Source organism: Oryx dammah, unplaced genomic scaffold (genome assembly GCF_014754425.2).
Source record: "Oryx dammah isolate SB20612 unplaced genomic scaffold, SCBI_Odam_1.1 HiC_scaffold_11210, whole genome shotgun sequence".
In the NCBI taxonomy this organism is placed as follows: domain Eukaryota; kingdom Metazoa; phylum Chordata; class Mammalia; order Artiodactyla; family Bovidae; genus Oryx; species Oryx dammah.
This window is the reverse complement of record NW_024080603.1, coordinates 3,592,500-3,663,392: the sequence shown is the minus strand read 5'-3', so window position 1 is coordinate 3,663,392 and position 70,893 is coordinate 3,592,500. Positions and strand designations below refer to the sequence as shown.

The window sequence follows — 70,893 nt, the reverse complement described above, 5'->3', positions numbered from 1 at the left end:
AGGCTCAGGAGAGGGGAAAGACCTCTGAAGCAAGAGTGTTGAAATATGAATTCCAGTCTTGCCTGCACTGCTGAGCTACATGATTTGGACAAGTTGATTCCTCTCTCTGGATCTCCATTTCCTCTCAGATCAAATCAGAGGGCTGGGCTCTCTGATAACAATAATAATTTAGAAGTCGTCTTTGCTTGGGCTGCCCAGGTGGCTCGGTGGTAAAGAATCTGCCTGCCAGTGCAGGAGGTGTAGGTTCGATCCCTGGGTTGGGAAGATGCCCTGGAGAAGGAAACGGCAACCACTCTAATATTCTTGCCTGGGAAATCCCATGGACAGAGGAACCTGGCTGGCTGCAGTCTTTGGGGTCACAAAGAGTCGGACATGACTAATTGAGTGCACACACAGGTCATTGCTTGGGTGCTTTGTGTGGACTGGTTCTGAGTTATGTTTATGATATAAATGGTCCATTTTCACCCTCCCAACAGCTCTAAGTTTCTTTGGAGAATCTGAGTGTCAATAAAGATCATATTAAATCTTAGGTCTTTTGTGTATCTGAAAATTATTTCAGTCACATTTTTATGTATTTGCAGACATCGGCCTCTTGATAAAGAACAAGGAATATGCAATTAGATATGTATCAGATAGGATTAGGTGCAGCTGTTTGTAACAGAAATCCCAAAGAAACAGGGGCTTAAACACACAAGGGTTCACTTTACTACATAAAATAGTCAAAGAAGTTGGAGTGCAAGGTTGGTATGGAAGCTTCAGAAATTCATCAAGCCACAAGGGAAGCCCAAGAATACGGGAGTGGGTAGCCTATCTCTTCTCCAGTGGATCTTCCCGACCCAGGAATTGAACCAGGGTCTCCTGTATTGTAGGCAGATTCTTTACGAACTGACCTAGGAGGGAAGCCCCTTGCGGCTCAGCTGGTAAAGAATCCTCCTGCAATGTGAGAAACCTGGGTTCAGTCCCTGAGTTGGGAAGATCCCCTGGAGAAGGGAACAGCTACCCACTCCAGTATTCTGGCCTGGAGAATTCCACGGACTGTATTGGCTATGGGGTCGCAAAAAGTCGGACACGACTGAGCCACTTTCACTTTCATCACTGACTACTAGAAACAAATAAATAGAATGTGATGTTAGAAAGAAGTGCACTTTGGCTGAATCAGTTTCCTTGAGGCAGCCTTCCTGGAATGCCTACAGCTCACAGTCATTCGCATGCCATTGGCCAGAACTTAGTCATGTGGTTACACCTATATGCACGGGGAGAGTGGGGAATGTAGTTGTTTTTTTTAAAAACTGGGCACGTTGCTACCCTCAATGAAATCTAGGTTCTGTTCCTAAGGAGTAAGAGACCAAGGGACGCTGGCTGACAAATGGGACTCTCTGTTACAGCTGATTATCTGCAAAGGGCTGTCTGCATAATCACAAACCAAGTGGACCATTTGGCAGATGTATTGAGGTAGTGATTTGAAGTGAAGTGAAGTCACTCAGTCGTGTCCGACTCTTTGCGACCCCATGGACTGTAGCCTACCAGGCTCTTCTGTTCATGGGATTTTCCAGGCAATAGTACTGGAGTGGATTGCCATTTCCTTCTCCAGGGGATCTTCCCAACCCAGGGATCAAACCCGGGTCTCCCTCATTGTAGACAGACGCTTAACCGTCTGAGCCACCACCTGGAACATAAAATACCAGTGTTTGTATCAGTTAGGATTCTTTTGGTTGTGAGAGAAACCCCATTTCTAACTGGCTTAAACAATAAGAACGTTTGTTAGGACACCTGTTTTACTTCCAGTGGAAAGGTTAGCTTCAGAGTGGGTTGATTTAGCAGTTCAACATCAAGCTTGGGGTTTGCACACCAATCTGCTCTCTGGTACTGATGCTGACTTTTTCTTTTTTAAGTTTATTTATTTATTTTGGCTGCACTTGGTCTTCGTTGCTGCACGTGGGCTTTCTCTAGCTGTGATCAGGGGCTGCTTTTCAGGGCAGTGCTCAGGCTTCTTGCTGTGGTGGCCTGCCTGCCGTGGGGCACGGGCTGTAGGGGCACGGGCTTCAGCAGTTGCCGCCTGCGGGGTCATAGGTTGTGGAGCGCTGGCTTTAGTTGCTCTGCAGCATGTCTAATCTTCCTGGAGGGACCAGGGATCAAACCTGTGTCCCCTGCACTGGCAGGCAGTCTCATCCACTGTACTACTAGAGGAGTCCAGTGTTAACTTTATCAGAGGTTACTGGCTACACTGGTCCCAGGAATCCCATCCACACCCAACAATATCCAAGCAAGGACCAAAGAACCTTATTTCAGTGACTCTCTCTTAGGAGCTACTAAGGCTTCTCAGAAATCTCTAATGGCTCAGTGCCAGCCTTGGATCATAGTCTACCTTTGGCCAAATCACTGGCAAAGGGAAGGGGCAATTAGGCCATACCCAGAGCAGAGGGCAGCTTTCCTGAAGCTTGACGTCACCTGGGGGAGCAGTAGATACCTTAAAAAAAACTGGGTTTTATTCACAGGTGCTGAAGGAGGAAGCACGCTGATAGGCAGCCTACAGCGTTCACTACAGTTTGGAGACAGGTACTGCCATCTCCAGGAGAAGGCAATGGCAACCCACTCTAGTGTTCTTGCCTGGAAAATCCCATGGACGGAGGAGCCTGGTAGGCTGCAGTCCACGGGGTCACACAGAGTTGGACAGGACTGAAGCGACTTAGCAGCAGCAGCAGCAACTGCCATCTCCATTTTGCAGCAACAGGATAGAGGCTCAGAGAAATGAAGTGCAGCCAACGCACAGCAGAGGCAGAGCCTGAACTGGGGAGGGTGGTCCCAGATTTAGCCTGCCTAGCACTATGTTCTGCAACCAGAGGAGGGAAGGGTTTCAAGAGTCAGCCCTACCCATATTTCCCAAACTTCAGCCACTTGTCCACCACCTCTGTGGCACTCTTATTTACTTCTATCTGCACTATGATTTACTCAATATTTTTATTTAGGTAATACAACGTTATAATTCTTGTTCAAGTAAAATCACATTTTTTACATCAACAACAGCATTTAAAAAGGAAACTAACACACTGACATAAATAGAACACTAGTACGGCTTGCCAGGCATGGAAGGTAAATCATCAGAAGACACACAGTTGAGACAGCACTCGTATCCATTCTAGGGAGATGCCGCAGGTGATGGAGGCCCTGGGCACAAATTCTGCTCCATTTCCGTTATGAAGACATGACCAGCAGTGGGGAAAGAGTGAGAGACTTACCAGGACCAAGGTGAAACCTCCTCCTTGATGAAATAAGGAGTTAAAGAGAATGGGAAGCAGCAGTGCTTTCTTACGATGCAATGCAGCGTCATGGAAGGCTCCTCCATGCCCTTGGGAAATCATCCCACATGCCATTATTTGAGAAACTTGAACTTGGAGTGAAGCCCTACAGGTTAGAATCTGCTGCATTACTCTCTGACAGGATCTCGGGGGCCATACAACAGTAGCACTCCTTCTCAGAGATCTGGGCTTTAGCTGGTGCTCGGGAATTGATTAGGAAACTCTTCTGTCTAGCTGAGAACAGGGTCAGCAAACTTCTGTAACAAATCAGAAAGCAAGCATGTCAGAATCTGTGGCCCACACAGTCTCTGTTGCAACTACCAAGCACTGCTGCAGTCGTGTGAGGGCAGCACAGATACCACGGAAACCAGTATTCGGGCGTGTGCTTCCCTAAAGCTTTATTTATGAATGCTGACATTTGGACTTTTCTCAGACAGTAAAGAATCGCCTGCAATGCAGGAGATTGGGCTTCAAACCCTGGGTCAGGAAGATTCCCTTGAGATGGGAATGGCCACCCACTCCAGTATTCTTGCCTGGGAAATCCCATGGACAGAGGGGCCTGCTGGGCTACAGTCCATGGGGTCATACAGAGTCGGACACAAATGAGCAACTAAAACTGCACTTTTCACATGCCACATAATGTATTCTTCTTTTGATCGTTTTTTTTTTTTTTTCCAGTCGTTTAAAAATGTAAAAACTTCCTTAGTTTCAGGGTCAAACCCAAACAGCTGATGAACATAATTTGACCTAAAGGTCATCATTTGTTGGCCCCTTATGGCAGAAAGTGAAGAAGAACTAAAGAGCCTCTTGATGAAAGTGAAAGAGGAGAGTGAAAAAGTTGGCTTAAAATTCAACATTCAGAAAATTAAGATCACAGCATCTGGTCCCATCATTTCATGGCAAATAGATGGGGAAAGAGTGGAAACAGTGGCTGACTTTATTTTTAGGGGCTCCAAAATCACTGCAGATGGTGATTGCAGCCATAAATTAAAGGATGCTTACTCCTTGGAAGGGAAGTTGTGACCAACCTAGACAGCATATTAAAAAGCAGAGACATTACTTTGTTAACAAAGGTCCATCTAGTTAAGGCTATGGTTTTTCCAGTAGTCATGGATGGATGTGAGAGTTGGACTATAAAGAAAGTTGAGTGCCAAAGAATTGATGCTTTTGAACTGTGGTGTCGGAGAAGACTCTTGAGAGTCCCTTGGACTGCAAGGAGATCCAACCAGTCCATCCTAAAGGAGATCAGCCCTGGGTGTTCATTGGAAGGACTGATGTTGCAGCTGAAACTTCAATACTTTGGCCACGTGATGCAAAGAGCTGACTCATTTGAAAAGACCATAATGCTGGGAGGGATTGAGGGCAGGAGGAGAAGGGGACGACAGAGGATGAGGTGATTGGATGGCATCACCGACTCAATGGACATGGGTTTGGGTGGACTCTGGGAGTTGGTGATGGACAGGGAGACCTGGTGTGCTGCAGTTCATGGGGTCACAAAGAGCTGGACACGACTGAGCAACTGAACTGAACTGAACTGAACTGAACTGATCTAAAGCAAAAGCTATCACTGCTTCTGCCAGGGCTGGCTTCCTGGGCACGTACACTGTGAAACTCCACAGGCCCACACGTATAAAAATCATCGATCTTTCACTTGTGAGTACTTTCAAAATCAGAGACTATACATTTTCACTTTTCAGTGAGGACCTGCTAATTATGCAGCCAGTTGTGGCTCTGCTCACAAGGTCTGTGACCCCATGGACTGCAAGGCATCAGGCTTCCTTGTCCTTTACCATCTCCCAGATCTTGCTCAAAATCGTGTCCACTGAGTCGGTGTTGCCGTCCAGCCATCTGGTCTTCCGTCATCCCCTTCTCTTGTGTGGAGGAGACATGGGGAATTATCCCCCAGCAGTGGTCACACTGGCACACACTCTCCCGGGGGTGATGAGAACCCTGCAAGAAGCTTAGTGGTCTGGTAATGTCTAAGCTCGGGACAGGCTCATCTTCACTTCTGTCCACTGGTTTTGGCCAAAGCAAGTCAATATGGGCAAGCCCAAAGTCAAATAGAAGGGAACTACGGCTTACTCTTTTGACGAGAAGGACTCATCATATGAAAAAGATGTTGGATGCAGGGAGAATTGAAGAACTGGGGCATAATCTACCACCAACCCAGGACAAGCATGTTAATCGTTCTGGCTGTTTGCACATTTCAGCATCAAAGAACTCGTTACCCAGTCCTTCTGTCTCTACATTTTATTAGTCTCCTGCTCCATCAGGCAGAGGCAAGGACAAAAGATTTGTGTGTGCCCTGAGGTTGATTTCATACACTAATAGCAGCCATACACTAATAGACTTTCTTCCCCTTCTATAGTAGAAGGGAGACAAACAGCACAGGACTGATTCAATTTGTGCAGAAATAAGGGACTAGAACTAGCTGGCATTTTGAATGTATGAGCCAGCATGCCAATCTCCTCCCACAAGACTTAGCATGCTTCCTTTCCGGGAAGAGTCCTCTTGGGGATCTCAGTACCTTGGATAGCACCTTCGTGCAGAAAAACTGAAGAAGAGAAACGTCTGGCTCGCTTCCTACTTGGGGAAGTCTTTCTAGGTTTTAAACACATTTGAATAAACAGAATGAGCCTACAGATATATATATATCTGATTATACCACTCCCCTGCTTAAATTCCTTTTCTGGTTCCCATCACTTATACTTGGTTTACCATTACAGCCCTCTGTGACCTGGCCACCACCCATCTACAAAACTGCGTTTTCTTCCACAACCTGCTGACTGTGAGTATCTGGACACACAGTATCTTCCACCTACTGTCACAGGTCTTTGCACTCACGGTCACAACCCTGGAGGTCACCAGTGTGATAAAGCCTCTCGAATACTTAAAAAGAAGAAGAAAAAAAAAATTGGCTTGTGCAATTGAATATCTCGTGGTGGAGGGAGATTCAGTCATGCAGAGGGCTTAAGCAATGCCTTTAAGAGGATGCTTTCCTCTGTGTCGTCTCCATTCTCATGCAGGCACTCCCTTCACAGTGGTCAGTAGCAGCTCCAGAGGAAAAAACGAGTCTCTTTGCGAGACATCCCAGCAAAAGTCCCAGGGTCGACTCTGGCTAGCTGATTGAGACCACGTGTCCATTATGAAGCCGATGACTGTGGGAGCTGGCATGGACTAATTAATTTGGCAATGTCAGAGTCTGTGCAGTTCACACCTTCCTTGATTTCTGCCTGCTCCTGGCTTTCTTCCCACATGGCCCTCAACTCCTGCATCAGTGCATCCCCCTTAAGATCAGTTACCGGTGTGTGCACCTCAGCACACCCTTCATATCCACAAAAAAAAAAAAAAGAAAGAAAAGAAAAACCCCATCACTTGTGATTTTATGAGTTTAATATCTTGACTGAAGATTCGCACCTTCTGCCATTAGGCTGGCTCACCACCTGCCTCTTGCCCCCTTCCAAGAGCACCTTTCTCCCCAGTGTGGCACTGCCCCGGATTCAGCCTTGATTCCTCCTGTCCCCCTGCAAGGCACTGTCTGTACTTACCTGCTGGCCCTCCCCACACTGGCCCCTCCTCCTAATTCTGATAAATAATTTACATGGTGCAGTTCTAATGGTCTGCTGAGGCTCTCTCTCTCCTCTGCAGAATCTGAGTTCCCTGCGGGCAGGGCTGTGTCCAAGTCATCTCTGTCTCTTCTGCTTAAGACCGAGTGCAGACTGAGGAGGTGCTTGGTGGAGGGTGAATACAAAAACTATTTTCAATAAAAGCCTGCATTTTTTTTAAATCAGAAAGAATTGTTTTGGCTCTGCAGGAAGCGCAGAGAGTGTGGGTGAGTGATGATTTCAGCAGAAATGCCAGGGAATGCACGGGTTCCCAATTATTTATGGGGCTAAGGAGACGTGTTCCCAAAGCAGGGCGATATATTCTGAGGATGTCAGGGCAGACTGTGAGTGACTTTGTTCATTAGCATCCCTGCAACCCTACGCTGCAGATGCGAGGGAGGGGGGCCTGTTAGCTTCTTTATGCGCAAAAAAAGAACTGTATCTTTTGGAGCTCAGCTCTGCTCCTGCTTGGTTACCGTTTCTCACTGTGCTCGAAGGTGAGAGCGTGCAGTGAGGGGAGAGTTGCGGTCTCTGGAGGCGGAGGAATCCAGGTTCAAGTCCTGTTCTGCCCCGGGTCGCTCTGTGCTTGCCCCTCTCTGGGCTGCCGTTTTCTCATCTGTGCGACGGAGACCAGCACTACTTCCCCGCTAAGGACTGGGGCCCTCGGGAAGCTCAGCCCAACACAGGGTACAAGAGCAGATACGCACTGGACGGCAGCCCCGTGCTCTGTCCTGCCTAAACAGGGTCCAGGGTGACCTTGCCTGGCTCTGAGTTCTTCATATCTCCCATCAGTGCAGAGTTTCTGGATAGAATGTTGAAAGAGATTTACAAAAGCTTTGCCTTTCATTTGAACCAGCGGGTAGAGACTGTATAATGATCTAGTTCTTCCTTTTTTTATGGAAGAAAGAGACAGTGGGTTTTCAGGCAAGACTACTAGCGCTTTTGTTGAGAGCAGCGAGGTCGTCAGTTCTGGTCTTGGGGCCAGAGGGTGTGCTGGTCCTATAGGACATGCATAGACTCTGAAATCAGTCTTGAACCTTCATTTTGTCCTTTGGAGACCCCAGAAGGGGTGGGGGATGGGGGCCGCCTTTGGAGTCCAGTCCCCATTGGTTGGTAGTGGCCCTGATTTTTACCATGGATTTCTACTTTGGGGTATTTTCTATAACGTTCCTGTGATGACCACAGAGACTGTGATCAAAGAGGTATCTTAGGTGCTGGTAGTAAATTATTGTTGAATGCTTTATTTGATGAGGAAATAGATTTGGACATGGGGTGAAATGGAGTTTGGTGCAAATTTTATATGTGCTTGGCTAAGTGTCTATTCCTTCTGAACATCAGTTTCTTCATTTTTGAAAGTGGGCTAAGTGTGCTGGCTGTTTGGGGATGGTATGCAATCACAGTCAGAGACCCACCTTAATATGTGTTAATTCATGATGGTTTCCCCACGATGATTTCTCCCTGGGAGTGTCCTGCTGCCTTCTTCAGAATTTCAGAAGTCTCCATTTCCCCCTTATGCTTCCCTAAATAAATCATTTTCTCCTTAAGTACTATCTTCTGGATAAATAAAACTCTCTCGATTAATTTCATTGTTTTCCCATTTAATTACTACCATTAACATATCAGTGCTCTCTTATACTTTTTCCATGGCAAATGTGATATGTTAGCTCCTGTTTGGGTTACTGTATTCATCAAGTTTCTGCTGTTGCTAGGATCAGAAACTTGATTCAATGTGGTTGAAGGAAAGCGGGACATTTATTGGTTTCCATAATTAGATATTCTAGAGGATTGCTTAAGCCAAAGACAAGGCTGCGTCTGATCGGATGATGGGTCCAGGATGCTGCTTCTGTTCCTGGCTCCACTTCCTTTGCTGCCCTCATCGGTGGGTAAACCAGCATTTTGCTTCCATCTTCATCTCCCAATAGCTCCATTGAAAGAGCTTTCCTTTCCCATTAGAGACTGGAGTCCTAACCCTGCAGCTGGGGGACTGTGACACGCTGGCCAGCCCTGCTGGGTACTGTGCCTACAGCCGGGGGTGATGGCTCAGCCCTATCCTAAGCTCCTAGGCTGTGAGAGGCATGGGGTGGATTCCAGGGGTAAATTAGGGGAGGGCTCTGCTCTCCAAGACAAGGAGAACATCAAGCAGTAGGATTATTTTCATTTCTATTTTACAAGTGAAGAAACTACCTGTATCCATGAGCAGCTAACTCACCCCCTTCTGATAAGCTTATTTCCTCTGAAAGATGGAACTTTGGTTTCAAATAGTCAACTGCCCCCCATTTGGAGCCAGCTTGCCTGCGTGAACTTCTGGCTCTGTCCAGGGCTCTGTTTGGAGCCTGGTAGCAGAGTGCTTTGATGGGAGTGGGGAGGGTGTTGTCCTGATCTTGTCAAAGGGGGTCCTTGATTGCCAGGAGCCAGCATGAGGAACTCTGCCCATGGCAAAGGTCATGAGGAAGGGGGCTTGGCATACCCAAAGGTGTGATCAAGCCTCAGGAAACCCCCTGTTCCCGAGCATCTACCCCCAAAACCAGAGTCTGTTTTATGCTCTCACCTACACCTCTGACTTTACAGGGGGCTCTCCCCCATAACCGGTTCTCTCAGAGAAGGAGTAAACGTGCAGCTCCAGTTAATAAAAATTCCTGGGCGTGACAAGAGTGTTTCAACTTACAAACTCCTCTGAAGTTTCTCTAGCCTGCCTGAGCGGGTTCGTCCGGCCACATGTGATTGTTTACAGCCTCCCAACTGTGAGAGGCACGAGATGCTTTAAACTTTCTATGTACAGACTCTTTTGAAAAGTTAGAAAATTATTAGTATAGTATAGTGGGTTGATTAGGAATTATATTGGTGAAGGGTTTTTCATTTATTGTGCCAATAATTACTGCTAATTCCCTGCCTTGGGTGTGACAAAGGTGTCTCAGGTCAAACCTCTCTGCTGACAGACTAGCTTGTGTGACAACCTCTCAACCATAAACAGCACAGAGAGTTTGGAGTATTTTGAAAGTCTTAATTAGCATAGGGCTTTTCTCATTGTTGAGTCAATGATTGCCGCCAGGCCTCCATATCCTTAGGCACCTGGGACTATATTAATCAATGTATTTGGAATATAGAAAAGGAAATATAGTAGTTTTTGACGTTAGCAATACTAGACTTTTTGAGTTAATGAATGTTCTCTTTTGCTATAGATCACTGTACTTTGTTATAAATCACTGTGTCCTTACTATAGAAAAATGTAACTTTATCACTATCTTAAGACTAAATAGATCTTAAGGGGAACATTGGTGAAGGGTTTTCATTTGTTGAGCCAATATTTGCTGCTAAATCTCCATATTCCCTGCCCTTATAATGAATATAACTAGCATATAGGAAAAATAAGTATTAACCTTTAAGATTAATCATGTTAAACCTTAGGCTAAGTAAGTTCCTTTCTGGATTGTAACCTGCTACACCCTCACCCTATAGGAATGCAACTTTATCTGCTACCTTCAGAGGGTGGTGCCTGGCTTAAGAAAAAACACCCTTGGAAAAAATAAGTTTTTTGGTTATCAGAAATAAAGGATCATAAAATGTCAGCAGGCCTCATGCCCAGAAGATGATGTAAAACCCATAAGACCTGTGTATAATTTTATATGAAGCACCTGATTGTGACAAGGGTCAGGTCTGCTGACCCCCACGTGACTCTGTATTCATAACAAAAAGTATATAAGCAAACCTTAAAAATAAAGAAATGGGATCAGTTTCTGGAAAGACTGATTCCCCCGTGCCGTTCTCTCCCCTTCTGGCTGAATTCCCATCTGGTACGTGGGTACTCACCAAGCCTGCTAATTTTGCCTGGGCTTCTAAGATCGGACCGGGGAGGCCTCAGTGCCTCCTCTCCTTCAGAAGAACGGGAAGATGCCTGTGGCCTACGTAGGTGGTGATTGGTATTCCACGTAAACCAAGTTATTCAGCCTCCTTTTCTCCACTAATTTTCCTACTACACTATCCGTTTCTAATCTCTCTAAATATCTGTAATTAAATAAGTTTTTTCCTAGGACGCCGACTCCGTCCCCACCTTCGAATTACCCTGGATCCACTGGGGCTGGACCCCGGCACTCGATGACCTTGTGCAAGAACCCCATCCTGGGTCTTCCTTCCCTCATCCATGAAATAGAAGCAGTCACTTCATCCTCTCAGAGATGTCTGGAGGATTTGCCAAGGTGATGAACTCTTGGCAAGTGCTCTGCGAGCACGAGGTAGACTCTGAACCAGTGTGGCCTTAGGCAAGCTGCTTCTGCTCACTGAGCATCTTTGCCTGTACAACGAGATCATGGTTGATCTCTGCATCCAGGATGAGGCACTCAATAAGCATTTGGAGACTGAGAGGAGAGAGAACTTTGTAAATGATAAATACCTACCAGGTGCCAGGTGTTTTCATTTACCTGGTCTCACAGTTACTAAGCTGTTCAGATGAGGAAACAGAAGCTCAGGAGGTGAACTTACTTCTGTAAGATCACACAGCGGAGGGACAGAGCCAGGCTTTGAGCTCTGTTCTTTAACCTACCGTTCCAGTTGCTTCCTATGTAAAGGTCTCGCCCTCAGGGCCTGGCTAAATGTTTGCCTCTCATGCAGTCTCCCCAGGGTTGGGGCCGCTCCTCCATTGATTGCCTCCCCACCCCCCGCTCTCTAGCTCCCTAGGCCCTCCATCACAGCTCTTACTCCCTGGAGTCGGAGCTGTCTGTGTGTGTGTCTCCCCACCCTGGACAAGGGGTCAGGCCTGTGTGCCTGAGAAGCCCTGGTCCCTGGTGTGCTGCTGGGAGTGAAGATGGAGCGGGTAAGAAGAGAGTTTCTGGTTTCATTCCCTGATCTCCCTAGATGGACCTCGAGCAGAGTCCTGCACCTGGCTGAGCTTCAGTTTTCTCTTCTGGGGAACAGGAATAACAGGGCCTTCTCAGCTGTGTTGTTGTCAGGATAGAAGTAGTTTAATAGCAGTGAGTAACATTGTTCGAGGGCTTACTCATTCTCTTTAGTTCTTGCAACAGTCTTTTAAGGCAGACACTAGAATTGTGCACACTTTATAGAAAAGAAACAGACCAAGAGAGAGGAACAGATTTGCCCAGAGTTGCACTGCTGGAACTTACAACATGCACGGCGGGAACCTGATGAGTGGGATCTACAGCAGGGATGTGTTCGTGGAGTGGCTGAATGAAGGTGTCCCACACTGACTCTCTCTCTCTGCCAAAGTGGGCCCCTTTGTGGTTTTCAGTTGCTCAGTCGTGTCTGGCTCTTTGCAGCCCCATGGACTGTAGCACGTCAGGCCTCCCTGTCCTTCACAGTCTCCTGGAGCTTGCTCAAACTCATGTCCATTGAGTCAGTGATGCCATCCAACCATCTCATCCTCTGTCGGCCCCTTCTCCTCCTGCCCTCAATCTTTCCCAGCGTCAGGCTCTTTTCCAATGAGTTGGCTCTTTGTATCAGGTGGCCAAAGTATTGAAGCTTCAGCTTCAGCATCAGTCCTCCCAATGAATATTCCCTTGGTCCTTGTTAAGTACAAAGCTTACCCAGGGCAGGTTACTGGGCTGTAAGAGGTTGGGAAGGAGAGTATGGCTCCATACCCCAGGGCTGGGGTGATTTCTGGAAGGAGGGTGGTTTGGGGCAGAACAGATGTCTTACTCGGCCAGCTCTGAGAAGCTACCGGGCTCGTGAAATCTGATGTTCTGATCTGGAGAAACAGGGTGCCCCTTCTCCCATCTCAGATTTTCCTTGCCTCTTCCCCTTAGCCACACCCTCCTCCTCCCACAGGAAGAGCTGCAGACACCACACGTAATCTTTCAGGAGCAGCCGGTGACGTTGCTGGAGCATTTACACCCTGTGCTCTCCTCAAAGAAGGAACGGCAGAGAGACGGGGGGCCCAGCACCAGACAGGCTGGGTTCAAGCCCCCACTCTGACACTCACAGACCGTGTGACCTTGGCCTCGTCCCACATCCTCTCTGAAAGCGGGAGCAACTGCCACCCTGTCTCGATGGATAAAGTGAGTGAGGTCTCAGTAAACGCCCCTAGCATACAGTAGGTGCTCAGAAATGCTTCCTTCTCCTTCCTGCCACTCCCCTGCCTTCCTGAGACATTTTCTGAGAGCCTGTACCAGCTGTAGCAGAGGGATCACAGGTTCTTTGGAAGCCTGGAAGAGCTGCAGTGTTGCAGCCAAGATCAATGCTGAGCCCAATACGTCTCCTCTCCTGGGCTCATTGTCCCTAACTGGATGCAACTGAATGTCCCTCACCAGCAAATGCACTGTCCTGGTGAGAGACCATCTGCCTCCTTGGTCCCCTAGGTGAGGATCTCTTAGGATTCAAGGAAAGAAGGTGGTCTGAGGGTGGGGACTCTTTGCTAATCTCTGCCTGCCTTGGCTAAGGTCAGGCACTTAGCTGGGTGAGGTTGGGAACTCGGGGGGTTCTGGAACCTTCTGGTTTATGTCATGGCTACATGACATGCCAGGGATCCCTCAGGAAGGAGCTGGAGATATTTGAAGTAAAAGGGTGGGAACTATGGAAATATGGGGGGCAGAAGTGATGAGGAACTTGAGAGACATTCCCAGCACACCACCGTGAGTGCTAGGACTGGGGCCCACATGGGGATTGGAGGGGCAGTGGAAGAGGGACGCGCTCAGGCTTTCCCAAGAGACTGGAGGACAAGTAAGTTTAGGGGGCAGCCTTGGACCCACTGTCCAGGGAGAGGATGATTTGCCAGAGAAATGGTAGGCTCCCTGTCTCTGGAGGCATTCAAGGAGAACCCATGCCTATCAAAGACATGGAAGGGCTAGGTCACCAGGAGCCTTGAGGACCCTTCCTGGTTCCCTGTCCGGGGCTGATAGATGATCTGCTGCTCTTCTTCTGGGTGACCTTGGCCTTGCAGAGAAGACCCCAGGGTGAGAAGCCTTGAACTGCCTTTTGAGATCCTTCAAGGCCAGGGCACAGCAACCCTTGGCAAGGTGCCAATGACTCCTCGTTTTCCCTGATCTCAAGGATGGCAGCTGCTGCCTCTCCCGCAGCTTAGCATCTGGTTCTGGTGGATTCATGCTCTATGAGCTGAGTACCCAGAGAGCAGACGGGCAGCTCACTCCCTGAGGGTGAAAGGACAGGGAAGGTCAAGAGGGCTCGGGGAAGGTACTTGGGTGACGTGGTCACCTGGAAGAGGTCAGGATCCTATGGGAAGCATTCCAACCAGGGCCAGGTGAGTTGGGAGTGTGGAGAATCAGGGACACCTTCCTTGGAAGGGTGGCATGAACCACAGTCTTGAAGAATGGGAGAAATTGAGGAAGAGGGGAGAGATGTTGGCTGTACCCCCTAGACCTAAGAGTAGTGCCGGAGACTGGCCATGTCAACGTCCACTTGGTTGCCACTACTAGAAAGAGAATTAAGCCCAAATGGGATTTTGCTGTGTTGTTATTGTTCACATGATTGAGATGTTGGCTTTGGTTATAGCTAGGTCTAGATTCTCAAACAATGCTATGATTTCTTTCAATAAGACTCAAGTCTTCTTTCTCCATGGATTATCTCAGAGGAGTGGGCTCACGATGGTCACCAGCAGCAATTTATTCCCCAGCCACTCCAGAATAACTTACACGATAGCTTTCATTGTCCTGACTTGGACCAGTCCCACCACTGAGCCAGGCACGAAAGACTCTGGTTGGCTTCAACTTGGTCATGGTCCAACCCCCAAGTTAAGAATGTGCAAGAGTATCTCCATGAAGAAATTTGGGTTGCAGTTACGAGAAGGGGCAGAGTGAAGGTAGGCAAGGCACAAACAGCTGTCCATGCATAGGGGTGATGAACTTCCCGCTGGAGCTCTGCAGCCTTGCCTTCTGACTTCCGAATATGCTCATCTTCCTGTCACTGCGCTTGGTCACCTGCATGGATGCTCCATTTCTTGTCTGATCATCCTCTTGGCGATCATAATGCCCCCCAAAGATGTCCATATCCAAAACCCTGGAACATGTGAACTTATAGAGCAAAAAGGTCTTGGCAGATGTGATTAAGTGAAGGATCTTGAAATGAGGAGATGGTTTTAAATTAGCTGGGTGGGCTCCACATAATCCCCTAATTATGTAAGATTGCTTATAAGTGAAAGAAGAAAGCAGGAGAGCCTAGGGTTGGGGGGTGGGGGTGGGTATGGGGGCAGAAGCTGAGATGGGAGGGTGCAGCAGTAGGCTGGGAGCCAGGAGCCAAGGAAAGTGGGCTGAGCCAAGGAAAGCGGGCTGCCTCTAGAAGCGGGAAAGGCAGGAAGCAGACTCTGCCCTGGAGCCTTCTTGAGGCCGCTTTTGGACCTTCTAACCCCCCAGAAGGGTCCAATCATACGTTTGTATAGTTTGCAGCCATTGAGCTTGTGATAACTTGTCACATCAGCCCCAGGAAACTAATAACCCCCTCAGCACCTGGTGTGTCCACCCTGTGAATCTCTGCCCCACTCTGGTTCCCTCCATCAGCCGAAGATTGAACCATCTCCCAGCGACTCACTGGGGAAGGCAAGCGAGGACTCCAGTCTGTTCTTCTCAACCAACCGCACTCTGCCTGGGAGGCTGGGCTGCGCTCTGCACTGTCACCCTCCGTCGGGGTAACGGTCACACAGCTTGCAGGTCTCAGCCTAAATGCCATCTCCAGGGAGTCCTTACACGTGTTATCAGCCCCCTTGCTGGTGCTCTCTCCATCAGCTCTGTCATCCTGGAGTGCACAATTTTGATCACACTTTGGTGCAATTGCTCATTGTTTAAGTCTCTCCATTAAGCTTTGAGCTCATTGAGGACACTGAGGGTGTCTGATTCACTGATGTATTGTTGATTTCCCTCACTCAGGGCCTGCACACAATCGGGTACTAAGTAAATATTTATTAAATGATAGTATGACAGTAGATGCCATGTGAAGTGGGCCAGAGAGACATCTCTAAGGATGGGGTTGGACTTGGCCGTTGCCTGTTCCCCTCAGATTCACCTTTCTCACTTCCTGGTTCTTCCGCCCTTGTGGATGGATGTGGTCGTGGGCTGAGTTCTGAGTTCTGGCCCCATGAAATGCAGGCAGAAGCAATGGACTTCCTTTGGGAGGCTGAGCCTTTTAAAAAGCAGGTGTGTCCCTCCTTATTTCCGCTCCTTCCTGAAGCTGAAGGAGACGGTGACAAGGCCCTTGTTTTCAAGGGGATGCGTCTACAAAGTGAAGCCTACTGCCTGGTCACGAGGAAGAGGAAGCTCCTACTGACTAGGAACACAGGCTTAGGACTCTCGTGCAAAGAAGAAACCAAATTCTGATGTTTTTAGCCCTTATTTATTTGGATCTATGTTTCAGCAGTTTATATGATTCTAATTAATACTCTAATAAATTGGTACCTTGAAGTGGAGGTGTTGCCATAGCAACAAGCTTAGAGTGTGTGGCATGGCCCAGCGCTGGGCAGTGGGTGGGGAGGACGTGGAGGTCACAGGCAGGAAGGCGGGGCACTCGTGTCCTGCAGTTGAGAACACCTAACGAATCGTTGCCTAAAATGGGCATGGATGTGGTTGTCTCCGGAGAAGGGGTAGAGAGTCTGAAAGCTAGTGGGCATTCACTTCTTTCTGCTGCCTGTAGTAAGGTAATACAAGAAAGACACGCATTTAGGCAAGAACAGTCCAATCTGTAAACCAAAATGAAATAGAGTTTGGAAATGCAGGGCCACTCTGGTTGGATTTTTCAGACTTGCACATTGTGTGAGAGAAGAAATAAATGTCTGCTGTGTTTGAATAGTCTTCTCTGGGTCTCAGTTTTGTGGCTAGCACTACACATGTGACGTTGGCAAGTACCACCTTTGGGTATAAACGGAATCCTTGATGCACGCGTGCGCACGCGTGCGCGCGCGCACACACACACACACACACACACTGACTGAGTCATCCAGCATGTAAGCACGGACCATGCTGAGCCACCTTCTCACAGGGTGGCTCCCCAGGAACCTGCAGCATGGATCTGCAGACTGAAGGCAGGACTCAGGAGGCTGCAGGATTCCTGAGAAGCAAGTTGCAAAACCCAGAGGGAGAAAAAAAGGGCTTTGTTTATTCCCAAATAAAAGGCCCTAGGCTTTGTTTTCAGAACCAGCTCCCACATCACCAAAGGGAAAGGCAAAAATAACAACTTGGAAATACAGTTTAGAAGCTATCTTGTATTTGCTTAGTTCCACAATTGACAGCGTTCTCACACATCTGTAATCTCATCCGATGCTTCCACCAAACCTGTTTGTAGTAAGGTATTAGTCACATCACACATTTCAGCTGAAGAAACGGAAACTTCTTCAGATGTAGAAAACAGACTTATGGTTACCAAGTTGCTGCTGCCCCCACACCACAGCTTTCCGTGTTCCACACTGCAGAGCTGGGCACAGGAGAGGACGTTCTGGTGGCCCAAACTTGCGGTATCAAATGATGTCACGGACTTTCACTAGTCTGTAGCTCCCTGCCCCTTTCTCTGGGGGTCTTGTTCCTCCTGAGCTTTCTGGGGGTATGGTCCTGGGGCTGCCCATCAAGATGCATGTGTTTCCCAGATGGGGAGAAGGGGAGGGGACAGTTAGGAGTTTGGGATTAGTAGAAACACACTACTACATATAAAATAAATAAACAACAAGGACCTATTGTGTAGCACAGGGGACAATATTCAACATCTTCCAATAACTTATAATGGAAAAAAATCTATATATCTATAACTGAATCACTTTGCTGTACACCTGAAACTAACACATTATAAATTGACTATGCTTCAATTAAAAATTGCAGTTCAATTCAAGACTAGTGGCAGCTAACAAACAAAGGGGCTAAAGCTCAAGGCCAGCTTCCCGTCTCTGGGAGTTTGCTGTTTAATGAATGAGATATGGAGGGGGTTCTGTTTCTCTGGGGCCTGGTGAGTATGTGTGAGTGTGTGTGAGAGGTAGTGGATGACAGAGGAACCCTGGCACCGCTGTAGGCCGTAGTGACCCCGTCTATTGGGATTCTGCTGGACGGAGGGGCCAGGGCGGCAGAAAGGTCTTTACTGACGATACAACTGAGGCCAGAGGAGGCAGAGGTCTGCCTGACGTTGCACAGCAAGTGGCAGATGGGCTGCCGCGAACACCCAGGACTGCCTTCACCAAGGGCCTCTCTCTCTCCCCCATCCTCTGTGAGCCTTACTCGCTCAGCCAGCTCTCACACTCTCAGAAGGAGGAATCTTGCCTGCTTCCCCCACACCACAGCTTTCTGTGTTCCACACTGCAGAGCTGGGCAGAGGGACAGGAGAGGACGTTCTGGCAGCCCAAACTTGCTGTATCAAACGATGTTGTGGATTTTCACTAGTCTGAAGCCTCCCTGACCCTTTCTCTGGGGGGTCTTGTCCCTCCTGAGCTCTCTGGGGATGTGGTCCTGGGGCTGCCCATCAAGATGCATGTGTTTCCCAGGCCAAGCCAGGCCGGGGATGGTGGAGGGGCTCACACCAGCAGTCTTGAACCACAGGGAAAGACTGTGAGAGGTCACTCGTCCCAGGAATGGCAGCCAGGCTGCCAGGAGAAGAGTTCTCTTCATCTGGGGCCCCCAGAGATGCTCCAGCGTTTGCTCAGCTCGATCCCCTGAGCCCGTTTCATTTTTTGAGCTGACATCCTTCCAACAGATTCAGTTCCCTCAAGTCAGGGTTTAGGGCTTGCAGCCAAGCACTGCTGAGGATGCCGTCGGAAACCCTAGTGGATAGCGGCGGAGAAAGTGTTTCCCAACGCCTTCCTCAGAGCAACGCAGTGTGGACTGATTGAGCACCAACTGTGGCCTGCAAGGCCGGGCACTGCGGTTCTCCTCTGTAACAAGCCCAGGGAGCTCCCGTCTGTGGGGAGGGGGAGAAGACAGAAGAGGGTCAGGGACCAGCGGAAGCGCTCCGCTGAGCCCGCTGCCTCTTGTGGAATAAACTCCCAACTGCTAATTCAATTGGCACCCCGAAGGGTTTGCTTATGTTTCCTCTCATTTCCCTTAAAACAAAATCAATAAACTATTCACGATGTCTTTAACAGAGGCTAAATCAGAGCTTTTCATAAGCTTGTTATGGGGCTTGGCATTTCAACATTTTTCCCCTAAAGCCAAAGCTGGGTTAATGTGGCATGCTCTGGGAATCAGACAGTGGACTGAGACTATGGGTGAATGACAATTGGCCGATCATCAATCCGCACGTGGCAATTTACCATTTCTGGAGGCTCTCCAGGGCGTAGCAAGAACCCCAAAGGTTAGGAGACGGAGGCTCAGAGAAGGGAAGGAACTTGCCTAAATTCACACAGCCAGGAGGGAAATGAAAGAGCTTGGGTTTGATCCGGGATCTGCCTGATCGCACAGCCTTGATTTTCTTGTTAAACAGTGCAAAGAAGCGCGGAAACTCAGAGCCGCGGGGTGGCCGCGGCTGGGCGGAGACAGTTTTTGCAGGGAGATGGGAGCCTTAGGGAAGGGCGTTCGCAGGGGCTGCTGATGAGCATGTGTGTTCCCGCACTGCCCCCTGGTGGCCGCCCCGTGCCTGGCCTCTGGGGTCTGGGAGTTCTGAGCTTGAGAATTTCAGGCTGGTTGTAGCGGTAAGAAGGGGCTTCCCTGGTGGCTTAGAGGGTAAAGCGTTTGCTTGCAATGCAGAAGACCTGGGTTCGATCTCTGGGGTGGGAAGATTCCCCTGGAGAAGGAAATGGCAGTCCCACTCTAGTCCCCTGGAGAAGGAAATGGCAGTCCCACTCCAGTATTCTTGCCTAAGATTCCAGGAGAACTTCCTGGTGGTACAATCCCTGCTTTTGGAGGGGTTCAAGGCTAGATAACAGACGTTCACGTATCACCATATTTGTGGGAAAAGTGTGCCTTCATTAGATCATTTCCTCAGGTCTCCAGAGACATCTGTCTGTAAGCCTCAGGGAGCCCCCAGCCTCGTGGGAGGGTAGGATGTCAGAGAGACAGGAAAGATGCAGGGAGAAGCGGGCACCATGTAGCCACGCGCAGAGCATGCTGGGAGCCCTAAGCTGGCCGGAATGGGGTGTGGAGGGCGGGGTCAGGGAAGGTAGCAGGTGCGGTGCAGGTTAAAAGGGAGCTGGGACCGGAGGGGTCCAGCCGACCCCAGCAAGGGAGCGGTGAGTCAGCTGTGACCCAGTGGCCTGAAGCTTCGGGGGCCCTCACTTTCCAGGGCTCTGGAATTCATGTTGGAGTCATCATTTTGTATTCTTTTCTTTCAGGCAACCTACCGGCTCCCTCTGCCAGGTTGAATAAGCTTCAGGGGCTCCATCAGATCTGGAGGAGCCAAGGTGGCATCGGGGTGGGGTGGGGAGCGGCAGAAGAAAAAGTGACAGAAGCAGAGAATGCAGGTTGGCCCAGCCAGAAAGCGTGGATTCTGTCCACCCTCCTTCCCCGCCCTTCTCCGGCCCTTCCCTCCACTCCCCATTCCTGCCCAGCTTAGGGCTCCCAGCATGCTCTGGGCGTGGCTTCAGGGTGCCCACTGCTCCCTGCATCTTTCCTGTCTCTCTGAGGATCCCACCCTTCCACAAGGCTGGGGGCTCCCTGAGGGCAAGAGCTGGGCTGGGTCATCAGCCTTTCGGCCTGGGTGTCTCTGTAAGGGCGTGCATGCACGCATGTGTGTGTGTGCACTAAGGCACTTCAGTCATGTCTGACTCTGTGTGACCCTACAGACTGTAGCCCACCAGGCTCCTCGGTCCATGGGACTCTCCGGGCAAGAATACTGGAGTGGGTTGCCATGCCCTCCTCCGAGGGATCTTCCCGACCCAGAGGCTGAACCCCCATCTCTTACGTCTCCTGCATTGGCAGGCTGCTTCTTTACCACTAGCACCACCGAGGAAGCCCTGTCCTACGGACAATGGAAGTGAAAGTTGCTCAGTCGTGTCCGACTCTTTGCGACTCCATAGGCTATACAGTCCATGGAATTCTCTAGGCTAGAATATTGGAGTGGGTAGCCTTTTCCTTCTCCAGGGGATCTTCCCAACTCAGGGATCAAACCCAGGTCTCCTGCATTGCGGGTGGGTTCTTTACCAGCTGAGCCACAAGGGAAGCCCAAGAATACTGGATTGGGAGCCTATCCCTTCTCCAGTGGATCTTCCCGACCCAGGAATTGAACCGGGGTCTCCTGCATTGCAGGAAGATTCTTTACCAACTGAGCTATCAGGGAAGCCCTTTCAAGGGCAGTGGGGGCCTATTAAAAGCTTGGGCAATGGGGGCCTATTAAAAGCTTGGAACAGGTCAGGCCACTCCTGAGTTGGAAAGTTTTCTACAGAACAAGGAGCTCTCCCAGTGCAATGCCCAGTCCCAGGCAAGAGGCACCCGGGCCATGGTTCCCAAGCTTTGAAAGACCCTGTCTCGGTATTCCAGCTGGGCTGCTCCCCACAGGTGAGGAGTCTGTGGGCCCAGAGGATGTGCCTACCTGGAGCCCACTGCCTTCCCCTCTTCCCGATCACACCCTGGGGAACTGGGACCCGATTCCAGAATCCGTTCAGGCCTTGCCCCAGCTGCAGTCTCTCAAAGGTGGGCCATATTGACAGTTTGTGTGCGGCTTAGGCCCAAGGATGGCTATTTAGGGGACGTAGTGCGGGAGTGGGAGGAGGGCTAACGCAGGCCAGCAGGCGGCTGGAGCCACTGTTAGGTGGGGGAGAGGCCACTCTCTGGCCTCCATGCACGGACCATCATCCCCTCTCTGGTAACTTCTGAGCTCCTGCACTGTGCCCTGTGCTGGGCTGACGCGGGGCCCTGTGCTGGGTTGGACGTGCTCTGCAGGCCTGGGTGCTACTGGCAGGAAACACTCAGAATGGGCCCTGCGGGTGGGTTGTGGAAGCGGTGGGGGGGGGGTGGGGGGGGGGGGGGAGGCTTATTCCGAGAGGAGTCGGGCTGCAGACAAGCTCCAGGCCAGACAGGGGAGAGAGGGCCTCGGGGCTGACCGTGCCTGCTGTGCCGACCCGTGGAGGAGGGCAGTGCAGGGCGAGGGCCAGGACCGGATGCCAGCACACAGCAACCTCTGCTCACAGTTGGTGATGGACTGCAGCACAAGAGTAGGTCTAGCGGCTCAGGAGTCCTTGGGCAGAAACCCAAGGGGAGAAGCCACTCTCCGCCAGGAAGCCTGATCTGGGGTTGTCTTCTGGTCTCTGGGATACAAGCCAGACCTCTTGTTTCCTCAAGAATGGGATTCCCACCACGTCTGTAGCCCCTAGGAGGCAGCAGGAGTCTCCCCAGAGGTTGGAGGAGGCACTACTCTGGCCCAGCCTGGTAATTAGATCCTTCAATTGCAATTACTTTTACAATTAGCTCAGCTGGTAATAGAAACTGGAGGTGGTAATTTCTGTCCTTCATGGAAGCTGCCTCTGAATGGGGCTTTACTGATCCATCCAGGGGGCAGGGTGGAACTCCGGGAGCCCTGGGCTCTGTGGAGGAAGCTGCACACACTCAGTCCAGGGCTTGGCTCAAAGTAAAGCCAAGGTTTGGGTTCTGCTGGAGCCCCTGGGGAGGGGCATTTGGGGCCTGGTTCCCTTGAGTGTGGACTGGCTTAGTGACTTGCTTCTTACCAATAGTAATGACAAAGGTGATGGTGCCCCTTCCATCAGAGTGTACAGAAGATTGTGACTCCTGGCTTGCTGGCAGATTCTTTCCTGCCTCTGGCTTGCGTGCTTTGATGATGTCAGCTGCCATGTCGGGGAGGCCCACATGGCAAGGAACTGGTCCAGGGCCTGCAAGAGACAGAATGCTGCCCACAAGCCCTGAGTAAGCCCAGTCGGGCCTTCAGATGAGACCATAGCCCCTGGGCCAACATATACCATAACTGCAGCCTTCTGAGACTGAAGCAGAAAAGTCAGCCTAGAAGGTCCCAGCTCCCTGACATGAGACACTGTGAGATGATAAATGTGTGCTGTTTTAAGCTGCTAATGGGGGGGCAATTTGTTACACAGCAATAGGTAACCAGTACACAGACAAACTATTAAAATGAAGTATGTTCTACCCTTTGACCTTGACCAAGTATACTGTAAAAACTACCTGGAAGGTCATGCTCAAATCTGGAATCTTTGGGCTCCTTGGAGCTGGGCACCAGAGCATGACAGGAGGGGAGGGCTGGACCTTGGCATGAAGCCATCCCTCCTCTCTTCCTAGCCTGGCTCTGCCCACTATACCCCCAGTCTTGCACACGCTCAAGGGTTAAAACCCCGCATATCCCCCCTGCAAACAGTCACCTGGGGACTTCCTGGTAGGGTCTGGTGGTTAAGAATCCGCCTGCCGATGCAGGGGACAAGGGTCCGATCCCTGGTCCAGGAAGATTCTACATGGTGTAAAGCAGCTAAGCTTGTGTGCCACAGCCCCTGACGCCCACACACCCTAGAGCTGGTGCTCTGCAGCAAGAGAAGCCGGCACAGGGAGGAACCCGCAACCCGCCACTGCTTGCTCACAGCAGCTGGAGCAAAGCCTGAGCAGCAGTGAAGACCCAGTGCAGCCAAAAAAAAAAATTAGCCACCTGGGGCCCAGGCGTGAGTACATACCTAAGTCTGTCCCGTGGGGCGGGTTTCTGGCGTAGAGCCTGCACAGACTCTACAGTGGGGCTTTATCGAGTTCGGTTGAGGAAGTCCAGGGGTCTAATTCCTCCAAGTGTGCTTGACAAGGAGGAGCAGGGGGGCTATTGTGGGCACATCTTCTTGGCCCCACAGACCCTGGCTCTGGGAGGTACAGCTGGAGGGCCAGGGAAGGATTTCCCAAAGCACAGGAAACACAGCAGCGGACCTTGCCTGGGGTCCAGGCCCAGGCGACCAGGCAGCCACCTTCTCAGTGAAGCGGGGAAGACACACCTGAAGCAGATCCAGTGCTTCCCCCAAGCGTGCACGCGGGTTCTTGAAAAGCTGTGCCCAGCAGAGGTTTCGGTTCGACAGACCCTCATTCAGTGAGAATTCACTGAATACCTAATACATGCCAGGAGCTGGGTATCAAGCAGAGAGGGATTTATCAGCACAGGGGTTATTAGAAAGCTCACAGGTTTGTGGCAGAACCGGCTGGCTGGAGCTGTGACTGCGTCCCACCCTCCAGCCTGATGCACTGCAGCCTGAGTCTACTACTTTCTACACAGAGCTTCTTTTTAAATCAAAGGTGCTCCCTGCCTTTGATCGGGAGATTCTAAGTCATATGTCTGCATTCAAGGAGTGAAGGAGGCTCGCAAAGGCAGATGTGTGCATTCTCCAGTGGGCAGGAGAGATTCACAACAGAGAAAACTACAGAAAAAGGGAGAGGATGCTTACAGATTTGGGCAGCCATGATTGACAGCTGCCTGCCAGGGCAAGAAACAGACTAAATAGACCAAAGAACAAGCTGAGCAGCGGTAAACCCAGCAGCCTTAACTCAGCAATCCACAAAAGTGAAGCATTTACGTTTTCTCCTAATAGCATGTCACTTTTGTTTTTGGAGACCACTGGTTGGAAGAAGAAGGATGGATCTGATCTTGCCAAATAAAAGATTTCAATCCTTCCCAATTCTTTGCAAGTCACATTCTATTTAAATGTTGAGTAAATATTTAAACAACCTCATGAGTGCTCCTATGGCAGTTGCTGCCGTTTATAACCTCCAGATCAGCACTTCCTGCCCTTCTCACTGGTTCGTCACCCTCCCCCTGTCTAGCTTCTGCTTCATTTTATGCCAGAATGTAAAAATAAGACTGCAAAATCAAAGCCAATCAATGTTTATATTTAAACATATTCTGCAAGCAGTAATATTAAGCCAGCTGGTGAACTGTAATTGAATTTAACACTAATAAAGTCATTTAAGGTAGGGTCTGAAAACATCCTCATATGTCGATCAGATGTAGAGAAAATCCCCCAGATTAGTATATCTTCAGCACTCATCAAACTACAGGATTATTTTAAACCCAGAAAACTTTACTAGTTTCAGCTGGTGACATGTGAAAGTTATTCACTTTAAAATTGTGGGACTTTAAGAGCAAATATTTACGAGGTACCAAATAGGTGCGGCTGCTGCTAAGTCACTTCAGTTGTGTCCGACTCTGTGCGACCCCATAGACAGCAGCCTACCAGGCTCCCCCGTCCCTGGGATTCTTCAGGCAAGAATACTGGAGTGGGGTTGCCATTTCCTTCTCCAGTGCATGAAAGTGAAAAGTGAAAGTGAAGTCGCTCAGTCGTGTCCAACTCTTAGCGACCCCATGGACTGCAGCCTACAAGGCTCCTCCATCCATGGGATTTTCCAGGCAAGAGTACTGGAGTGGGGTGCCATTGCCTTCTCTGAAATGGGTGCTGGGTACTGGTAAACATTATCTCCTTCAAACATGACCTGATCCTTAGACTAATGGCCACTCCCATTTTACAGATGGGGAAAGCCAAGGTACAAATGAATAAATTATACACTCTAAAGTTCCCTTAGAACTTGAACTGGAATAGGAATTCAGCTCTTATGGTTTTGAGGCTTAGAGAGGAGTGTATCCTTCTTAGTAAAAACCTTGAGACCTACAACTTGTGTGTTTGCTTTCTCCTCCTATACTGGGTCAGAAGAGAATTTGGCTTTGTCAACAATGATATGGTGGGTTTGACTGTAGTTTCAGAGAAGTGAGAAAGGGAGCCTCAACCCCCACCCCACAGTTCTAAGAGTGACTTTAGAGCAATTCAGTTTCTTGTGCTTGAAAGAGATGGTAATGCGAATGGTGGATCCATGGTGAATCAAAATTGATTCTTCTAGATGATCAAAGATTGAAATGAGGATCTTAAAAAAGAAATTAGCCTTAATCTTGTGGACATGAGGACGTGAAATCCCTGTTGAGACCTCTTCTTTGCCCCTAAGCGTTACCGTGGTTACTAGTGGTGAATGGATTCCCCAGAAGACAGCTCAAGACCAGAATACTCTCAGCATTTCTTATTGCCAGGTCCTCAGAGCCTGCAGCAAAGATCCCATGAAGCCAAATCAGTTGGATGGGTGTCATCACCACATAGAAGAAGGAACCTCCTATTAGGATGCTTTCATGTGGAGTCTGGCGGGCCTTGGATCTTGTTGCCAGGATGGACAGCTGACGTGCGTCTTGACCCGAGCCTATGCCAGAGGCTCTGAAGCATGGCAACTGATCAGAGAGAGAGAGAGGACAGAGCGTCCTGGAGGTGCAGGAAGTCAGGGGAAGGCATGAACTGTGCCCACCCTCTCCTGCCGGATCCCGGGAGCCCAGGCAGGTTTGGTGTGTGGACGTGGGGTTCTGTAGCCTAGAGTCAGTCTCATCTCGGAAGCAGGGCAGGTGGGACCAGCTGTCCCTCTAAGAGATTGTCTCCAAGTACGGAGCTATTTTTATCCCATCTTACTGCTGGTAAAACTGACACATAGAACATGCCTTCCCCTTCGGTCTTGAGGGATTCCTGACATCAGAAGTTATGACCACAGAGAAGATCTCACATTAAAAGTAGTTTCTATATAATCCTGAGTGGAAGTGATCTATGGTTAACAAGCTATACTTTACACTGACATTTAAAATAGTGTATTTTGTCGATATTTAACTAAGAATTGGTTGATTCCTTGATTTACATGTTGCTTTTCATATTTTGGAGGCTCTGAATTTTTTCAGGCTGCAAATATCTTTGTACATCTTGGAAAAGTTTGTGCTCATTGGAGCTTCCCTAGTAGTTCAGCTGGTGAAAAATCTACCTGCAATGCAGGAGACCCCGGTTTGATTCTAGCTCAGGAAGATTCACTGGAGAAGGGATAGGCTACCTACTCCAGTATTCTTGGGATTCCCTGGTGGCTCAGCTGGTAAAGAATCTGCATGCAATGTGGGGGACCTGGGTTCGAACTCTAGGTTGGGAAGACCCCCTGGAGAAGGGAACAGCTATCCTCTCCAGTATTCTGGCCTGGAGAATTCCATGGACTGTGTATAGTCCATGAGGTTGCAAACAGTTGGACACAACTGAGTGACCTTCTCTCTCACTTTCTTTTTCATAGTGTCTGAAGGATACAACAACCCCACCAGCAGCATTGCTGCTCACTAGCTGTCGTGAGAAACCTAATGTTCTGTTAAAGCATAATTTTTGAAAGATTAAAAACATGACTCATACAAATGTATAGTCAACATGTGACAGATTAATTTATCCCATTAGTAAGGGAATAAGCAGGAAGGTAGAACCAGCTCAGACAAGTGTGTGAGAGACAGCTAGATATCTGGAAAGGAAGAATCTTGAAATAAGATTGTTAAGTTAGATCCCAAACTGGTTGGTGTTCCATAGAACAATAAACCATAACTTTTAGCTTTGTCTTTTCTATGGGACAGAAATCCTCTGCGTTTCTACTGGGCCAGAAGAAAATTATCTGCAGCTTAAATAACTCTTATACAAGCTGAGTTCAATTCCTGGGTGGGAAAGATTCTCTGGAGGAGGGCATGGCAACCCACTCCAGTATTCTTCCCTGAAGAATCCCATGGACAGACAAGCCTGGAGGGCTAGAGTCCACCGGTTCACAGAGTCAGACACGACTGACGCAACTTAGCAGGCATGCATATACTCTTATACAAGTTAACCTGTAACTTTGGAGAGTCTGGTCCCTAATCAACAGTAAATAGTAAATAAAGGGATATGTCCCAAGAGAATCAGCTAATTAATCATGGTCAGGCCTGCTAGGTATACTCACGTATGACATTCAAAGACGTGTTGTCATTCATTAGCCTTATTCCCAAGTTTTGATGAATTTTTCTAACAATAGAAAAGGGGTTTTCTGAGCAATTCTTGCCATGGGCAGGTCTGGACCTAGGTGCAGGTCAGTTCAGCTCAGTCGCACAGTCATGTCTGACTCTGTGACCCCATGGAGAGCAGCACGCCAGGCCTCCCTGTCCATCACCAACTCCCAGAGCTTGCTCAAACGCACGTCCACGAAGTTAGTGATGCCATCCAGCCATCTCATCCTCTGTCGTCCCCTTCTCCTCCCGCCTTCAATCTTTCCCAGCATCAGGGTTTTTTCCAAAGAGTCAGTTCTTCACATCACGTAGCCAGAGTATTGGAGTTTCAGCTTCAGCATCAGTCCTTCCAATGAATATTCAGGACTGGTTTCCTCTAGGATGGACAGGTTGGATCTCCTTGCAGTCCAAGGGACTCAAGAGCCTTCTCCAACACCACAGTTCAAAAGCATCAATTCTTTGGCACTCACTTTTCTTTACGGTCCAGCTCTCACATCCGTGCATGACTAGCTTTGACTAGACGGACTTTGTTGGCAAGGTGATGTCTCTGCTTTTTAATATGCTGTCAGGTTAGTCATAGCTTTTCTTCCTAGGAGCAAGCATCTCTCAATTTCATGGCTGCAGTCACCATCTGCAGTGATTTTGGAGCCCCCCAAAATAAAGTCTGTCACCGTTTCCACTGTTTCCCCATCTATTTGCCATGAAGTGATGGGACCAGATGCTATGATCTTCGTTTTTTGAATGTTGAGTTTTAAGCCAACTTTTTCACTCTCCTCTTTCACTTTCATCAAGAGGCTCTTTAGTTCCTCTTCCCTTTTTGCCATAAAGATGATGTCATCTGCGTATCTGAGGTTATTGATATTTCTCCCAGCAATCTTGATTCCAGCTTGTGCTTCATCCAGTCTGACATTTCTCATGATGTACTCTGCATATAAGTTAAATAAGCAGGGTGACAATATACCACCTTGACATACTCCTTTTCTAACTTTGAACCAGTCTGCTGTTCCATGTCCAGTTCTAACTGTTGCTTCTTGACCTTCATACAGATTTCTCAGGACACAGGTCAGGTGGTCTGGTATTCCCATCTCTTTAAGAATTTTCCACAGTTTGTTATGATCCACACCAGGCAGAGAAGTAGTTTGGCACTCCTTTAAATCCATGTCTTTCAATCTCTGTTCCATATTTATACAGATGGATCAGCGGAAAAGTGATTTTTCTGTTAGTAAAAACTACATACAGAAAGAAAATCAATTACTCGTTAATGTCCATGATCCCAGTGGAGTCAGTTCTGAAAATATTCAGCAAAACAGTTCCTTTTGTGTGTGTGTGTGTGGTCAGGAACTTAACTTCCTTAAGTTCCTTTGGAGAGTATCCCAATCAGATAGCTTAGTGGGACGTATAGCAAAGAGTTTTAATTTTACATCATATATATTTTATTGGCAAGCAGCATGATTTTTATTGGTAAGCAACAGAAATGACTGAGTTTCTGAATTTCAGCAGATATCACTGTGGAGTCCACTGCTCTCTGACTGTAATGTATGTGTGGCAAAATGTACAGAAGAGACAAATCCATGGAAAAGAGAAAGGTTAGTGGCTGTCAGAGCTAGGCGGGTGACCACCAGTGGGCATGGGATTTCTTTAGACAGTGGTGATGGCTGCACAACGCTGTGAATATATTACAAAGTACTGAATTGTATACATATTTTAAAATTTTTAATTGGAGGATAATTGCTTTCCAATACTGTGTTAGCTTCTGTTGTACAACAATACTGAATCAGCCCTAAGTGTGTGCGTGCGTGCTCAGTCATGTCCAAGTCTTTGCAACTTCTGGGACTGTAGCCCACCAGGCTCCTCTGTCCATGAAGATTCTCCAGGCAAGAATACTAGAGTGGGTTGCCATGCCCTCCTCCAGGAGATCTTCTCAACCCATGGATCTAACCCAGGTCTTCTCCATTGCAGACAGATTCTTTACCACTGAGCCACTGGGGAAGCCCAGCCATAAGTATCTGTCTATCTATCATCTCCCCTTCCTCTTAAGCCTCCCTCTCAAACCCCCATTCCACCCCTCTAGGTCGTCCCAGAGGGCTGGGCTGGTCTTCCTGCGTGATATGGTAGCTTAGCGCTAAGTATTTATTTTACACATGGCAGTGTTTATATGTCAATGGTACTCTCTCAACTGAATTATATATTTTTAAAGAGTGAATTTTATGGTATATGAGGTATATCTCAATTAAAAAAATTAAAGACCTGGAGAAGAATTAGCACAGAAAGAGGTTTTTTTTTTGTTTTTGTTTTTAATTCCAAAAATCATTTGCAAGTATAGGAGTCAATGCACATTTTGCCATTTAAGAGGAAAGAGTGTCTGGATATCTGAGGGAACATATTTGTGGCTTGTTTCCATGATATTTCAGAGTTCCCTACCCTGCCTGCCTGGTTCAAACTAGAGTTCAACTTGGTCTGAGCCTGTCGTTAGTGACCTGTTTCTGGGGAGACAGACTCCAAGAACTGAGGGGACTGTCCCCTCTCCTCTACTCACATGTAATATGAATCTGAACTTTTTCAGACTACTTGAAACATCTTCTTAGATCCATCTGGTGCTTTAGTATTTTATGCTGTATGAGGCCTGCTCCTCACATTGGAAATTCCCATTACATTGTTTCTGGTGCTGTGAGGCCACCCATTTTCTGCAGGATGTAACCGTGAGGAAAGAGCGCTTCAAACACTTGTGTCTTCATGTATCCATTAGATACTTTTATTAATCATATCTCTTAAATCTACAAGGTAGGTTTTATGAATACTCTGTAACCAAAATGACATCTGAGACTCCCCAGTGCCTTGAGATCTGGACAAGGTTGGTTTGACCCCACTCATTCCTTACCCTCTAGGAAGTCCACAGTCTTCTCCGGACTCTGGTGACTTCCCAAAGGGCTCCGGTTCTCAGGTCCTCATGGTGTTCTCTTCCTCTGGGTACCTACACCCTCTGCGGTCCCTTCTGTTATGTTCTACGTGGACCTGGCTACCCCCTTCCTAGATGCCCCCTGAGAGCCATATGTACTGAGATATGCATGAGAACAGTGGACCCTTCTGGAGATCTTGTTATCAGAGGAACTGTGCAGAAGGAGTTGCCTCACATCAGTGCTCACGAAAGTAACCTGCACGCTGGGCATTCCCTTTTCACTGAAGTGTCGTTTTGGAAATGTGTGTGGTCTCCACCTTGGTGCCTCTCGTCTCTTTCCTCTTTTCCTATCCCTTCCCGACACCATTTGCTACCCCAGACCATGCCTCAGGGACTCCAGATCCTTCTCCTATCATTTTTCAAATAAAAGTTTTCAGACTCATCCAGGTGCTCAAGAAAAACAAGGGGACTCAGTGAACAATAATGACCTTCTCTTGGAAAGGCCATGCAGGTTAGAGAGAGCATAGAGGAAAGGTCCACAGCACTGCTGTCTCACGGGTGAGAAAGTGATGGTCAGAGAGGACTGCATGTATCACTTTCAGCCCTGCCTGGCTCAGCCCACCAGGCCAGATGCACGCTGGGTCCCTGGGACAAGGGTTCGGAGTAAGCGCAGCATGTTCTCCACCCCTAAATCTCTGTGAGATATTGGATGCCTAGGGCAGCCCTGACTTGGTCTCACATCCTGGGCTAAGCTCCAAGGGTGGTGGTAGATTTCCCCAACTTTGGGGAAGGGATCGTTTGCCAGGTCTCAGTATTTAGAAGACTCAGAACTGACAAAGCAAGAACGGACAGCCATTCAGGGTAGGGTGTGAGTGTATCTCAAGACTGGAACCTCTGTCCACGTGGGAGTGCCAAGGGACAACGTAGCTGAGATCAGGCAAGGCTGTGAGAGCCGAGCCAGGGAGCCTGGTCTGCATCCACAAGTGATGAAAGCCCCAAAGACATTTAAGTACAAGAGTGCTTAGAATGATTTGCCTTTCAGCAATAATGATGTTTGACATTTATCAAGCATGTACTCATATCTAAGTTCTTTTATTACATGGTTCGAAGCACCTTGCGAGCCTGATCTCCAACAACCCTGGGAGATACTGCAATTACCCTCATTTTATGGGGAAGAAACTAGTGTGCAAGGAGGTAAAGTGTTCACACAGAATCAGATTTCAAAGCCAGACTGAGACCATGAGCTACTCCCCCTTTGAGGGTGTAGTGAGGTGGCCAGACATATCAGAGGAAGGGAGAATGGGAAATAGAAAGCTAGTTAGGAGCCCAAGAAAGCTTCAGCAAGGCCTGATCCACGGTGCTGACCATGGAGATGCAAGGAGAGGACACCGCAAAGACCCTTTCGGAGGACCAGGAGGCTCTTTGGATCTTTTGAGCACTGAAGAGAAAGCTTTTTTCAAGACAGAAGCAATTCACATTCTTGCCAAGAGTCTTCTCCTCTGCTCTCTCCCGCTCTGTCCACCTCACCCACAGGGAGAAGGGTAGCAGGGAGGGCTGGGAGTGTGGGCAGTGGGGAGCACTCTCAGGGGGGTCTGCTCTGAATGGGAAGGTACATGCCATGTCCCCACTCTGTCCTCCAAAGGTTCCAACAGAGAAACAGGGCATTTCTGTATCTGAGACCAAGAACTGGTCCTCTGGTCAAATGTGGCCTGTGAAAAGGCTTGATTTTGTCTGTACCGTGTTTTTTTTTTTTTTGCCATCTTTTCAAAGATCTATATGCTGCTGCTGCTGCTGCTGCTAAGTCGCTTCAGTCGTGTCCAACTCTGTGAGACCCCATAGACGTCAGCCCACCGGGCTCCCCCGTCCCTGGGATTCTCCAGGCAAGAACACTGGAGTGGGTTGCCATTTCCTTCTCCAATGCATGAAAGTGAAAAGGGAAAGTGAAGTCACTCAGTTGTGTCCGACTCTTCACGAGCCCATGGACTGCAGCCCACCAGGCTCCTCCATCCATGGGATTTTCCAGGCAAGAGCACTGGAGTGGGTTGCCATTGCCTTCTATCTAATTTATTTTCTATTATCATTATTAATTTATCTGTCTTTCTATTATGATCTGTCTCTTCACCCATTTATTCTAATACTTCTACAGAACTTATCCTGTGCCCACCACTTTTCTGAGATCTTTAACATGTTAATTCATTAAAATGAATTAAAAATGAATTCATTAAAATGAATTAATTCATTAAAATGAATAAAAATTACTAATAGAAATCCAGACTATGGCTTCTCCTAAAAAAATAGGCTCTGGCTCCACATCCCCATCAAGGGACATCACTGTTCATGGAGTTGCTGCAACCCCTTGGTAATCTGAACATATATGCACACAAAATTAGTATGGCAGGGGCATAAACCAATTGCAGGGATATTATTCAAAAACCACCAGTGTGTCCTTTTCTGTTTTTTTTCAACTAGTGAACTCTGATGGTCCCTGAGGGCATCTGAGTCTGGGACTCCCTGGGATAAGCGAGATGTGTCCTCTGACAGAGTGAGCACCTAGAATAAAGTGATTAGCTCTTCTAGGAAGGGGCAGGGATAGTTTTGAAATGGAGTTGAGGCCCAAGCTGAGATTTCAAGAGTGGCTAAGGGGAATTCTGAAGATTGGGAAGGACATTCTGTAGGGGAACATAGCCATAGCGTGAGACTGTATAAGAGGCTAGGCCCTTGGGCTGGGTGGGCAGGATGAGCAAAGGGAGAGAGGTATGAGGTGAGCCTGGAACTTTAGGCAGAGCCAGACCATAATGTGACCCTGAATGCCCTGCCCAAGTGATGATGAGTTCAGGGGGCAGTGAAATGGTGGTGGGGGAGCACGCATGGGCCTTCAGCTAGCGCCCAGATTTGAGTCTTGGAGACCTCGCTGTAGGCCAGGATAGAGAACGAGCAAAAGGTGTGTGGGGTACTGGAAATGGAAGCAACTACAATACTGTGGTGTGGGAGGTGCAGAGAGCTCTAGGGAATTTCCAGTAGCTTGGGAGACTTCTCCATCCTGAGGATGCCGAGCTCTAGAGTCAGGCAGCCTTTGGTTCCTATCCAGGCTTGGCCACTGTAGTGGATTAGATCGTCCTCCTGTAACATTCATCCCTCCCTCCACCTCAATTCCATGGAAGGGGTAGATACACTCACTCCATCTTTGCCTGGGCCATGTGACTGACTTTGGCTAACAGTGTGTTTGCAGGCAAGATGCTCAGGAACCTGAAATGCACTTGTGCTGCTGGGCTTGCTCTCTCAGGTCCCTTCCATTTCTGCAAGAAGAGAACACCTGGATGGGCATTCGGAGAGGATAAGAGACTTGCGCAGCTAAGATGAGCCCCCGCAGCAAAGCCTGTCCTCCGTTAGCCAGCCCACAGATTTCTGAGCCACAGAAATGTTACTGTCGTATGCTGGGAGTGTTTGTGGACATTTGTTATGCAGCACTACTGTGGCTGTACTGAAATGATACCGTCTTTCTCCAGTGGTGTGACTTGGGCAAGTCTGCTGTCCTCCACAGAGAGCCCAAGGAGGGACATGAGGCTTGGGAAGGCTTGTGGGAAACCCAGGGTGAGCCAAGGGAGCCTCTGCTTGCCCTGACTGGAGGTGAGGCATCTCTAGGAGGACTACTGTGACTTCTCGGGGGGGAAGGATCCCCACAGGGTATGGTGGAAAAGGCACGAGTGGATGATGGAGCTGTGAGGAGTCAAGCCCTGCCTAGTGCTTTTGGCGGAGCTTGAATGAGCCGTGCCTCTCTGGAGGACTACTTAACAACACATAACGCTCCATATCCACAGTTATACTTGTAGGTATGCTAAACACACGTGCACAGACACACATAGACATGGACACAGACAGACAGACAGACAGACAGACAGACACCAATGACAACAAACCTGCTTGCAGGTGTACACGAGGAAACATTGTTTCAGATGATCGGCATATTGTTATTTTTTAAATTGAAGTGTAGTTGACTTACAATATTGTGTTAGTTTCAGTTATATACAAAATGATTCAGAAGAGCTTATTTACAAGACAGAAACAGGCTCACAGACATAGGAAACAAATGTATGATTACCAAAGGGGTCAGGGGAGGGATGAATTAGGAGTTTGAGATGAACAGATTCAAGCTACCACATATAGGATACATAAACAACAAGGGTCTACTGTATAGCACAGGGAGCTATATTCAATATCCTATAATAACCTTTAATGGAAAAGCGTGTTATTATGTAAACAGAAACTAGAAATGATTCAGATGTCCATGGCTAGTGGGAACAGCTAAATGAACCATATGTACCAATACCATGAGACAAAATAAGTAAGGAGGCCCTTTATGTGCTAATGTAGTTGAACCTTGAAGACAGATTATTGAGTTCAGTCCCTGAGGTGCAATATAACTTTTATGTTGAAAACCAAACAAAATTGAACCAAACACCATACGGCAAACTTCGTAGCAGCTGTTGCCTTGGAAATTGCTCAGGGCTGGGGAGAGGAGGTCCAAGGAACTCTGGCCTTTCCTGGAATGTCACAATTTTGAAAAGAGGCTATATCTGGTTATCACTTAATCCTTACACATAAATTTCATAATATGAATGGTTAAAAAAAAAAAGGTCTGGACTCGGGAGACAAGGTGATCTGGGTTGGAAACCCAGCTATTTCACTCGGATTTTTAACTTGGGGTGCACCCTGTCTCTCTTCAGGTCCCAGGTGGTGGGGATGCTACCCTCTGCCTGTGTCCAGTGGAAAAACCGGCTCTGTAGAGGGGCTGACCTAATGTCTGGGTGCATGACAAGGCTTCTAAAAGTTCAGTTGATCTGGGAATTGTGTCCTTTGGGGCCCTATTTCCTTGGGAATCCTGCCAGGCCCACCAGGCACATGAGAGTCTTGGCAAAGCCCCAGGGAGTAAGGGCCTGGCTCACACAGTGGCATCTTGGGGCCTGAGAAACATGCTGTTCTCCACGACCCTGAGTAGAGAGGCTGGGGCCCTGGCATCAACATCTGCAAAATGCTCTCCAGTTCAGTTCAGTTCAGTCGCTCAGTCGTGTCCGACTCTTTGCGACCCCATGAATTGCAGCACGCCAGGCCTCCCTGTCCATCACCATCTCCTGGAGTTCACTCAGACTCACGTCCATGGAGTCAGTGATGCCATCCAGCCATCTCATCCTGTCGTCCCCTTCTCCTCCTGCCCCCAATCCCTCCCAGTATCAGAGACTTTTCCAATGAGTTAACTCTTCGCATCAAGTGGCCAAAGTACTGGAGTTTCAGCTTTAGCATCAGGCCTTCCAAAGAAATCCCAGGGCTGATCTCCTTCAGAATGGACTGGTTGGATCTCCTTGCAGTCCAAGGGACTCTCAAGAGTCTTCTCCAACACCACAGTTCAAAAGCATCAATTCTTCAGCGCTCAGCCTTCTTCACAGTCCAACTCTCACATCCATACATGACCACTGGAAAAACCATAGCCCTGACTAGACGGACCTTTGTTGGCAAAGTAATGTCTCTGCTTTTGAATATGCTATCTAGGTTGGTCATAACTTTTCTTCCAAGGAGTAAGCGTCTTTTAATTTCATGGCTGCAGTCACCTTCTGCAGTGATTTTGGAGCCCAAAAAATAAAGCCTGACACTGTTTCCACTGTTTCCCCCTCTATTTCCCATGAAGTGATGGGACCAGATCACTTCACAAAATGCTCTTCACAATAACAAAATTATGAACCCTGGAGGGCTGCTGGTGCACAGAGAGGGCCTTTCCCCAGTTGCCCTGAGGGCTACTGGTGACTGTTAAGGGCTCTTAAATTATCACTGGAATTCTTAGAATTCTGGTGGGATTTGGGAACTGTGGTGGGAGAAGGATGTCCTAGGCTGTCGTTCCCTGCTTGAGGGACCTGGAAAGAACCCCCTAAAATGGACAGTGAAGATGATAAACTCTCCCCCAAACTCCAGCTGGAGCCTGAACAGCCGAGTGTCATCTGCTAGCGGCCTAGCTGACGTGGGGTGCCAAACGGATGCCCTGCGTCTGGCCTTCCCTGATAGCTCAGCAGGGAAAGAATCTGCTTGCAATGAAGGAGACACAGGAGAGGCGGGTTCGATCCCTGGGTTGGAAAGATCCCCTGCAGAAGGAAATGGAAACCCACTCCGGTATTCCTGCCTGGAAAATGCCATGGACTGAGGAGCCTGGCGGGCATAGTGCAAAAGATCACAAAGAGTCGGCCACGGCTAAGCACACAGGCAAGGGCTCTGAGCAGCCTACTGCCTACCACGTGTCTAACCTGAGTTTAAAGGCAGTCGAATGTGCACCATGAATGTTTCCCCTTAGAAGTTCACAGCTGCCTTGGTCCACATCTTTCCACACTATACACACACACATTTTCCTCTCTGGGTGACCCCAACACTGGCCTTCATGTCCCATTCCTTCTCTGCTTCCTGGCAATGTTTAGGCATCAGCCCATCTCTCTGGAGGGCGGGAAGGGTCTGATTCCTTCGGGTACTCGTCCTGGAGCCTGAAGTCTGCTGTAGGGTCTGGGGTAGATCTGATGTGACTATCGACACCTCCTCCCCCACCCCCACAAAGGGGTTGTCCTTGCTCACTCTGCCTTCACCTCTTCCCAAGCTGGACTCTGAAAGATCTCTTTTGTAACACAGACCTCATCAGCTCCCTCTCAATGCAGGCCTTTCGAAGCCTTCCCACTACTCACAGCAGGAGGCAATGTTCCTGGATGCAGCTCCGTCTGGAACCGCTCTGCTCCATGACCCACAGCTGTGTTCAAGCCTCCCAGCGCCTCCTTCCTCTCCTCTTGTCCCTCCCTCCTTGGCCTACTTAGCAACAGTGGTTTTGCTTCTCCTCCACTTCCCATTGGTGGAACCTGAACCTGTTGGGATGAGATTCTGGAAACTGTGGTCCCCAGGCTTCTGGCCCTGGCTGGGCTTCTATAAAGTGCCCCAATATTCAGCACACACAGAGTTTTCCTTCAGCAGACACCTCCTCACTCTTTTTACACCGCCTACATAGAACTATTTGACATTATCTAGAGACTGCCTTGTTCTGCTACTTTCATCTTCCCCAAGGACCCCTTAACACACTTTGTCTTCTCTGCTCTGAAATATATGAAAATCCATTTCAGGCAGATCAGCTCCTGTAAGCTTTGATTGTGATGACTCAAATGATTTCTTCTCTGTTTCCTGTGGGAATTCATCAAGGTATGTCTTGGTGTGTCTTTCTGCGAGGTCCCCGAGGTTCAGGATTCCACAGCCTCCTCCTTCCACCTCAGGAAACACTACTCACTGCTGACACCGCTTTTCCAACAGTGACCTGGACTCTGGTCAGCTCCCTCCCTCCCTTTTCCAAGCCCTTTCATGAGTGCCTTTGGGAATCATTTCTTGCATAGAATCCTTGACCTGGTTTTTCACTTGCACTTCACTTACTCTCCACTGCAGAAGACTTCTTTGATTGACAGGTTTTCCATTTTAAAGATGTCTTTCTCTCCCACCTAACAAAAGGCATCGCCGAATCTGACAATTTCAGAAATACTCCCTTCTGCAAACACTGATCGAGTGCCTACCACGTACCTGGCTCACCAGGTGAGACAGATGAAGATCTGAACTTCTGACCAGCCTGTCCTTCATTTCCAACACGATGTTTCAAGATAAGACCTCCTTTGCTGAGGATTCTTTTACCTTTCAAGGCAATTTCTCAGTTGGCTTCTACCCCAACATTTTATCATAATCCTTTTTCTAAATCAAGACACACTGTATGATGAAGTTTGGGGAGTATTTCCTCACCAGGAAGTTAAAAAATAAAACCACAAGGCAGCATCTGTTTTGATAGCTTTATTGGAACATCCTGATAACATGAAATGTGGATTTGGGGGCGCAGTGCAGATGCTTCTTCTCTGGGCAGCGCACGCCCCGCTTCTGCAGCCAGCAGGGGATGCAGGGGTTCTCCAGGAGGGCAGGGCAGCTCAGAGAAAGATCTGCAGTGGCAGGCGGCACGTAGGCACCCTGATGTCAGCCCCGACCAGCTGAGTCTGTAATCAGCCAGACCCGTCTTATGCTCCATCTACCTGGGCCATGACATAGAAACCCACCTGTCTCAGGTTCCTGGGAAAACTTCCAAGAGAGGGATTCTGAGATTTCCAGAGGAATCCAGCCAACAGATTGAGCATCTCTGGAGAACCCTGAGGCAAATCGTGCCTTCAGGTGTATTGGCAGATAAATTGCTTAAAGCTCCCACTACGTGGGCCAAACAGTCTCCGAGGAGCTAGACACACAATGGTCAACAGAAATAGGCAGGACTCACTGACTGACAAGGGTCAGGGGCCCACACAGGCATGACAGGCATGCCCATGGCTTCTGAGGACAGTTCCAGGGGTGTGGGTGGGAGGCCAGACCCAATAGGGACAGTCAAGGAAGACTCCAGAAGACTCCCTGAAAAGTGATACTTCAGCTGAGATCCCGTGGCTGAAAGGACAAGAGCAGCTTTTCAAGTGATGGAAACAGCTCTGTGCCAGGCGTAGCTGGAAGGAGCAGTGAGATTAATAAACCCAAAGGAGAAGGCTGGTGGGGCTGGGGTGAAGAGGTAGAAAAGAGGGTCGGGGGGAGGAGGAGGCTGGAGGGCACACCACGGCCCACCACGCGGGGCCTGTGGGCTGGCTTTCTCCGTGTGGTAGCGTTTTGCACAGCCCACTCTGGCTGGAGGATAGAGAGTGGACGGGGAGGAGTGGGCCAGTGGGGAATGCAGGAAGCTTTCCCCTTTTCCTGATGGAGGGGATGGCAGCGGGACCAAGTGAGGGCCGGGCAGGTGAGAGAACACACGTGGGAGCTACGTCCATCCAGAGCGTGGAGCCTGAGGAGCCAGGAGGAGGGTGGGGCCAAGATGGACCTTTGAGGCCAATGGTAGGGTTTCTATCTGAGGAGGGGGATCCTGGGGCAGAAGCAGATGCAGGGCAAAGATCAAGGTGCAGAGGCCGACATGCTCCAGGTGAGGCTGAGAAACAGCGAGAGCTTCCAGCAGGAACCTGGAAGGTACACATCTGTGAGGAATTTTCGAGCTAAGCCTCCCGGTAGCTTCGGCAGTGCTGATGAGGCCACAGAGAGTGAGGAATGGCAGTGAGAGGTAAAGGCTCAGGATTGAGCCTTGGGCAATGGCCACGTGTGAAGACTGGGGAGGGGGCTGAAAAGGCATGAGTGGGTGGGGAGGGGGACCCCAGGAGGGCGTCTTGCAACCAGGGGAAGAGGGGGCTCAGGGAGGGGCAGTGGTCATGCGGGGAGCCCATGGACACCCTCATCTCTTCCACCTTCTTCAACAACCCTGAAAGTAGGAAAGGGGAGCGGTGCCCCCAGGACAGAGTGAGTAAGGGGCTGCTCCAAGGAGGAGGCCGCCGCAGGTCTCCCCGCCTCCAGCAGAGCGCGCGCCGGGGCCAACTTCCTGACTCGAGCCTGTTGGGTCCCCCTCCCCCAGCCTGACCCTCCTTGTTGCCCCTCACGTTTTCCCCAGCAAATCTGCTCCACGCCTCTCCTTCTTGATGAAAGCACCAGAGAGAGTCAGAACTGCAGCATGAAGGCCGCCCCCCCCAGGCTCTAGATCTGAGCCTGGCTTCCAGGAGGGTCGACTGAGTCAAAGAACTACCGAGGCCTCTCTGCAGAGGCAGGGCAGGGTCCCATCGAAGAGCATGGGCTGGAGGCCTGGATTTCTACCCATCCTCCTGTTCGTCTGTTTGTCCCCTCCTTCCACAGTGATTCTCAAGGTCCTGCGCGAGACGCACCTTCTAGCTGAGCTGCCCCACACTTCTCTGAGCCTGTCTCCACCCCTGATCCCTGGTGCGCGTACTAAAGACAACGTGAGCCGACTCCGGCGAAGTGCCGGGCACACAGAAGGTGTTCACTAAAGACGGGCGTCCTTCCCTTCCCTACCCTTCCCTCCCTGCATCCCACAGAGCGCTGGGATGGCAACACCCTCTGCGGTGCCCAGACGGCACCCGTGTTTCCGCACACACACAGGTCCTCAGAAGTCCCGCCGTCTCTGCTGGTGACTCAGGGCCAGCACCAACGTGAGCTTTGAACCCGTGGGATTCGGCAGACCTGGACCCAGGGGAGTCCCAGAGCAGGGCGGGCCAGCTCCATTTCAGCCGAGGACCCCAGCACCCACCTACTGTGTGCTCTGGGAGTCCCCAGACTGGAGCCAGGGTGTCTTCTCTGTGGTTTGTGGGGCTTTGGGGTCCTTAATGGCTCCGGAAGTCAAATCATGGTGCTGGGGAGCAGTTATCTTCAGCGTCCTGGGGCCGGGTCTAACCGTCTCGGAGGGCAGTGTCCTCACCGATTCCTGGGCGGCTGTTGTTGGCGGCTCCTCTGACAGTGGCGCCCCTGGCTGCTCCTCCCAGGGGCCTCCCCCGTGTCTCTGGAGGAACCTAAGCGCCCAAAGGCTCTTGCAGCAGCTGAGAAGGTTGCTGGAGCACGCAGTGCGGGACTGTGCTGGATTCCTGGGGGGATACAAGCACAGGGCGGGCTGAGGTGAGCTCCACAGCAAGGCCAGTGGGCCAGACCTGGCCTCTGGCCTTTGCTTCTTCTCAGCTGGGGCCTGGGGAGGGTGGGGTGAGATGGGACAGAATTTGGAGTGGGGGAGTGGGGGAGTGGGGGATTGGTGGGACCTCCCATGTCAACAGGGCTTCCAACACGGAGGAACATTCAGGAGACTGGCTTTCAACTCCCAACTTGGCTTCTAAGATGCTGTGTACCCTTGGTCAAGTTAGTGTTATAAAATATGTGTATAAGTATCCCATTCATTGCCTGGCTCATAGTTTGAACCCAATGAATGTTTGCTATTTCTGTGTCTGAATAAAATGATTCCTGGACACCTACATCCTGCTTTGCATGAGTCGGGGGGAAGGCTGGGAGAGAACACAAAGACTTTTCAGCCTTGCATTAAAACCGGTTGTGAATACGTCTGCCTCCCCATTAGAACGTGTGGTCCCTGAAGGAAAGGCGCTTGCCTTTCAAACTCCTACTGAGCAGCCAGCACATAGTAGGCCCTCAGTTGATATCTGCTGAGTCAAGCTGATTGAAGGTCCCTGAAGGAAAGTTAGCCAAACACTCGGGAGGAAAGGTTGTAACAAAGTGTTTGATGTACATTTTCAGAAAGGATGTCCCCCACATCCAGGTATACAAAAGTCCTTTGCCTGTTGCATGCTAGTGTGGACGGCTGACCTGCTTTTTCCTTCCACTATGTTCAGTGAGTAAGAATTCCTTGATCGTTTTTATCTTGAGACTTCTGAGGTCAAGAGAGAATGGCTCCACATGGTGGGCCTGTTTTTCAGCACCCAGCATGCAGGTCTCCCTTCATAGCCCGGAGCGAGGGCAGGCTCAGTGCTTTAATCAGGCAGTGGAATCTGGACAGACTTGGGGGGCGTTTTCTTGTGTCATTGTTTATGCATGCACAAGCACCTCCATTTTCCGCAAGTGATACTGGATTTCCGTTTATGGTGATGATAAAAAGTCCTATCAATCCATTCTGGTGAAAACAGCCAGGTGTGTGGAGATCTTAGGTGCACATATACAGTTGGGAGAGGACCGTGGGCTGCACAGGGAAGGGGACCTGCCACTAGCTGTGGTTCTGGGGGTGTCCTTGCAAGTCCTGGCCCACCCTGGCTCACCCGTGGCCCCTGGAGACTCTGCCTAGGTCTCTGCAGCTCCAGGGCAGGCAAAATCTGGCTTCAGCTCTGTCTAAGGCAGCAGCTGCCGCCTAGCTTCATACTTCCCTGCCTAGGCTGCTGGAGCAGTGGCTTTCCGCGTCCAGTGTCAAGCTGGGAGCTAGCCTTCGCTTGGTCCTGAGATCAGGTCCTCTCTGAATGTCTTACAGAAGCTCGTGCCTGGCCTCAGCTCTAGCCATGATCTGTTAAGGGATTCTGGCCACCAGAGGAAGCAAACTCACTGCCTTCCCCAGAGAGAGAAAGAAGAGCACCATTGCTCCTCTTAGAGTCCTTCAGAGTGGCGCTGTGATACGGCTGTGACTCTGTAAGACGTTGTGGACAGGGACACAGCCGACACCCGAGCCTCCCTCAGCGCCTGACGTGTCCTGGCTCAGCCAGTGCTGGAGGCCTCATGTGGCCCAGCCTCTCGCCATGGGTCTGGCCAGGCCCACTGTCACCTGCACGTCAAGGTCACATCCCTGGCATTTCAGAGGCTCCAGTTCTCCATGCCAGCAGGGTACATATTTGACCAAGCAGGCAGGGATCTAACCTTGGATTAACATACCAGATAGAGCCTGAAGTGTGATAAAATGACTTTCACTGAGATTAGTGAAATTATGGAAGACAGGACAGCTCTAGGCTATGAAACTACCTCCCTTCTCCTAAAAGGCTTAAAAATCCCTTAAAATAATGTGATTGTGAAGTATCACATGTTCATAGTAAAAGATTCAGAACATAGAGACTAACAAGAAGAAGAAAACACACATCTCAAATAACTCCTCTACTCAGATCTTTTTGCTACATGGTGATTCTGCCCTTAAATATTTTTAAATAAAATACATCAAAGAGATTATATAAAAAACACATATGTGTGGCTTAAAATATTAAAATGCATGCCAGCGTAACCACCTCTCAGGCTAGGTAGCAGAATTTACCAACCTCTGACTTGTTTCAGCAAATATGTATGTATTGGTAAATAATACTTGGTGTTGTTCCGCCAGCATTTTACTTTTATATAAATGGAATCGTGGTTTACGGGGTTTTTTTTTGTTTTTAATGTACTACCTTTTTTTAAAGTGATTGTTTAACATTATCTTTTTGGGACTGAGCTGTGTTGACACGTGGACCTGTAGATCATTTTCACTGTCATAAGGTATCCCAGCATGGGAAGATACTCTAATTTATTTATCCATTCCCCTTTTGATGGACATCTGAGTTGTTTCTCATTTTTATGATCTTCTCTCGCAGACTTCTTTTTCAGTTTACACTCTGCTGGTCTCATTAAATGAACAGGAGCGTTTCCTCCTTTCTCCCCTCTGAAGAGTCTGAGTAGCCCTGGAATGATCTCTCCCTCGAGTGTCTGGCGGAACTCCTTAGCAAAGCCAAGTACTACTCATCTTTCATTTACTTTATTTTTAGAGGTTGTAGGATCACTCACCTTTTCTATTTCTTCCCAAGTCAGTTCTGGCAGATTCTGTTTTGCTAGGAATTTGTTCACTGCATCTGAGTTTTCCCTTGTTTGGGGCATAAAATTAATCAGGAGTTCTTATTATCTTTCTTAATCTTTGTAAAATCTATAATAGTATCTCCCTTTCATTCTTAATGTTGTTCATGTTAATGATTAATCTCTATAGTTCTGTCAATTTTACCTTTTGAAGCAAATTTATTTGGTATATACAGGTCTGGAATTCTTATCCTTCTAGTAAACTGAATCTTTTTTCAAAAGGTGGTGACCATCTTTATGTTTAGTAATCCTTTTTGCTTACAGTTCACTTTGATATTAATACAGCTACCCAGATTTCTTTTGGTTACTATTTGCCTAGTATATCTTATATTTCCTTCCTTATACGTTCTACATTCTTGTTTCCTTTAAGTCTATCTCTTGTAAAAATATTTGTTTGGATTTAAAAAATCATATCTGACAACCTTCACTTTTTAAAAGTTGGCACAACTTATTCCACTTATATTACCTATGATTACTGATGGATTTTGTGTTTTATATTTGTCCCACCCTTTCTAAAATTTCCTGTATTTTTATTTTTGTTTGGCCTGTTTGAAACAGCCTTTTTTCCTCCTTCTGTTTGCTCCTCACCATATAGAATTTCTATCCTCTTATAAAAGATTGTTACCATGCATATTTAACTTCACAAGGTCCGGTGGTATGCAGCCCTTCCGCCTTTACTTAGCTTGCCACCCATGCCAGAGAAGTTGGATTACCATCCTATGTAGACTTTCTTACATTAAACATGTCTAGAGATCCTAGTAGGGTTAATATTCCTTCATGGCCCATTTTTGCCCTGACAGTTGAAGCTAGAAGACATTAATGGGGTTTTAGCAGAGCCCGTAACAAAGTATCTGCCATTCAGTAAAGTAACGGCTTATGGAAACATCTCATTTTAACCTTCCCTCATCAATTCCCCTTCTTTTGGTAATGGTACCTGGATTCTTTATTGGGATCCAAACTTCCCTTACTCTATCCATGTGGGTGAGGTGAGATTTACCTCTTATTCATTGCCCTGGCTCCAGATCTGGGTACAGCGGTAGAGATATAACCCAAACCAGCCAATACAACTTAAGCCTAAAACTTTCCATTGGAACAGGAGGAAAGGGGCATATTTTGCATGGAGGGTGGGTACTAAGGTGGCAAGATGTAAAGTTGGAGCCTCTGGTGGCACCCCAGGGAGACTTTAACTGAAAAGGAAGCAGCCTAGGATGAAAGTAGTTGCCAGCTGGAGAAAGACAAATTTATGATGACATTTGAGTGGCTGAGTCCAGCTTGAAGCTACTCTTGATCTCTTCAGTTCTAAGCCAGTTCCCAACCTCCACCAATCCCAGCCTCTTATAACTGGGTTTCTGCCAATGGCATTTAAGTGTCCTAATGGCATTCCTAAGGAAAGTCCTTGGAATCTCCATCTTTTCTCATGAAGGCACTATAATATGTTTAGCCACCAGTGGTCAGAACTCAGTTTCAGTGAGAAGCTTTGCTCTGGCCTGCTCTGAACCTCAGTTTCCTCATCTGTGAAATACGTTAATGGTAGCAAGCTCACAGGACTACTGTGAAGACTGCAGACAATGAGGGTCATTGCCCTTTCCCGTTACCCTCTGCCTCTTAGAGTACAAGTTATCACGCAGAACCACCATACCCATATGAGAATCCACTATTTCTTATAAATACTTGCCCCTTTATATGTGTCATCCCCATCGTTTGAAATTCCTGTATCTTCCCTGCTGTGCCCTTTGGAGTGGTTCAAGGTTCTGTTCAGGCATAGCCTCCTCTGCGGAGTTGTCTCTGAGGTCTCCCAAGGTTACTGATTCCCTCCTGCCTCCTAGAGCCCCTTTGCCAAGACACTAACCTTCTTGGGCTAACGATCAGTTTACCTGTCTCCCAGACTACAGACAGGCGTAGGACCTGTCATCGTCTGCCCCACTGTTCAAGTTTATAGCAGGGTTCAGTCGTGTGTGTGAGTTAATGAATGAAAGGCCCAGTCACCCTCAGTCTGGACGGTGGTGCTCCTGCCTTCCGACTTTCCGATTCACAGAGGGGCCGCAGCACTGCTGCTGGCTGCGCGGCAGCCTGCAGCCCTCTGGGTGGTGTCTCCTGCTGGTCTCGTTTCTACCTTCCCACTGCTACCAGCCCAGAAGAGCACTCTGAACCGGGGCCTCGGGACCGAGAGGCAGCCTTTCAGCCAATCCCTGCTGAACGCCAGCCCTGTGCTGGGCTGACTGGGGTCAAATGTGAGATCTGGAAGCTGGAGTCCTGCATTCTGGCTGAGGCTGCCTCACTCTCCTGCTGTCGGTCTCAGACAATTCCACCTCCTGCTGAAACTCATCTCATCATCTGTGAAATGGGCATGATCCCAGTGGAAGGCTGTGGAAGCCAGGAGAAGGGGTGCGAGAAGGGAAAGGCTGAGGAATTCTAGAAGGTTCTTCTCCTCTCCCTCTTCCTCTCTTTCCTGCGATGGGTACAGCCGTTAGCTGCTTTGCCCTGAGGGTCAGCAAGGACTGGTGACTGAGGGACTGTGTGCTGAAGGCTGGGCTGGCCCCTGAACCCAGACCCTTGCTTACCCCACACGCAAGCGCCTGGCAGAGCTGGCACACCCAGGCGGGCAGTGTCACCTCCATCCTGGGAGCCGGCTCCCTGGGAAGTCCTATCTCGTTCTTGAGAAGAGGGAAGTGGAGGCACTTACAAAGGGGAAGTGACCCTCTAGTACCCTGGGAGGCAGCTACAAACCATGTGTCTGACTCCTTGCCTTGTGCTTTTACGAAAATCAGAGGTGCCCCTCTTCTCCAAGGAGACTTAATTTCTGGTTGTCCTAAAATAAGCTTTGAGGCAGAAATTCCCAGATGCCAAGTTATCAGAGCCTACTCGCATGAGTGTTATCTTCCTTGAACTATTTACTATCACAAACCAGTATTACCCAATATTTGGCTGAAATGACCAAACTTCCGCCCTTCGCTCATGAAAGAACTGATTTTTTTTTTCAGTGCATTCTCATAATTTTCTGGAAGTAAACACAGTCTGCTTTGAAGAGTGGAGGGCCAGGCCAGGGTAGTGGGCACTCAAGACTGAGCCCACAGATGGAGCTTTCTGTCTGTCCTTCAAGTATCAAGAGCAAGCTAGGCAAAGGCTTCCTGCAGGAGCTTTGCAAACACAGCGTTCATTTTCATTACAGATAAGACACCCACAGAACTCCCCGAGACTAAGTTGAGATAATAAGTAACAGTCACAAACTATTATCCCTTTTTAGTTTTTTTCCTGTGACAAGGGAAAGGATGGTGAGGGTCAGGGTACTTTAGGATCCTGAAAGTGATCTTGATTAGAGACCTCCCAGAACATACACCCCTAAATGCTGGTAGGCCACAGCCTGGGACCAGACTAAGAGCTCAAGGGAAGGGCTGGTGGTGACTCACCACCGGCGGCAACCCCCGCGGCCTGGTAACACAGCCAGCATCCATGAGCTGTACTGGTGAATGACTAGTAAGTAAGTGACTGACAAGCGAGCCTTTACGAGTGCTCACGTGCTGGGTCCTGAGCGGGATGCTTGGCATCCTTTTTCTAGTTAGTGGCACTCCAAGGTAAGGGCAGGTGTTCCATTTCACAGACTAGGAAACTGGGGCTCCAGGCGAGTAAGTGGTGCCTCCAGATTACTCAGGAGCAAAGCTCAAATGTGAACCAACAGCTGTGGACTCCCAACTCTGATCCCTTCCCACTCCCTTTCTGAGGGCCAGACCACATCAGTACGATGGAGAGCTAATATGAGAGATGCAGAGATGGTCAGGGCAAGGTCACTGGTCTCGAGGTGCTCAAGGATGTGAGTGGGTATGTGTGTGTGAACACACACATGTGTGCACCCAAGAGCGTGTATGACAGTGCCTGAGTGTGCATGGCAGTGTATGCATCAGTGAGTAAGTGTGTGTGGGCAGGCGGTCTGTAACAGCAGCCATTTCTGGCCCTGGGGATCTGGGGAGGTGTCGTGGAGCAGACATCATTGGAATCGGGTCTGGGGCAATGAGCGGAAATTGAACAGATGGCTAGAAAGGTGGGCAGTTTCTCGAGGCCCAGGGAGGCAGCACGAGCCGTGCGTCGTACTCTGAGAACTTGGAGTGGTCTAGGTCAGCTGGAGAAAAAGGAACTTGAGGTTGCAGTGGAGGGGAGTGGAAAGGTTTTCCATGGCCAGAACAGCTTGGCCTTGCTGGAGCTGACAGGCACCTGAGCACTGCTGAAGGCTTTCTGCCTGGGGAGCGTTTTGAACTGACCAAGGTACGGTCTCAGCTATAGCGTGGCCTGGCTGGTCTCCAGGAGTTGCTGACTGCATGTGTTAGTGTGACTGTACTTGCCCGTGGGTGTAGGAGCCCTGGGGGTGGGGGGGAGTGCTCCCCTCTGGTAGGGAGCGTGCACCCCGACTGGGGGAGGCGTGGCTCCAGGGCCAGGCTCTGCTGGTTTCCTGGGGTCCTCTTTAAGGCCCTCGGCCAACAGTCACACTAAGCGCTTACTGTCAGTCTGGCATGCCACGGGGGCCCCACAACCCACATCTTTACAGAGGAGGGGACTGGCTCTTTGTAGGGTTAAGCAATCGACCTAACCAAGGTCACACAGCCAGTGGGTGGAGGAACAGGGCTCTGTGCCACAGTGGTGAGGTCCGAAGCCCATGCTCTGGGCCCTGAGAAGCAGCCGGCTGACGGCGAGGCCCGACTCTGGGCATTTTGTCAACAGTGGCTCAGTTTAATTCACACATCCACCTCAGCTTAATTCACATATCCACCGCTATTTGATGGAGGGGGAAACAAAGGCACAGAGAGGTTAGGAAACTCATCTGAGGTCACACAGCTGGTAAGGAGTGCTGGGCATGTCACAGCACACTGGTTTTGCTGCTTCAAGGACATGTAAAGGCGTGGCAAGCCCTACTTCCGCTCAGCCCTTCCTCTGCCTCTGCTGATAAATGAGGCGGCAGAATAATAAAGGACAGGAGTGATTGTAGGTCAGCCTTAACCCAACTCTCATAGTATCCATGTGCTATGCTTGATGCTATGATACTATGGCACTCTTACCTCCAGCAGTGGAGGGAGCTCCCAAAACCCCTGAGTCACTCGCACAGCAAGTAAGTGTAGGCGGGTTGAGAGAGCGCAGCTTGGCCGCCCGCTGGAGTTCCCTGCCCTGGCTCCTCCCAGTCCAATGGGCCCTGCTCAGATCTCCCCAGTCCTGGGGGGAGCTGGTGTTCACCCGGCCCAGGTGCTCCAGCCCTCCAGTAACCTCCACGTGAGACTGCCTGGCTTGCTCAATCCTTAGCCTGAAACTGCTGTTTTTTAAAAAAACTGAAGTAACCCTCTCCCCCGCCTTCCCCCCAACTCATGCCAATGGATGCCATGGACAAAGAACCCATGGTACCCGAGGCAACTCTCAAAGTCATTTCTTACCATTCATTCCGTTCCCACCCCACCCACCCCACCCCACACCCCAACACCCACCATCACCCTCCACCGCCCCCGCTGGGAGGCAGGTGAAGGGTCACACCCATTTCGCAGATGTGAAACTGAGGCCCAGACAGGCTGCCATTTGCTCCAGGCCAGTTGGGCATTATATCCCAGGCTTGGCTCCTGGCACCATCATGTCAGTCCTTTAGATGTGAGACTTATCTGCTCCTGTCAATGACAAATCGGCACTTGCCATGAACCTACAAGGATTAAACCATGGGCAGCTGCAGCTGCTGACTTTCAACAGCCCCTGAAGGAGTCCAGGGTGGAGAGCACCACTGAGGCACTCTGCCCTGGGAAAAACTGGCAGAACAGGTCTTCAGATAGACACTCTCAGGAGCCAATTCTGTGAGCCTAATTCTTGCATCTCCTCATATCTAGAAAGCCCTGAAATCCTTCATGGTGATGAGTGCTCCTCATGACTAGCAGAAACCTTCTGCAGGTATACTCCCTTCACCAAAATCTGCCTCTTTGGAGAAGCTTCTCAGAGCTTCTGAAATGCTGTCCTGCCGGCTACAGTCTTCATTTTGCCCGAATAAAACGTAACTCTCAACTCACACATCGTACAATCTCTAGTCTCTGAAGGGCTCAAGCCCTGGATGTGGGCACCCTGATGGCTCCTCCTCAGCCCGTTCTGCTCCCCTCTTCTCTCGCCCCTGTCCAGGCTAAATGGCAGAGCCCTCTCCTCCTTGCTGAGGATGCCCTCTGTCTTCGTCAGCCCCCCTCACAGCGGCTCCAGGGCCCTCCCCGCTGCATGGTCAGAAGTGGCTGACAGCGACCCCCGCCCCCGCACTGCACAGCCAAGCTAGAAAACAATTAAGCAAAGTGTAACAAGGCCGAAAATATCCCTCCCCTTTCACCAGTAATTCTGGTTCCAGAAATTCAGTTTCTAGGGAAATAATCTGAAAGAAACAAAATGTTCTTTTCATGGAGATGTTCATCACAGGGTTGCTTATAATAGCAAAAATAATGCCTAGACAAGGGCAAAATGCAAACACGGGGAAGCATTTCAGCCTGTCTCAGGCTCTGCGGGCAACCCCTCCCCCACCAGGACGGCCTTGAGCGACTCTGTTCTCGGGGCCTGTGGGTCTGTTCTCTCCGCGATCGCCTGCAACTCCCATTTGAAGTGGGCACCTGCCCCGTGCCCATTTGACACTTGAAGAAATGGAGGCATGGAGAGGTAGCCTGCCTGAGGTCAGCCAGCTCCCAGGCAGTCAGGCGCTGTCAGGCGCTATCAGCCTCAGCCCCTGGCAGGGCAGCGGGGGTACTGGTCACCACCACCGGCAGCCCGTTGCTGACTGCGGGCCGGTGTGTCGGCTGGGCGCTGTGTCTCTGGCAGGGCAGGGGGCACGCTGTTTGGAGACGCACTGGGCTTGCTTGGGTTCTCACCTGGGCTGGTTGTCCCGCCATTCAGGCCACGATCCAGAAGGGAAACAGAGCCATGTGGGAGTGTCCGAGGGCATCCAGCCTTCAGGAGCCTTGTTGAGAGCAGCTCCCCCAACCCATAGAGGAGGTTGGGCGTCAGTTCCCTGCTACAGTGGGCCCTGCACCCAGCCCCTCCTTTGGGGTCAGAATGCTCATTGGAGGTGAGGTGAGGGGGGATCCCCTGCAGACATGGCAGAGAGGAGGCTTCATGGAGCTCTGCACCCCAGTTCCTCTGCTCCCAAGGGGGTGCAGAAGGCCCTTAAAATCCCCCAGACCTACAGTGAGTCTCAGTGTGCAGCTGGGCCTTGGGGCCTTCCTGCCAGGTGGTGTGGGGGTCTGTGGTAGAGGCCAAGGCCTGTGGGAGGATGTGGCTGGTCCTCAGCAATGCGGGAGGGCCTGGAGCAGGCATGGCGTGGGCGCCACAGATGAAGATGGACGCTGCGGGGGCCAGACAGCCCCGGGGAGCTTAGCTTACCCTGCAGGGAAGGAGCGGGCAGGGAAGGGACTCTTGCGTTGGTGGGGTTCCACTTCCAAAGTCACCATGGTTACAACTGGAAGTGACTGAGATCCCCTGACCTGGAAAATGTACGTTTCCCCACCATCTGTTAAGTGGTGGCCTATGGGCACGCAGAGCAGAATGAAACACTCTTACACTTCAGCACTGTGCTCTAGGCTTCTGTCCTAGGCCAGCCATTAATGCCTTTGGTCTTTCTTCCAGCCCTGGAAAGGAGGGAGGGGTTGGGGTGATCAGTCCTGCTTTTCAAATGGGGGCAAATTTTAGAAAAGGAAGTACATTTTCTATTCCAGTGCATTGGTTGGCTTCCCAGACCCCATGAATCCCAGTCCTTCCCTCCTCTCCTCCCCAACTTCCAGCCTCTGTTGCCTAGAATGGCACGTCCAACCTCCTCCCTTCAGCTTAGACAATTCCTGCCTGTCCTTCAGGAGTCCGCTGAGCCATCACCCCTTCCAGGAGGCTTTGCCCAATTGCTGGCCCCCCCCGGGGCCCTCTTGGCCCCCACCCGCACTTACCCAACGTGTTTGCACCCTGACAGCTCATCTGAGAGCTCCATTAGTTGCACCCCCTCTAACCACGCCCCCCCCCCCCCCCCCCCCCCCCCCCCCCGCCGCCGCGCCCCACCGTACAGGGCAGGGGCTCTAAAGAGCAAGTGAACGAGTGAATCAGGAAGACTCAGCAGCCCCTGAGACAGAGACCTATCTTAGAGAACTCCATGCATGGGTCCTCTCGTCGCTGTGACCCTAGGACCACGTCTGCTCATAGAGACAGAAAGGGAGCACAGAGCGTGACTTCAGGGCTTGTGGAAGATGGCCCCATGAAGGGGGTTTCTCTCTGACTTTTAACTTTCATGTTCCATTTCAATGATAATGAAGTATTTATAAATATTCTGTGCCTCCCGAGTCAATGTGGAAAGGGGAAGTTCCTCAAGACCTCTGGGTGCTGGGAAATGTCCCGCTGTGCACGCAGAGCACCCATCTCCAGAGGACGATGGCACGCGCTCAGTCCCAGAATGAGGAAGGCCCGGGCCTCACCCACCCGCCCACAAGTCCCAGTGCCTGCAGTCCTCACTGCAAGCTGCAGCCTTCCACATGAGATGTAGGCAAGCAGAGCCACTTGCCCGTCTGGGGAGCTAGGACAACCCCCGCCCCCATCTTTCTGCACAAAAATGGGCAGGAAAGGAATGGTCCTCACATTCCACGGGAGCCTCGGGGACTCTGGACTCCCTAAAATGCCCAGCGGGTCTCAGACACACCTTGCCCCAGTCCCTCGATGCTACCACAAACAGCTGCTGTGGGCTTAAGGAATACAGCATTGCCTGTGACCCACTGCTGTCTCGTCAGGAGCAGGGACAGCTGCTAGGAGCTGTAGCCCTCTTTCGCAGTTGAGCACATAGAGGCCCAGAGAGAGGTGCGATCTTGTCAAGACCACACAGCCGTCCATGCCAGAGGCAGTGAGAAAGCCAGGCCCCCTGTCTGCCTGGCTGAGTCCCTCCTGGCAGCCCCATCCTGCACCCCGTCTGCACCCCTACCGGCGCGTGCCCCTGCCCGCAAAGCTCAGGCTGCAGCAAAGACACGTTTTACTGAATTTGCCTCTTCATCCTCAGAGCAATTCATTAGCATGAAAAACAGGTTCCTCCCCACCCTTGCCAGAAGATTCCTGACATAAACACTGTTGGGGGTTTGGCATAATTTCTCTCTCTTGTTAGTATTTATATATAATTAGTGTTGGAATGGTCCCTTGAGATGGATCCAAGCCCCCCATTTTCAGAGAAGGGACACGAAGCTCAGGATCAGGGTCCAAATTGAGTGCTTCAGTGGCGCAGCTGAGATACAAGTCCACGGAGCCTGTCTTGGACTTTCCAGCTGCTCATTTACAGGGGGGCCGCAGGAGGGAAGGGAGGAGAGGCAGGGTGGGGGGAAGGAAGAGAGGAGGAAGGGAGAAAGAACCGGAAAGAAGGAAAAACCGGCATTTACAAGCATCTACCCTGTGCCGGCACTTTGCATCAGCTGGTGCTGAGCCTCATCAAAATCCTCACAGGGAGATATTTTAATCCCCATTTTGCAGATGAGCAAGTTGAAGCTCAGAGAGGGCAAGCCACCTGCCCAAAGTCACAAAGCCAGTAAATGCTAGCACCCTTTTCTTTCCCCCACCTCAGGGGTTGGGGGCTTCCCTGGTGGTTCAGCTAAGTACAGAATCCGCCTGCAATGCAGGAGACCCCAGGTTGATTCCCAGGTCAGGAAGATCCCCTGGAGAAGGGACAGGCTACCCACTCCAGTATTCTTGGGCTTCCCTCGTGGCTCAGATGGTAAAGAACCCACCTGCAATGCAGGAGACCTGGGTTCAATCTCTGGGTTGGGAAGATCCCCTAGAGGAGGGCATGGCAACCCACTCTAGTATTCTTCCCTGGAGAATCCCCCTGGACAGAGGAGTCTGGCGGGCTACAATCCATGGGGTTGCAAAGAGTCGGACATGACAGGTACTAAATAGCACAGTACACAGGGGTTGGCAGACACTAGCCTGAAATGGTTGACAAAAGTGAATCGAAGAATTATATTCTGTGACTAGTGAAAATGATATGAAATTCCTATTTTGGTGCCCATAAATGAAGTTTTATTGGAAGGCAGCCAGCACCGTTCATTTCTGTATTGTCAGGGGCTGCCTCCCTGCTATGCCAGCAGGGTTGAGTAGTGGTTACCTTGGAACATAGGCATCGAAGAGCTAACGCACTTATCCTGTCTGGCCCTTTGAAGAAGAGGCTTGAGGAGCCCTGCCCTCCACCCTGCCTTTTCCCAGGGGTCTGGAAGGCGTGCAGGACCTCTCTGTGACTCTGTTCTCTGCACGAGGGTATCAGGGCTGAAATCCAGACCTCCTTCTGCTCGCCAAGCCATGTACTTTGGGGCTGGGTGCCCTGGAGAAAAGGCCTTCTCCTAATTTGTTCACCTAGTGTGTTTACCCTTTTCTTGTTGGTGCAAAGCTGCTAGCGGCGGGCCCCCCTCCCTCCGCATTGCAGCCCCCAAGAAGGAAGTCCCATAGCAGTCCTGTCAGACCTGTGACAGAAGGCGCCAGAAGGGAGGGTCAGGAAAGGGTAGGCGCCAGGGTCTGTGCCAAGCAGGCAGGAGGGAGGGAGGGTGGCCGGCACCGCTGGGGCCTCCAGCCTGCTTCAAAGGCACCGTCCCCAGAGGGCGGGAAATGAGCGGTTCTCTACCTTTCAAGTGACTCCTGGGGGGCCACGGTTTATTCTCCTTGACTTGTGAGGCTGTAAAAGGCTTCCCACCTCCTTTCCCTCTGCTCTCCTTCCCCTGACTCCAGGGCTGGGAGGGGGTCTCACTCCCCAAACTCTCTGAAGAGACAGAAGATGAAAAGGATTAACGCCTTGGTGCAGCCCACGTGCTCTGCTGTGTAGCAGGACAGACCCCCTCCCCAGGCCCGAGCAGGGCCTTCCCAGCTCACCCAGGCAGGAGAGGGGACGCAGGCCTCCGTGCAGTCCAGGAGGCAGCCTCACACCTGGACCCCCACCCCCAGGGCCATGAACGACCCGGAGCGGCCAGGAAGCCCGAGCACTCGGTAAAAGAGAGAAGGGGCCCTGGACATGGAGGGCGTGGGGAACCGGAGGGAAAGACAGCACAGAGCAAAATGGGAAAAGGAAAGGAAGTGAAGAAAGACAGAAAACGCAGGAAGCACCAGAGCAGCACACGCTAAGTGCAACAGCCAGGCATGGGAGACCATGGGTCATCTGAAATGCCCAGGCATGTCCATGGAGACAGGAAGTACATTCGTGGTGGGCTGGGAAACGCAGGGATTGGGAGGGTGATGGCTAAAGGCTACAGAGTTTCTCTGGGGTCATGAACACGTGCTGAAATTGACTGTGGTGATGGTGGCGTAACTCGGTGGAACAGACTCCAAGCCAGGGAAGTGTGCTTGAAATGAGTGAGTCCTACCGTATGTGAAGCGTGTCTCAACAAAAGCGCTATACAAAAGAAAGCTAGAAAATGACAGAAAATAGACAAAATGAGAAGAAAGGAAAAGTGATGGATGGCAAAGAAGGAAAGCTCATGTCTGTTAAAGCACCTGCCACGTGCCAGGAACTGTCCTAAACGCTGGTATCCTTGATTCCATTTTACTCTCACAATTCTGCAGAGTAGGTCTGATAACAGTCATCATTTTACAGGTGAGGAAACTGCAGCTCAGACTGTCTGTGACTTGTCTAACATCACCCAACCCCTAACTAGGGGAAGACCAGGGCTCCTATCAGTTTCCCTAAGTTCCACCCTGAGGCAGGAAGACACCCCATTAGCCTTGCAGTGTGACTATCAGGCGCAGAGGGCGGGGGACAAGGCAGCTGGCAGCAAGGCTCCAGTGCAGGGGGCAGGGAGGCCCCTTGGTATGGTGGGGTGGGGGTGGGGAGCGGATGGGGAGCAGGGTGCAGGATACCAGCTGCTCTGGGCACTTGTGCCAAGAGTGTTCGGGAAGGCCCCTAAAGAAATACTGGAATCAACATGCCAGAGGTTAGTCTATTTCAGAACCCAAATGATATGAGTGGACAAGTTTGGGGTAAATTATGCAATGCTTCCTTTCTGAGCAAAGCCACTTCTTAAGAAGAAGCGTGTATACATTAGTCATGCAAACTTTTTACTGCTAATGGGATCCCAGCCTCCTCTGCCAGACCAGACTGGACTTGGAGCAGAAGATAAAGCCAGCTCTGCCCTCCCCCAGCTCCCAACCTCAGGTCAAACTGGGTCACGGCAGCATGGAGACACAATGGACCACATCCAGGTTGTCCGAACTCTGGATCCCCATCCCAATTCCAGGATCCTTTCACCACTCCTGGGGGGCGTGTGGGGTGACTCTGTGATTCACAGCAGGCTGTGGATTCCCCTGGTCAGACCTGTTGCTGATGCTGCTAGTTGGAGGCAAGCCCTTTAGTGACGTCAGAGTTAGAAAAAGGAACCAGGAATTTCTTAGCTTCCACCAGGTTCCAGCAACTTCCCTCTGAGGCTGGGTTCCCTGATCTCTTAAGCAGGGTGGTGTTAGTCACCTCTCTGGGCTCCTATGGACCTAGGACAAGACATTTACGCATTCAGCCATTCACTTATTCATTCAACAAGCACTACTGAGCACACTGCCAAGCCCCGTGCTAGGTGTTAGGCAGGAACCAGCACAGATGTGGGCCTGCCCTCAGGGGGCTTACAGTCTAGGGGAGCAGACACTGCACAGATAAGATGTGCCAAGAGGGGTGAGAAGCTGTCCTGGGCTGGGGGGAGGCGTGGCCTGGGGACAGAACTGAGGGGTACAGAAGAGGAGGCAGGGAGCAGGGCGAGCTGGAGGGCAGGGCCTCGTGGGTCAGGATAAGAACTCGGGGTCGCTTCCAAGAGCACCCAGGGGCAGAGCTGAAGGTCGTCCTGTCGGAGGAAACATTCTCGCCAGCAGCTGAAGGAAGGAGGGCGGATGGGAGGCAGAGGCCCGTGAGGGGAGAGGGCTGGCTGCAGGGGGGCACCTGTGGCTCCCTGCCTCCCTCCGCACCTCTTCTCCTTCCTGAGTTCTGACTCCCACCTCTGGGCCTCAGGGAGAAGGGCAGTGGGCACAGCGACCCTGCAAGGAGGTGGAAGACTCCGTCTCTAGAGAGACGCAGATACTCTGTTGCTCAGAAAGCTTATCTCCCTGCCTTGGGAGACAGCATAGGGTGGCTGAGTATATGGGGAAGGACTCAAGAGCCCTGGGCAGGGATTCAGAGAAACAGGGTCTACTTCTAGCCCCTCCCCTAAGCTGCTCTGGGCCTCAGGTTGCTTGCTTCCCATCTGCTCTCTATGGGACTAGCACTGAGTCTGGGCTGAACTCAAGTCCATTCAGCGTTTCATCATGGAAAGAGCCTGGCTTTGAGATCAGATGGGTTTGGGCTGGAATCCTAGCTCTGGACAGATGAGGCAGTGCGGCCAATGTCAGCTACATTGCTCCTAGCTGAGGGCCCACATTCAGAGAACCACTGCCCTAGAATAACATCCCCCTGGGACAAGGGCCTCTGCCTGGCTCAGCGCGACACCCTCAAACAGTGCTGGCATGTAGCAAATTCTCAGCAAGTGCGCGCGAATGAACTCATAGGGTGGTTTGTTCTGGTGAGGGTAGAAGGGGCTGGAGGGTGACTGTGGGCCTGGGGATGGGGTCAGGAGGTGGTCAGGGGTAAACCATGAAGGACCCCTAATCCTCATGCTAAGTCAGGGAGCTGGGGCTTCTGACAGCTGCACATGGGCCCCCAGAGGTCTACATCCTCATGGTGGAACTTGAGAACATTATGTGGCAAAAAAGACTGCATATGTGATTAAGTTAAGGATGTTAGGATGGGCTAGTTATCCTGGGTTACCGCAGTGGGCCCTAAAGGTAATCACAAGTTCTCTTAATAAAGGAAGGAGGCAGACGGAGAAGAGGAGGAGGAGACTTGGCCACAGAGGCAAGAGGTCAGAGTGATATGAAGAAGGGGCCACAAGTCAATGAGCTCAGCGGCCCCCAGAAGCCAGAAAAGGCAAGAAAAGGGCTTCTCCCCTGAAGCCTCCAGAAGAAACCCGCCCTACGCGCACCTTGGTCTCAGTCTCTGGTCTCCTGAACTAGCAGAGAAGAAATCTGTGCTGCTTCCAGTCACCAAGTTCACAGTCATTTGTTACAGCAGCTCTCTCTTGGGACCTAACCCAGGCCTGTTTCCAGTAAAAGCAGTGGACTTTACTGAGCAGGGTCATTGGAGCAGAGGGGATGAGGCTGGGGACCTGGGGTCAAAGATGGGGAGAGGTGATGAGGGGCGAGCTGAAGAAGACCACCTCGGGTCAAGAAAGGGCAGACAGAGCATCCTGCTGGGGAGGAGGCTGCAGGTCGGCCTCAGGGAGGAGAGGACTGTCCAGCTCAGCCACTCTCTCCTGGAGTCTCCCCTTGGCTGACTGTGCGACGCCCCTGCCCCGCCCCCCATTCCAACCTCCCCCACCACCAACCAAGGGCACCCAGCCCTTTGGCAGTGATAAGGGTTTTCTGCCAGGTCAATGCTGGGTTTTGCGCCCAAATGGGGAGCAGAAAGGACATACTATCGGTCATCAAGGAAGCTGGGAGCCAACCTTACGAAAGGTCACACAAGTCCCCAATCACCCTGGCAGCCTCCACTGGAAACGCAACCTCTGGCTCTCCCTGGCTTCCTGAGCTCCCATTCCCAGAACCATAGACGAGGCCCTCCAGCTGGTTCACCACCTCCTCCGCCGGAAGCCTGTGCTCCGCGGCTGCTGCGTGTGACCCGGGCAGGCCCAGCCTCCCAGTTGGCCAGGGTGGTGCTGACGATCGGAAGAGGAGGTGGACACTCACTGCCCGCCACGTGCCGGGCACCGGGGGGACCGTCAGTGGCGGGGCAGCTACTTGTGCTTCTGCTCAGATCTTGGCTCTGGCTGCGCCACTAGCTTGAGTTCCTTGAACAAGTCACTCCTCCGAGCCTCGTTCCCCCCACCTGTAACGTGAAAGCTAAACACCTACTTCACAGGACGGTCCGGGGAACTGCTGCGGCCCTTGAGTCTCACGGGGCCCCGGCACCCCCGCCTGGAGGGCCGCTCCCACCTGCACGTAGGGCTCAGCTGGGAGGGCTGCTCCCGGGCTCCCTGGGCCGTCACTGCCTCCTCTGGGTGTGCTGCACGCTGGATGTCAAGGCTTAGCACATGCAGCGCTGAACCATGCCATCTGTTCCTCAACCAGACCGTGAACAGTTACAGGTGGCGAGGGTGGTAGCATGCGTGGGGGACCGGCTCTATCTCCCTTTGCAACCCAGCACCTGGGAGGGGTGGGGATAAGACGCTGTCACAGAAAGATCAATATACAGAAATAACAGCCAAGGTAAAACTGGCACCTAACGGGTGTTGGATGAGGGCTGGTCACTGCCAGGGCAGTGCTTACTGGGTGTCTCCCTGAGGATCTGGGGGTAAAGGCAGCCTGTTAACCCGGGTCCCACTGGTTAGCGCAAGAGCAAGTGGAATGATGGCCAGACTGAACTGTGTCGGCGGCTTTCTCCCGAGTGTACACTCCATGCCTTGTCCTTTGCTCTGTGAACTAAACTAGCTTTGTACTTAAGACTGCTTTTCCTGAACGAAGCAGTGTGCAGGACAGGGTCATTTCACCCAGTGTCAGACCTCTTGATCTGCACTTTGGAGAGATGTCTTTGGGTGGCTTGGAGGATGGATTGGACAGGGAGAATCTAGAGGCTGGGAGGCCTGGAGGAGGCTGGATGCAGGAGCAATGAAGCTCATTCTGGAAGGAGAGCAGGGGACAGGGGAGGGCCTGGGATCCACATCGAAGGGGGGACACTCCACACCCAGCTGCTGCAAGGGCCAGAGGGACACAAGGCCAAGGAGGCCTGTTGGGCAGTGGTCATCCAAGCTTTTTTCTCGAGTCCAGTGCTCAGTGCTCGAGAGCAGACAAGTATCCTGCCAGGGCGCTCACAGAGCTTGTTCGCATCCCTCGGCCCCCATGTGCTTCGGGTGATTCTGGGAGGCGAGCAGGGCAGGCTGCTTGAGGACAAACCCCATAATCCATGAGAGGATGACGCTGAGGCCCAAGAGGGGCAGAGGTGTGCTCAAGCCACAGAGCCGAGACGAGGCTGTGCAGCAGACTTTCCAAATCTGTCTGTCAAAACAGATGCCAAAATGTCACTTCTGCATCCCTGCTGCCCAGCACAGTTCCTGGCATGGGATGGGAAGTTGACACATGTTTGCAAATGAATGAATGGATGGGTGGGTGGGTGGATGGATGGATGGATGGATGGATGGATGGGTGGGTGGTGGATGGATGGATGGATGGATGGATGGATGGATGGATGGATCACTCACACAGACCAGCATTCTGGGGGGCAAAGGTATGGTCTGTGGGAAGAGAAAGGAGGGTGACTTTTTCTGAGCATTTGTATGTGTCAGGGATTCTACCGGCATCCTTCACTCCCCTCAACAGCTAGATGGGGCTCACTAAGCCCTGTGAAACTTCTCTCCAAGCACGAGCTTTCTCGAGCCACTCAAGTCTTTGGGGAGGTTTCCCTTAATACCTCTCAGGGGCTTTGTCACAAGTGAGTTTATCTCAACCTCATTCTGACCTTATCTTTCCAGCCAGGGTACCTCTCGAGGGTGGAGTCTTGGGGCCTCCTCTCTCCTGCATGCCCTGTGTCTCAGACATGCAGTGGTCTCCAAGCCCACTTTTTTACTAGCCTCCTAGATCTTGCTCTATTCTCTTCCCTCTTACGGAGCAGTCCCGCATCCCTCTTCACTGATGTCCCCATCTCATTTTTCAGGTCCGCGTCTGAGGGGACAACCAGAATCCTCTCTCCAAAGCACACCAGTGATTGGGTTGCACCCATCCTAACTTCTAATCCTTCTATCTTCCCCTAAGACCTAAATTACAATGCCCAAGCCTGGCTTTCAAGGCTGCGTCTTCCCGATGCATCCAAACCTCTTTCTTCTCCCACTTGAGCACTCCACAAAGTAAGAGCTGGTGCATAACAGGTGCTCAAGACTGTGGGCTGGATGGGGTCTCTGATTCAAGCCCCCGGCGGCAGCAGTAGTGCATGGCTGTTTGAGGGGTGTTGGCGGATTTAAGTGAACACCTATGACCACCAACTAAGTGGGCAGAGTTGAGCCTCACACTCAGGCCCCCTGATTGTAAGGACGAGGTAGCTAGTAGAGAGGGCCCACCAGTTCTGAGTCAGGGGCACTCTGTGCAGATGCCAGCTTTGTGTGTGGGGCCCTGGCAAAGTTCTCTGAGATCTGACTCGCTCCGTTTGAAAACGGAGGTCAAAAGTTCTACCTGAGGGGGCATTCAGGAGGATGAAGTACCTCAGGGTTTGCAAAGTGCTCGTGAAGGCTTCCCAGCTCGCAGTATCCGAGGCAGCACCTGAGGAATGGCTGTCACCCTGAGGGAGACCCTCCCCTCCACCACGCTCCTTCCCGCACGCAAACTGCCGGGGGAGTTACCTGTCTGCGGCTCCCTGGGGGGCCGTGACCTCAGTCCCACTCCACACCTGGAGCCTCAGGGGCCTCTCTTCCGGCCACCTGGGTCCCCGGCCCGGATGCCTCACCAGCTGAGAGCTGTTGGACCCCAGCGAAGTCCTGCGGGCGTCGTGGCCAGCGGGGCTGCAGCGGAAGAGCTGCTGGTAGGCCGTGCGGAAGTCTCTGTTGAGCGCGGCGTACAGCACGGGGTTCAGGGCCGAGTTGGCATAGCCCAGCCACAGGACCACGTCTTCCACGGTCTTGTCGACAGCGCCGTCCCCTTGCAGCCCCCGGTAGACGAACACGGTGAAGTAGGGGAGCCAGCAGACGATGAAGGCCCCCATGACGGCCGCCAGCGTCACCGTGGCTTTGTGCTCCCTGAGCGTGGCTGCCCTCCACGGGCCGACGTTGTGGATCCTCCTGGCCTGTTCCCGGGCGATCCTGAAGATACGGTAGTAGGTGATGCACATGACGAGCAGCGGCAGGTAGAAGGTGACCAGCCCATCCACCAGGCCGTACACCAGGTTTACCTGGACTTTGCACTTGGGGATGGTGTGGCTGTCACTGTGGTTCTCAGGCCTGCTGTTCCATTCCAGGTGGATGGACAGGAAGGACAGGGTGATGGAAATGACCCAGATTAAGACCAGGGAGATGGCGACCCGGGCCGGGGTGACCAGCACGGGGTAGCGCAGGGGGTCTGTGACGGCGCAGTACCTGTCAAGGCTGATCATGAACAGGTTGAGGATGGAGGCCGTGCAGAGCATGACATCCAGGCTGGTATAGATGTTGCAGAAGACCTTGCCGAAGCTCCACTGGCAGGACAGCTGGTAGAAGGCAGAGAAGGGCAGCACCAGGAGGCCGAGGAGCAGGTCAGTGATGGCCAGGGACACAATGAAGCAGTTGGTCAGGCTGCGGAGCCGGCGGTTCAAGCCCACCGCCAGGCAGACGACCACGTTGCCCGCGATGGTGATGAGGATGAGGAGGGTGAGGACTACGGTGACGGTGACCTTGAATGCAGCGGGGTCCAGACAAGAGGAAGAGGCTGTGCCATTGGACGCCATCCTGGGTCCCTACAGCTCCTTCCCCTGTGCACCACCCCCCCCGCCCCCACCCCGGGCCCACGGTTGCTCCTCTTTCAGCTCCCCAGCAGATCAGTTATGTCCACCGCTGGGCTCCAGGCTGTCCACCAGAGCTGAGAGAAGTATCCAAATGTGGGGAGGCTCCAGGGACCGAGCTAGTGCTGTTTTTTCTAGAATAAATAAAATGATCTCCAAGAAGGTGGGGGGCATGAGTAGGAAGGAAGATGAAGGACATCTAGTTCTCGAAGCGAGTTTCCTGGTTCAAACCGCAGTCTTCAAATCGCCTCCAACAGAGCAGGCTTCCTCCCAGGACTGAACGCATCTCCACTCGCCAGCTTTTGCATGGAAACTGAGGCACTGGGGCGTGAGTCTGGAGGTGGCTTTGGTTTTATCGGGGAGGTTTCATGTGGAGCTATGGCTGCAGCCTTCTCCATGACGGATAGCTGCCCCCATCCACGTGATGGGGTTCCGGCACGGCCGCCTTGCCCTCTAGGGTCCACTGGAGAGCGTGAGCTAGAAACACAAAGATGGGGTTTTCAGCATGTTGAAACCAGACCGAGAGAATTCAAAATAAACACTTCTAGACCTTGACCTCACTTCAAGACGCCAGGAGGCCAGTCCGGCATCTCTCCTTAGAAGGGACCAGGGCAATCGGGATGCACAGTGAGAGGAGGAAGGGAGACGGGATGCGAGGGGCTGGCCACCAAGTCATCACAGGAGGTACAGCAGGACGGGCTCATGTTTATACTGTTTATATTAGAGATTCTAGACACAGACGCTACGCTCGGAGAAAACGGGCGCTGCATCTGCTTGGCCACTGCTGGTTCCCAGGGCCTGGCTCCACCGGTAGGCATTACGCCTATGATGGATAAATGATAAAATGAATGAAAAAAATAGCCAACATTAATGCACTGACTCTGCCAAGTGCTGAGAACAGTGTTCTACACTCTCGCTTTATCAGACGTCAACATATTCTGCACAAGAAGCCAACCAGCTTTTTCAGGAGAGGGCCAGCTAGTGAACATGTTCTGTTTTGTATCCTGCAAGCTCTCTGCTGCAATTTACTTAACTCTGTTTCGTGTGAAGGCACCTCCACAGACAATGTGCAGATGAGTGACCCTGGACGTTACTATGGACACTGAAGTGTGAATGTCACATCGGTTTCATGGGTGGCAACATCTTCTTCTCTTGAATTTTTCTCAAACTCTTTAAAGCAATTTCTGGGCAAAAAACGTAAAATTGTTATTCTTAGTTCACATGATGCACAAAACCAGAGAGGACCAGATCTAGCCTGCTGTCCCAGTCTGCCAACTGCAGCCCCAGCCCGGCTCTGGACATCTCTCTAAACCTCACTTTCCAGGTCAGTGGGTGGGTGCAGACCTCAGTCAGTCTTTCAAACGGCTGCGTAACAGTCTGTGGGGTGGCTGGCTGTGGTTTATCACCACTCTAACATAGGTATTTTGGTGGTTTCTAGTTTCTTCCTTCCTCCCTCCATCCCTTCTTCCTTTCTGCCTCTGGTCCCACATCAAACATCACTCCAATGGAATACCTGCAGATGCCATGCTTCTTTTGGTTAAGTATCTGGTTAAATTCCTTCTTAGTGGTGATATTCTATGATTCTGATCCATGCAAAACAAGCTGAGGCCCTGCTTGATTCCTGGATGCTTTCTTTCAAGCGGACCCTGGTTTTCCAGAGAACAGCCAGCAGCAGTCTCCTGGGGTCTGGGAGTGTGCAGAAAATCAAGCTGACAGAGGACCTCCTCTCAGGAAGGAGCTCAACGCCATTTGACACAGACGAAGTCTCTCTCTGGCTCTTGGCCGGGAGTGGTTTTGCAGTCTGAATAAGAGAGGCATCGTTTAATCGCAACCGCTATGTCGGCACAGGGATCACGGCTCCTGGTCACCTTCTGCCACTCCAGCTGGCTCAGCCACCTAGCCTAGCAGGCTGGGCCTCCAAGTATTATTTTTAGAAGATTTTTCATTACATAAATAGCCCAAACAGTACGGCTGTTACTGCCACACTTAACTAACTTTGGAGGGGGTAGCAAGACTGTTTGGTTTGGATTTTTTTTTTTTTTTGAGAACCCCTATTTCTGATCAAAATTTCCTCTGAGTTTCCTTAATAGCCAGGTTTAGTTATTTTGAACAGATGTTTTAGTTAACATTTGAAGACTTTCAAATCTGAATAAACCGACCTCTCATATAATTAAAAATTAATTCTTCTTTCGCTCCCTCCCTCCTTCCTTCTGTCACCTCCCTCTCCCTGCTCTTTTCAGCAAATATTTCTTTCAGAACTGACCACGTGCCCAGTGTTGTTTGAGGTGCTGGGGCCACGGCCACAACCACCACAAAGAAAGCGCTGGTTCCTTTCTTCATGGAGTTCCTGGAGTTTCAAAGAACAACCACCTCGGTTGTGTTTCTATTTTACAGTCCAAGTCCCAGACGTTTCCAGTGACCTTTGTGAAGGCAGGAGCTTTCGTGTGGAGCTTTGTGGGTAGAATGATGGCCCTAGAGGGTCATGGCCCTTGGGGTCACAACCCCAAGATCACTGTCTTCACGATCACCATCGTTGTTACCATCACAGCTAATATAAAAAACACTTTCTTGAACCTTCCTTTCAAACTTTAAAAGCAATGACATTGCTTATTGCAGTAAACCAAGGGCGCTGAGGTATACAGAAGGGGCCAACTGTTTGGATCATTGCATACCCAAGCCCTCACACTGGGAAGGTGACCTTTGCTGACCGTTTGGTGTTACGGGGACCATCCATTCTTTCTCCGAGGCTTTGCCCACACCAGACACATGTAGGACACTGTTCTGACACTTCCTTTCCTCATTTCTTTCAAAATCTCTCCTATATAGTGGACACCCTTCTCGATCACTTAGATCTAATGCCTTCTGTTGGGAACCTAGGCTGTGGCAATAAACCACCACCATCATGAGAAGAGCCATGAGCAAGGAGGTCTGCGTTAGCAGGCTTGCAAGTGGCAAACGATGGGAGATGATATGAGTGTCCATCAGCAGGGGAATGGTTTGCCCCAAGATGAAGCATCTGCACTACAGCAGAGTCCTGGGCAAGGCGATTTCACACATATTAAATGAAAGATCTCGGCCTCACAATGACTGCTCATAAGGGGAATCTGTTGCTATTTAACAGTTGAGGAGAGCAAGGCTCAGAGAGGCCCAGTGAAGTCACATCCCTAGTAAGTGGCCGGAGAGCCTGGATTCAGACTCAGCTCACGTCCCTTCAGCTGCCTTCAGGCCCAGTCTTGCACAGACTTCAACTTGTCCTTCTAAGTGGATCTCAGCAGATAGTCCTGTAGTTGTCTCCCTCACTCTGCCATTCAGGCACCCTGACTTTGGCCCCAATGCACCCAGTCTCTTCCCTCCTGATTTTGCCTTTGCTGTCTTCTTCACTTGGAGTCCTGTCCTTCCTTATCTTCAGTCAATGATGCCCTTTTCAAGGCCTAGCTCAAACACGGGTCCCCACACCCTCCCCCACCATCTGAAAGCATGGTGTTGTTTTGAAACCTTTTGAAAGCCAACATGGTATAAAGTGAAGAAGACATTATCTTAGGACCCATCTTGCTAACGGACGCACAAAATAAATCAAGATAAAGCACAGATGCTCAGATACAGTTCACAGCTTGATGCTGAGATGCTGAAAGTGGCTCCCAGGAAAGGAGCTTGGGGGGGCGTGCATGCAGGCTGCCTCTATAACAGCTCACCGCCAAACAAACCTGAACACTATTTTTGCTTTTCATCTTTTTTTTTTTTTTCGTAAAAGCAAAAATCCTCCTTAGATTTCTTTTGGTACAAAACAGGTACTAATGTAGGTCTTTTGTGAAAGAGAAGTGAGGTAAAGCAAACTTTCAAAAAGCAGAGGGATCCCTGTACCTCTGTCTTCCTGAAGCCTGCAGGCGGGGGCACCCTCTCCTGTACTTTGTGCTGAGTTATAGTGGTTCAGACCGTAAAGAATCTGCCTGCAATGCAGGAGACCCAGTTTGATCCCTGGGTGGGGAAGATTTCTTGGAGAAGGGACTGGCACCCCACTCCAGGATTCTTGCCTGGAGAATTCCACAGACAGAGCCTGGAGGGCTAGAGTCCATGGGGTTGCAAAGTGTTGGACTCAACTGAGCAACTAACACTTTTACTTTCACTTCATACCGTTGGCACCTGGCTTTGTTAATACGGCTCAGTGTCTGTCTGCAAGCAGGGCCTGGATCTAGACCACCTGTCTCCAGCTTCCATCCACCTATCCGTCTGTCCTTCCATCCATCCATCCATCCATCCATCCAGCCAGCCAGCCAGCCAGCCAGCCAGCAAGCAAGCATTTCTTGTTGTCTAAGGGAGAGGCCCAGGGTACACAGAGTGAGTGTGAAAATGATATGGAATTTTCACTGAAACCAGCTTCAGCCACTTCCTGTCCCGGTCTTGCAGGCTGACCACAGACATTGCAGTTGTGTGTCTCACCCTGCCTCCTCTGATGTCGTCTCCGTTTTCGCCCTAAGAGCCTCTGAGAAAAGCACTTTCTGAAGAATTTGCTCATGGGTTGCTGTGCCCCTTACTGCCCCCGGGGAGGTTTCTGACCTTCATCTACAGTCCTCACCTGGCAAATTCAGCCATAACAAAAAGCAGTGGCCTGCTCAGAGTCTGATTCATCACTTCAAGAACCTCTGGGAGGCCATGGTGGTCAAGCAGCCTCAAGAGCCGCCACAGCTGAGTGTGTTAGAGGCACTCAGTGAGCTCACAGATGTGTATTAAACCCACTGTGCTGGGCTCTGCATGGGGAAGTCTGCTTGGATCACCTCTGATGACCAGCCTCGGTCATCTCTAAGTACAGATTTGACGTGACTTTCAAGGTTCTGTGTGTCCTGGTTTTGTCTTTTCTCTTTAGCTTCAGCTCCTGCCTGCCTGGTGCCCTTTAGTTGGACAACACTTGGAGAAATAGCTCTGGTGGCATTTGATTCCTCCTGATTTTAAGAGTCCTAGGCCCATTATGACTCTGTGCCTTTGCACATGCTATTCCCACTGCCTGGAATGCCCTTCTTCCCTTCCATGCCTGGGGAACTCGCACTCTTCCCTGAAGACCTGGCTGTCTCTGTCACCTCCTCCAGGAAGTCTTTCATAGTCTTCCAGCGGCACTTGCTTCATCTTCTCTCACTTCTGCTTCCCACTTATACCCACCTCTGGTAGAGGCTTGTGATTTCTGGGGTGCACAGGAGAGAGAGGTTCTTTAACTTTCCACTGGGTAGAAATCTGAGTTTCCAGGGCCCTTGGAAAATTCTCCTCCTGGATGTGGTCCTTGGTGATTCCTCATCAAAGTGTGTCTCCTCATCAAAGTGTGTGTGTGGAATGCGCTGTGGTGGGTGGAATCTGGAACACCATGACCCTGCTCAATCCTCTCCTGTGACTGCAAAGAAAACAGGGCCTTGAAGTGTTGAAGGTCACCCCCCAGCAGAGGTACAGCCCAAAGGCCCACCAGGTCTGCCTAATGCCTCAACTCCCCTCTCACTGCTGCCCACCCACAAAATCCTGCAAGAGATGCCACTGACAGTCTATTCTATTTGCCAACAGAGGAGAGAAGCCATTTAGAAGATTAACTAGTCTGGGGGTTGGGGTCTTCTCCCATCAAATTTTATCAAGCTGAGCCCAACACTTTTCTTTCCCTTTTCACTGAGAGGTGAAATGAGGCTCCCCTTTTGCAGTTTAAGTACCTAAACCCCCAGGCAAAGCCACTGGGGGAGTAACTAGCAATTTGGGGGAATCAGTTAAAGCTCCTCTGGGTTTCTCACTCAACCTGGAAGATGAATCCAATTCTCCAAGCAATCATTTACAATAGGAAAAGAAAACGATATTCAGCAGGCAACCATTGTGTGCTAGGGGAACACACAATGGCTTCTGGGGGAGCCAGTGGGCAAGTCTGTGGAGTAGGTCATCTGACCCTTATTGTGCAAAAATTGACATGCCTACAAGTGAAAGGACATCCAGGGTCTGAAAGACAAGGACTTTGACATTGGAGGAATCTGGATTTTAATCTCAGAACTGTCATTTAAGAGCTTGGTGACCCTGGGCATATGACTGCAACCTCTCTGCGCCTTAGTTTTCTCTTTTGTAAAACAGGGGTTATATGTCCTTCCTCACTTGGTGGTTGTGAAAATGCAGAGAGCAAAGGTGTGTAAAACACTTTGTGCCTGGCATATGGCATGTTACATTAAATATAATAATAGTATAAGAATAATATTTCATAATAACAGAAATGTTACCTTTTATTATTGTCCAAAGCCCCACGGCCAGGAAACTTGTATTCACACATGCTGTATATGTGTAGGGAGTGGATCCGAGGGCAGACCCTGTGCTGGGTGCCCGGGGACAGCGGTGAGCATGGAAGACAAATCTTGGAGCTTCTATGACAGCGTGGTGGGGGTGGGGCGGCAAACATGAAGTAACTCACAGCAGAGCTGCTGATTCAACTGCAGTATGTTGACAGTTCTATAAAGGGGGAGTGTAAGGAGCCACTGGCTTCTCTGGTAGCTCAGCTGGTAAAAAATCCGCCTGCAGTGCAGGAGACCCTGGTTCGATTCCTGGGTTGGGAAGATCTGCCGGAGAAGGAATAGGCTACCCACTCCAGTATTCTTGGGCTTCCCTGGTGGCTTAGACACCTGCAATGCAGGAGACCTGGGTTCGATTCCTGGGTTGGGAAGATCCCCTGGAGGAGGGCATGGCAACCCACTCCAGTATTCTTGCCTGGAGAATCTCCATGGACAGTGGAGTCTGGTGGCTCCAGCCCATGGGGTCGCAGAGAGTTGGACATGACTGAGTGACTAGGCACAGGAGCCACAGTGATATACCGTGGGGGGACCCGTCCTGGTCTGGAGGGTATGTGATCTGAGATCTGAGCAGAAAGGAAAAGGGTCACTCAGTGAAAACAGGGGATGGGCGGGCTCCAAATAGAGGACAGCTGCTCCAAACTCTGGGAGGCAGAGAGTTGGGGATGTCCGCAGACCCATAGGAACCCTTGGGGGTAGGGGGCTGAGTGGAGACTGACGCAACTGGAAGGCCAGAGGTGGCTTTACGTCCAGCAGTCCTGCGGGGACTTCAGGGGGCGGTGGGCGGGGGTGGCTGCAGGGTGGCAGGGGGCCTCACTTGGCCCTGCTGGCTGCTCCCAGCTATCACTGCCAGTAATGAGATGCAGGGGTCCCTGGGTCCCTGACGGGCAGTTCCTCGTCTTTATAAGTCATAATGTCCCAGAACATCGCCCCGTCACTTCGTCGTTCGCATGTTCTGGGTACCGGGTGCTGCGGGCATCAGAGGGTGGCCCCAGGGTCAGCTCCCCCAGGAGCGCTGCCCGCTCTGGAGTCCCAGAGGGGCCTGAGAAGTGGAAGCTATGTCAGCAGGATGACTCTTATACTTGAAGGAGGGAAGACGGGCCTTCTAAGCCCTGCTGCGGCTGCAGACAAAGGTGCTGAGCAGCGTGACTGGTGGCCAGGTGGCGGGGGCCACGCCACTTCAGAAAGGCTGGCGGCGCTCTGGGACTCCATCACCGGGAGCCCGGGATGCGGGGCAGGGCCCGGGGGTGCACCCAAAGGGTGAGGTGGGTCCAGCCCCCAGCAGTTCAGGCATCGCCTAGCAATGGGGGCGGGGGCCATGGAGGGTGTGGGGAGTAGCAAGGGGCTATGGGAACTGGGAGGATGCTGTGGTGATGCTGTGGGTGGTGGCAGGTGACAGCTGTGTGTGTGTGCAGAAGGCAACATCTTACGGGGCCTGGAAAACCCCATGAATGCTAAAAAAACAAACTGACCCAGCAGTTGCATTTTGAGGAATTCATCATATGACCTGGAAATGTTGTTCAAGTCCCTGTAACAGCATGCAATGCAATCATCAAAAGGACAACTGCACCAGCTTCTCATATTTCTTAGATTCCACATATACGTGATATCATAGAGTATTTGTTTGTCAGTGTCTGATTTATTTCACGTAAGCATAATATCCTCCAAGTTCATCCATGTTGCTATAAATGGCAATATTTCCTTCTTTGTTATGGTTGAACACTATTCCATGGTATATATGTACCACAGCTTCCTTCTCCATTCATCTGTTGATGGACACTTAGCTTGCTTCCATACCTTGGAGACTGTAAATTACGCTGCTACAAACATTGGGGTGCATGTTTCTTTCAAATTAGTGGGTTTTTTTCCAGATATATATTCAAGAGTGAAATTGCTAGGTCATATGGTAGCTCTAATTTTAGTTTTTTGAGAAACTTCCTTGCTGTTTTCCAAAAAAGAAGCAGACTCACAGATACAGAGAACAAACCAGTGGTTACTAGTAGGGAGAAGGATGGGAGGGAGGGGCAATATAAAGGTGGTAGACTAAGAAGTACAAACTACTATGGAGAAATAAGCTACAAGGATATATTGTAAATGTAGTGATTCACTATATTGTTTGCCTGTAACTTACATAATACCATGTATCAGCTGTACTTCAATAAAAAAATTAAATAAAGGGCTGTCTCAGGCTTTGGGGCTGATGTGGAATGTTTTCTGCATGTGGGGGGTGTGACGTACTAAAGGGGGAACGTGTGTGTGTTTCCGTGTTCTTGCACTGACATGCAGCTGGTCCAGGAGGGCACATGTGAAAAGGGACTGACTGCTTCCGTGGAGGTTGATGAGGGCTGAGCCAAGGCACGTCCCTTGGGACCTTGGGAATCTTTTTACCTATAGCCAATGCCACGGTTTTTCCAGGAGTTATGTACAGATGTGAGAGTTGGACCATGAA

At 50.6% G+C, this 70,893-nt stretch overlaps 1 protein-coding gene across 1 annotated transcript; it reads right to left on the bottom strand.

The window, feature by feature from the left end:
• Positions 1 to 39,217: 39,217 nt before the first annotated feature.
• Positions 39,218 to 67,824, bottom strand: LOC120860973 (histamine H2 receptor-like). Its single transcript, XM_040236676.1, has 3 exons — positions 67,303 to 67,824; positions 61,022 to 62,628; positions 39,218 to 40,930 (listed from the first exon to the last, which is right to left on the bottom strand). The coding sequence occupies exons 2-3, from the start codon at positions 62,095 to 62,097 to the stop codon at positions 40,600 to 40,602; spliced, it is 1,407 nt and encodes a 468-aa protein (XP_040092610.1). The 5' UTR covers positions 62,098 to 62,628; positions 67,303 to 67,824; the 3' UTR covers positions 39,218 to 40,599.
• Between the last annotated feature and the right edge of the window lie 3,069 nt (positions 67,825 to 70,893).

Bases quoted from the DNA above. Each gene is read 5' to 3' on its own strand.
- LOC120860973 (XM_040236676.1), bottom strand. From the start codon at position 62,097: ATGGCGTCCAATGGCACAGCCTCTTCCTCTTGTCTGGACCCCGCTGCA. The intron at 40,931-61,021 runs GTAACTCCCCCG...GTATCCCCCCAG, and splicing joins CCCCAGGGAGCCGCAGACAG to GAATCCAGCACAGTCCCGCA.